Source organism: Tamandua tetradactyla, chromosome 3 (genome assembly GCF_023851605.1).
Source record: "Tamandua tetradactyla isolate mTamTet1 chromosome 3, mTamTet1.pri, whole genome shotgun sequence".
Lineage (NCBI taxonomy): Eukaryota > Metazoa > Chordata > Mammalia > Pilosa > Myrmecophagidae > Tamandua > Tamandua tetradactyla.
In genome coordinates, this window is record NC_135329.1 from 152,996,171 (window position 1) to 153,068,259 (window position 72,089).

Sequence of the window (72,089 nt, forward strand, 5' to 3'; positions counted from 1 at the left end):
ATGATCCCAGGTGCTGCAATAGATGTTTCTCAGAAAAACCACCAGAGATCAAGGGAAGGAAGCTGTTGCCTGCTGATCTCAGCTGCTACAGGCGGTTGTTGTCAAATAAAAAGCTTCTATTTCTCTTCTTCTTTCTTAGTTTCCCACAGGTCTATCTCATGGGAGAATCTAAGCCAGAAGCCAGGGGAGAAAAATTATGAAAATTGTAGTTTCAGACTTTTCTTCTACAATGTGGAAGAGAACATAGGGGCAGGGATAATGTCAAGTTAAAAATAGGCAATGTGACGTAGTACTCTACCTCTGAAAATCCTGTCGTATGAGTGTGGCAGACTGGACTTTCCCAAAATGACCACAATAACATCTCATTTCCCACATATTCTTCTTATAATAGGACCTCAACATTTCCCCATTTAAGAGGGAAGGATCTCTGTGTCCTTCCTGAATCTAGGTGAGATTGTGACTGGAGTGGAAGTTATGTAACTTTTGAAGCATGGCCTTATAAAATGATACAGCTTTCACCTGGTTCTCTTGGGACATTCACTTTTGGATTCCAACTGCCATGTTGTGGGGAGGCTGTAGCCAACCCACAGGAGGCATATTTCACAGGGGACTGTCAGCAATTGAGACAAATGCATAACATACAATCAGGCATTTTTCTTTCCCTTTGAAGCTTGACTTGCTTCTGTACTCAGCAAATAAGGCACTCCTGGAACCCTGGAATAATATAGAAAAGATAGACATCTGTGTGGTTTGCAAATCTTGGAAAATTACTTGCCTCATGATATCATTGCATTATGGATGCAAGCAACATGACATTTAAACCCTTTTCAAAGCAAGACATTTTAACATTTTATAAGCCATGTTGACTTTCCAATTGCAAAATGTTTCATAATCTCTTCCAAATTGGCATCCTCTTCCCATTATTGTCATAAAAACCTTCCTTCCAGCATAGGCATAAAGGAAGAACTAACTGGAGGAATAAGCCTGAAAATGAGACCTTCACTCCCTGTTCAGATATTTGTCCTAGGAGTTTGTAAAGAATAATCTTATCTTCTTTATGTAAGTTCTTGGCACGGTGCAAAAATATGCTCTTTGCTTATTAGCCCTGAAAAATGTCCTAGGTGATTCTGGGCAATTTCAACAGATTGAAACCAAAGATATCATGAAATTCTATGTGTCTTTTCCAAGGTTTAGATGAGGGTTGTTCTTAAAACCACTGCCATCAACAGATGGTCCCATTTACAAGTAAGAAAATACAAGATCCTAGAGACCTGTATAAACAATGTCTAGGAAGGGAAGAGAGAGGAGGTGTGAAAGTGTGTGCCTAAAATTTGATAATTAAATAAATGAAAGGAAATACCCACTAATCTTACATCCCTTCCATTGACACACAGAGTAGAGCAATCTGTCAGTTTTATAGAGTGATTGTAGATTTTTTAACTAACGTTTTACGCTAGTGTTCCTGAAAGTTTGGTGAAGCTAAACTTTAAATTTAGAAACATTGAATTTCATACACATGTGCAGTTATTATATATAAATGGCCAATGTATATAAGAATGCTAAAGAAGCAAAAAATATTTTAGAAGGCTGGTGCAGTTCTTTCTGATTTGGTTCCTTTATCCTATTTCAACTAGCAATGTACATACATATGTGTCCCATTACTCATTTATTGTTCCTGAAAGTTAGTTATGCATCCTTCAATCCACAATACAACTCTTCCCCAGAGCACCTGAGCCTCTCAGCAGCTCTATCCTTCAAGTTCTACCACATTTCCCATTCAGTTGTCATTGCACATACCAACATAAGACTAAAAGTGGGTCATTAAAATCATGCTGTATGCTGTTTACCTCATACTATTTTTTTAAAAAATAAACTACACCTAATTTATTAATTTGTAATTAGAAATTTTTATCATAAGAATTCAGATCCACAAAATCAGGTATCATGTTTTTTCTATTACCAGAATACTGTTATTTCTTGAAATTTTTATTTTAAAAATGGCCAAACCTTCAGAAAAGTTAGAAATACTCTTCATTTAGATATAGCAATTGTTAACATTTTGCTACATTTTTAAAATCTGTTTTCTTTCTCACTCTCTACTTTTTTTTTTAGAACCTATCCCTGAATAATTCATCATACCTTTCCTAAGTATAAGAGAATTCTCATATATAAAGTATTATCATATGGAGGATAATTGATAATACTTCTATATTGTCATTTAATATACAGTGCAATCCAAATTTTATCAATTTCTCCAAAAATATTTTTCCTCTCTCAAACACTTTTCAGCAGAGAAATAATATCATTGGGAGAAAAAGAAGAACACTCTTATCTTAGGTATGATACTTTCTTTTGTTGCCTGACTGGGACTCCTCTCCTTATCTCTTAGCTGATGGCGTTTGGTCTCCTCTCTGCACACAGAATCATCAGTAGGTGATTATAAGGGGATCATGATGTGTGCTTTGTCACCTTTGGTGCACGAATATCTGTGTGTATTAACTACCTGTGAGAAGGGAGGCTTGAAGAAATGCTGCACGGTACCTGTCCCCAACTGCATAAAAGGGGAAATTATCTGATTTTTGTTCTTTGTGCTCTAGGCAAATTCAAGCACTTGTTTCAGATTTACCTTGCTCTAACAAATTGGTTTTGCAATTCTTCTCTATAGGGTTTGAATCTCATCAAACTGCCCACAATAACCATTTTGTATCTTGAGGCGCTTTGGATATTAGCTGCATCTTTCTTTATAGGAATTGAGTAATACACAGCTTAACTCCTCATTGCTCTCTGCAATGTCTTTAAAGCTTATATGACTTTTTACTTTTGAAGGGGTCAGTGACACCATTACGTTATTTCTAAGTGCTTTTTGGAAAGTTTGATGTATTTCCTATTTGCTAGAATATTTTTCTGAAACCAAGAGAGAGCTATTGATGTCTACATTTATATTGTGTGGATTTTACTTTTCAAAGCCTTTTAGCTGAATTTCAAATTAAAAACCAAAGAAGGAGAATAATTGCTAATTTTAGAATAGAATCATTTGGAGAAATGTCAACAGGTTAATTTGCAGGGGAAATTAATGGTAAGATTACTGGACTGTGAAAATAAGAGAAGAAAAATTGACTGGGTTAAATATTCAAGTATGACCTTATACAATAGCCCTTCAATATAGTACTGAAAAGACAGACTGATGACCCTCATTGGATTTTTTTTTTCTCTATTCTCTTAAGATTATTAGAGTTAAAGTGTGATTTCCTTAAGAACCATCTTCTTTAACTTCAGGACAAGTGTGTGATGTCTAGTAAGGACCAGCTTTGATTTATGTATCAACTGAACCTCAAATATTTTGAGTATGACAGTTGTATTAGTGGTAATTTCTTAAAAAGAGGAAAAGAAGCAATGATTGGAAAATAAGCTTGGAAAGAAAGAAATACATGATTTTTTAATATACTTTTATAATGAGGCTAATATTTCAGTTCTGGCATAGGTATTATAGCATTTCAGCAGATAGTGCAAATGCAGTATTTATTCTCTAGAGCAGTGTTAGGTACAGAAATAAATCCATCTTTTTTAACATTCTTTAAGTTTAATACTAAAACTATGCTTTGTGTTACTAGGGAAAAAAAAGTACCTAATTGATATGGAAAAGGTGCTTCACATTTCAAAAGATCATTTCAGGACTGTAACTTCTCTTTTTATTCATGGGTTTTGGATTTTATAAGCCAAATAAAGCATCCAACTCCCTATTATGATTATCAATACCACAGCCTATGTGGAGGATGTCATTCCTATCCCATAGCATCACTCCTGAAAGAACTCACATCATTTAATAGAAATATTTAAAGTTTCTTTGTAAGGAGTAATCTGAACCTTTGAAAACTCTCTTTTTTTATGTTTTACTCAATAAGCATTGTGGAACACCTCCTCTTTTTTTCCTGAGTAATGAATTCTCTTTCATCCCCCCTACCCTGTGCTGGACATAATCGTGTTGTAGAAGTATGTGTCATAATGATGTGTACTATACTGTTTAGGATGCTTGTTGGTGACAGCGGCTCCAATCTAGACCACAGAACACCCCACTCAAATAATCCAGTTCCCGTATGCCTAGTACCCTGGCCACCAGGGTAGTTCTTTAGCAGGCAGTTATTGCCCTCTGTCTAATTCCTCCTAGCAATGTATCACTGAGTTCTCTGCCTTTGCTGGAACTCTTCTTCCACATACTCACCGGAGAGTTTAAAGAAGAAAAACGTCCTTCCATTCCACGAGAGACTTTCCATGACAATAATCTTTCATTATCTGGGGTGAAATATTCAGGCCATAGAGGTAGCATTGCTGTGATTGTCGGTTAGATAGACGTCTTCACTCCTTAAGCCATAAGTTTCGGACCTTATATTTTAAATTCATTCATACTGGCATTTGCCTGTTGCCTTACTTCGTACTACTTGACATCGTATGCAGACTGCAAACCCCTATCTGGGAACACTGCCTAAAGTACACTGAGTAAAGATTCATAGGTTGTGCATTCTTTCATTTATACTCCAAGACTAATCTTCTCTCCATGCAAGCACCATTCTTACTTTGTGTTAAAGATGGGAACCTTTACTTTCTCTAATACTAGGTTTTAAATCAGGAAGAGGACGTTAACACAGTCGGTATGGAGGGCAGAAAATATGGTGCAGTGAATAAACAAAGATCTAGAGGGCTTTTGTCAGCCTAAAATACTCCTTGTGACTGTGTTTGATAAAATAATAATAATTACAGTGATGGCTGACTCTTGCTACTGAAAACCTGTAATTTCTAACAGCTGTGGTGCAACCATGACAGCTACCAGCACATATAAAATAAAATGTATGTTTTCCTGCACTGAGATAGCCAAAATATGTAAATATCATACTTCCATACCTGTTTTTTATTGTTCCTTCACCTGAAACACCATAAATATTTATATGTGTTCAAAAGTTTTGTCTCATGAGCACTTAGGAAATTTTGAAGCCAATGAATTATTTTTAATAAATTAATTACTAGTCCTTGTCATAACACAGCTTATTAAATGAATTTGGTTATGCCAGGATCAAATGACATAGATTCTGCAAGCCTAATATTAACTAAACAGTTATTCAACAGGCAGAAATCTGCCCTTTTCCCCAGTACAATCAGCAGATTGTAGTGGGAGAGGGATTGTTATGTGATTTTCATAGTACTCAATTAGTGTGTTTGAAATTTACATTTCCATTTGTATTACAGTTCAGCAATTCATTTTAATATTTTGAAAGAAATTGCATTATTTAATACCATTTGCTAAGTAAAGCAAAGGCCTAAGGAAGGCACTGTGCTTTGGTATTTGGAAGAGTGAAAGAATAAAGTTCCTGCTGCAAAGAACTTGTAATTTATTCGGCAAGAAAGACATAAAAGACTTTATTGCTAGTTGATTGGAAATAAGCACTTTAAGACTGGAATAAACACATAACTGTAGTTATTTAGAAGTGATGATTTACATTTTGATGTGACAGGAAAAGCTTCAAAAAAGAAGAGGTCTAATGTATGAGTGAATGACAGAAACCTACGCTGTTAGTTTAAAACAAGAAATTGTTTTTGTTTGTTTGTTTATTTCTTTAGCCATGTGGATAGGTGGGAACAGGACGGGGAAAGAGGGCAGGACTTATGCAGAAGAATGATAATTCTCATAATTAGAAGGAGGGCTTCAAGGTAACTAAACCCATAGGTGGCCATTGCAGACATGGTATTTAGTTGAGTCTTTATAATTTCAAGAGGCAGTAAAGAGGAAGGATGGAAGGAATTCTAGGCCAAGGAAATGACAGAGTATAGACATGGGAAGATTCAAGTTGTTCAAAGTAGACGTTGCCATTTGTGGCTACACAATAAGGTATATACTCTATATAGTTCTTATTCTTGACAGAATCAGAATTTGGGGACAGAACTAAAGTCTCATAGGTTAATTTGTATAAGAATTTGACCATGTTCTTTTAATTCCTATTTTTTTCTCCCAAAGATTCTAATGTTATTTTATATGTACATGTAAAATTGTGTGTCAATCAACAAAATGAGCTAAATCCTTTTTAAGTTTGTGATATCGTAAATATGTTTGAAAACAATACTGCATGCTGATTTCTCATAAACAATTTGATAACCCTTCACAGCTTGGATGAAGCTGCCTGGCTCAACAGGGAGGTGGAGAAAAAACAATGTTGTGGCCTCTGGTCTTGAAATAAAAATAGTGGTTTGATTAAATGCCAGTTGGTTGTAAATGATAACCCACATAAACAGTGGGAAGTCATTAAGCTTCAGCAGTGAATTCTAATTTAATTTTATGGCTTTTGGAAGAAAATCCCCTAGGCCAGTCAGCAGAAGCTAAGGAATGGTGACTGGCCTGAGTGTTGGAGGGAAAGTGATTCTGTTAGACAGCTCTGATGTCACCTCATCCAGAAGTGGATAATTATCCACCTAGATTCTTCCTCTCATTCTTCTGATGGGACCATTGTATTGTTTGGTCACCAATGTATGTATCTTAAAGTCACATGAAAGCCATGCCACCAAATTCATGTGTTTGTTGTCCGTATATTTCATTTATCTGCATAACAAACTGCATAACAATTACTACATGACAAACTACCCCCAAACTTAGTCCTTTTATACAATGACCATTTTATTATATCTAATGAATTTGTATGTCAGAGATTCCATTCACGTAAGGTTAGGTGATTTTTCTACTTCATAGAGTGTGGAAGATATTCAGCTGGAGGCTTGACCAGTCTGGAGGGAACAAGACAGTTTCATTCACAATCCTGGTGCTTTAATGGTGACAGCTGGAAGGCTGGGCTCAATAGCATCCCTCTCTGAAAGTTCCATATAGTTTTAGGACCTCTTCATGTTATCTCTTCAGCAGGGTTGGTGAATTTCTTACTTGGAGGATCAGAGTTCCAAAAGACCAAGGTGGAAGCTGCCAATATTTTCAAAGATTAGTTCTGGGCTGGAATAGGGTCTCTTCTATCATACACCATTGGTCAAAACAATCATAGGCCAGTGTAGATTCAACGGTAGGGAAATAAATGCCACCACTTTATAAGAAGGTGTTTTAGTTTGCAAGCTGCTGGAATGCAATATATCAGAAACAGAACTGCTTTTAAAAAAGGAAATTTATTAAGTTGCAAGTTTACAGTTCTAAAGGCCATGAAGATGTCCAAATTAAAGCAAGCCTATAAATATGTCCAATCTAAGGCATCCAGGAAATATACCTTGGTTCAAGACGGTCAGTGATGTTCAGGGTTTCTCTCTCAGCTGGAAAGGCACATGGCAAGATCTGCTAGCTTTCTCTTCAGTGGCTCAGTCCATTCTGTTGGCTCTGTCAGTTCTGGTGACTTTCATGGCTCTCAGCCTTTTTCAAGATGGTTCACTCTTAAAGGGCTCCAGAAAGCAACCCCGCCTTGAATGGGTGGAGGCACATCTCCATGGAAACCATCTCGCCAAAAGTTACCACCCACAATTGAGTGGGTCACATCTCCATGGTAACAATCAAAAAGATCCCACCCAGCTATATTGAATGAAGATTAAAGGACACGATTTTTCTGTGGTAGACATCAGATTCAAACCAGAACAGAAGGTATCCAAGAATTTGTGCTCATCTTAATTTATCATATCATGAAAAATACAGGATCTCCTTGAGAATGAACAAAATTCTTTATATGTATAGACAGAGGTCAATGGAAAATTGTCTGTGGCCAACTATTTCTTTGCTTCATGCAGTCTGTTGAATAGAGCAGATTGCCATTGTGTAAAAGAAAACTTTAACAAGTTAAGAGATCTTCATGAACTTCTTCCTATGAAAATTTGATGTACAGATCTGATATTTAGCTTACGCCTTGGGCTCTATCCCTTTGGTAACCACTTCAACTGTACTTGTCTTCTGAGGTAGTTCTGCCTCAACTGTTTGCTTGATATACATGTCCTGGGCTTTCCTTAAACACTAAACTACATGTCTTGTTTTTTGGGATTGTAGATGTGTATCCCAGGCAACATGCTATATACTCTGTTGTGTTGGCAGCACACATACTTTAAACACCACACAGCTTCCTCTAACCCTGTTAAGATTATCTGTTTTGGCACCAAATGACAGCAAGTGCAATAATGTATCAAGAAGCCTGTTGGCATTGATTTGGCTTTGCAGTCAGAAAAGCCAAAGAGAGATTCCTTTGTGCTGGGGTTACTGAGCTAATCTGATCCACATAGGGACTCATCTAAATATGCAAGTTGCATTAGACAAGCATCTGGAACTGTTGGCTGGGAGAAAATTATTGGAAATCAGAACAAATCAGGCAAAATTAGCACAGCACTGCTGGAGTATGTACAAAAGCAACCCAATCTAACTCAGAAAAAAATTTTAAATTACAAAGATATGATACAAGAACAGAAAATATCATAGGGTATTTGTTAGGTAGCCAAAATATAGTTAAATTTATCAGTGTATTTATGAAACACACCAAGATTCATTTACAAAAGTATTGGACTGTTTGGGTTCAGATGAAGAAAGGAAAAATAAATATTAAGTACATTTTCTAAAATTTAACCAAAATTTACTTTGGGATTTCTTTCTTTGCTTCTCTGATTCAATTCAATAAGCATTTATTAATTTACACTTTTGTGCATGCTTTCCTGTATTCCGACATTCAACAAGATTTATTGAGAAGCTACTATACACTGGATAATATGCTTGGAGCTGGAGACTTGATGGTAAGAAAAAAACGGCCTAGTACCAGCCTTTAATGAGTTTCTGGTTTATTTAGGAAACAAGTATTAAGTAAACAAATAAATAAATGGTATTTAATTACAAGGGAGATAAATGCTCTCTATCAGTAGGCTAAATGCTCATATAAAAATTCAGAATTTCATGGCATTAGCATGATAAAATGTTTATTCCTTATTCATTCAACTGTTCAACATGATTGTTCCTTGCTGAGCAGCAATTTGGGAAGCTCTTCAACATGTAGCAAGTAAAGGACTCAGGTTCCTTTCATCTTGTGACTCAGTTGTCTTCTAGCCTTTCAAGTTTTTTTCTCTTTTCATCTGGTATATGGGGTTGGGGGTGGGGATAGAGGAGTTACGAGACTGGCTTAGGAAGGGTGGACCTCATTTCCATCTGCATTCTTGCGCAGGACTTAGTCACCTGGTTGTATCTAACTGTAATGGAGGACATAAAATGCAGTCTAGTTTGTGCCCTTGAGGAGAAGGGAAACTATGACCCAGTCTCTGCCAAATGCTGTGAATGTAAGGAATAAGGTCTTTCAGGTGCTATGGGTAAGGAAAGAAGTATAAAACACAATATCATCATGAAGTTTTACAGTTCTGTAATGATATATTTAAATAATAATGGAAGGCAATTTGTATTTTGGTGAAACATAGAGCATCAGAGGTAGCAGAATCTTTTGCCATTAGTGAATCTAATGTAGGAAGAATATCCACGTTCAAGTTTTTGCTAAGTTAGAACAACTAGTTAGTCTAGCAGTTGTGTCACATATTTGTCAGAAAAGTGTGTAATTCTCAGTGTTTATTCACACACACTTACATAATTGACTAGTAATTCCTATCTACTATTAGATAATATGGAGTTAATGATATTTATTCCCAGCACCTAACTACATTATTGCTTTAGTAGCATCCAATCAAAGGAGGCTGGATCTACAGTCAAATCACCACCTGCAACTGGCATTAGCTATCCATCAAAAGCCTGGGGTGAAGAAACCCAGACATAAAGTCTGGGCTTGCTTAATTAATCTGATGGGATATGGTCAAATCCCTTCTAGAGACTGATAAAAAATCACCTCAAAGATATTTCTGAGCCATCTTTTAGAGGGGAGTTGGCCAGTTTGCCACTTAGCAACAGAAACTGACTAGAATTTGGACTCATTGTACTCTCAAATACATTTTCTGAAAGGGACATCAATAATATGTAAACTAGGAGCCAAGAGATTGGGGAATTCAGGGTGATTACAATTTTGATATAGGGAACATTTAGGGAGGAGACAGGGATTAGGCAATCTCTCACAATACAGTTTGCAGAGGTCCTGCTTCCTTATTCTCTAGGGTGTGCAATAAAAATGCAGATTGATGAGTAAAACTCTCATGCTTTGGATCTAGGAATCTGCACATTACCCAGGATTACCTTTAGCTGAAAGTGTGACTGCTAGAGGGAGATGAGAGAGAACAATCTGGACAATAGTATTATTGTATAAATAGCATATTGCTTTTCTGCATTTCTTAAATCATTTATTTAAGATATTTAATACTACTCATTTATTATGTGAAAGGTTTCCTCATCATTTCAGATTTTGATTTACTGAAAGGCTAATTCTAAACATGATCAACTGAATGCATAAATAATCCATTCTTGCCTCTTTCAGATGAGTTAAAAAGAACTGTTTGCAATGATTGCTGTTCACTAGAATCAGCTGTCACGGATTAGATTTGGTATGTCGGAGGCCTTACGAAAATCAGCTGTCACACATGGAATAGAATCATGCAGATGCTATACAGGTCAATGGGCTCTTCGTATTGTATCAATGGTTGGTACAACTAGTTATAATTAACAAAGATAAAACTCCCAGGAAGTATTAAAAATTACCAAATTGTGAAAGTTTTATATTGTGAGTCTAATTTTTCTCATGGCAATTATAAAATACTGTGTAAATATTTCCCACCATAAATTCTGATCTAACAGATTTTTATTAAGCTTTTTGAAGGAATCATATATGACACTTGGAATTTTACTTTCTTGAAATTATTCTGGATTCTGTTTAGAGAACCATTGTTTTAGTCTGCCAGGCCACGATGACAAGTGCCACTCAATGAGTTGGCTTAAACAACAGGGATTTATTGGCTCACATTTGTGAGATTAGAGAAAGTCCAAAATCAAGATATCAGCAAAGCTTGTTTTCTCTCCAAAGAGAATAGTGTTCTGATGCTGGCACTAGCAATCCTTGGGGTCCCTTGGCTTATATCTCAGCCATCCCTCACATGGCAATGTCTTCTTTCCTAGGCTCTTCCAATTTCCACTGACTTCTGGTTTCTGTCTCTTCTTGTGTTTCTCTGACTTCTGGCCTCTGTTTCTTCTCTTTATAAAACCTCCAGTAATATGAATTAAGGCCCATCCTAATTTAGTTGACCACCCGTAACTAAAAATAATGTCTCCAAAAGGTCCTATTTACACACTAATTCACACCCACAGGAACAAGGCATAAAATTAAAAATATACTTTTGCTGGGGTACATAATTCAATCTATCACACCCATAGATTGCTAATGTTTAAACATTATAGCAGATATTAGGAGGTCAGTAAATACTTTTCAAATCAATCCTTAGTAAATATACAGATTTCTGTGAGCTTTTGATAAATGAAAAACATGAAACTGCAGTTTTGGCACAGTATTGGTGAGTCAAATGACAAGATATTTGCTATCCCTCTTTGCTTCTATCTGCTCAGGGGTTACAAATTGGCCATCCACAGAGTACATTTGGCCTGAGTATGTATTTATTTTAGAAGTCATTAAACTTTTTTTAATTAGGTGAAGCTTTTGAAAATTGGAATCTTTCACATAAAAGCCCAGATTTTTGAATTTTCATATAAAGTGACATTATCTTACGGCAGCAATTAGAAATAGCCACCTCTATCATCTGATCAATTGTTCTTCAGTATGAACTACTCATCACCCCCACCTCCTTAACTTGCTTACATTGCCTGCCTCTGAGTTGTGAACCTTCAAAGACTTGAGGCTCTTGTTAAAATGATCCATTCATCCTTTTTAAATCTTCAATGCCCTTCTTCCTTTGGGAAGCTCTTGTGATAATAACTAATTCTCTGAGTTACCACAGAAACTCGGAGAGTTACCGCAGAAACTCCTTGACTATATTTTGTAAAGATATGGGTGCATAAGAAATATGGACACAAAATCCATCAAAATTTGTACATCTTAGAAGATGTCTTATTTTGTTCTGATCAGAATAAGGACCAGTGTTAATAAAATGAAATAAAATAGGGTGAAATGAAGTCCCACATTTACTTAAGTACAAATATACGAATTTATGTTACTACAAATACAGCTTCTTAAATAGAAAATCAATTACGAAAATGCAAGATGACAGCGATCTGATTTGGTTGTATATTTATGAAACTGCAGTTTTAGTAAACAAAAAAGTTCAGTATGAATCAGTAGAGTGATATGACTACTTAAAATGTATATGCAAAAACAGATGCAGCAAAGAAATTCAATATAAAAATGATGGGTGTGGAAGACTGATTTATGTACCCAGATTTAGGCATGTTCTTAATCTTAATCCACATTCCTGTGAGTGTGAACCCATGTAGATACGATCGCTTGACAATGTTAATTTTAAATTCAAATGTGACTCAAATGAATGAGGTTGGGTCTTAATCTGATTATTAGAGTCCTGTTTCAAAATATCAAATTCAGGTATAGTGTGAGAATCACATAGGGAGGAGCTAGAAGCCAGAAGTCAACCAAACCCAGAAGAGATTAAACAGGACATCAGCATGTGATGTAGCACAGGGACACAAGCAAAGGAACCCCAAGGATTTCCAGCAGCCAGCACATAAGATTACAGACCCTGGGGAGAAAGCATCACCTTCCTGACACCTCAAGTTTGGACTTCTCCTAGCCACAAAATCGTGAGCCAAAAAATTCTGAATATTTAAATCAACTCTTTGTATGGTATTTGTTATAGCAGCATGGCAGATTAAGATAATGGGAAATTACAGTCTTTTATTCTCTGTGATTGTCAAGCTAGGCATGGAGGAATATTTTCTTTGAAATTTAGAAAAAGCCTGACCAAAAATCTCCAGGAAATGTGAGATCATGTGACTGGGACCGAGAACAGCCTAGGAATTCACCCATATTAGGAATAATTGAAGAAACTTTATGTTTCAACATAAAATGGAAAGAGGCAAGGGAACTAGGTATGGTGTTTAAATATTTCAAGGACCGTCACACAGAAGAGGATATACATTTGTACTCTGTGATCCAAGGATCAGAAAATGATAAAAATGTTTTAGTTATCAAAACATGGGGTTCCCAGTGCCTGCCCATCCCAAAAAAATAAAAAAAATTTTTTTAAACATGGGAGATTGTGGATTGCAGATTTTTCAGACTAGTACCAGTGACCACAGTGTATGGAGAAATTAGAAATAATAGTTAATGAATGGATTTTGAGTACTTGCTAAAGAGGTAGAGATTACAAGCAGCCAGGGCAGATACTAAGAACGAGTCATGATGCAGTAACTTATTTTCCTTTTTCTTTTAGAATTGTGAAAGTTGATAAATAATGGTCACAAAAGTATCAAAAACAGAAAAAAATCTAATTAAAATTACTCGAAATTCCATACTTTAGAGAAAAGCATGGTTAACATTTTTGGCCTAGGCTTTTGAATTCGCTATGAGAAATTATACATATAAATATAAATTTTATTTTTCACCAAACTTGGGATCCTGCTATATCAAGTTTCTTTAACGTCTGTTTTTCAATTTCATAGCATATAATAAATGTTTGACATTTCATGTCAGTAAATTCAAATATAAATTATTTTAATAGCACCATTATTGTATTAGTCAGGGATCTCTAGAGAAACAAACCAAGGGGAGATATCTGTAAATAGAAGATTTATAAAAGTGTCTCACACATCTGTGGGAATGGAAAAGTTCGAAACCCATAGGGCAGGCTGTGAAGCTGGCAGCTCTAATGAAGGGTCTGGACAAACTCCACAGGAGAGGCTCACTGGCTGAAGAAGCAGTGTAAGAGTCCTCTTCTTCCTTAAAAGCCTTAAACTGATTGGATTATCTTGTCATTGGGAGACATGCTTTAGTTGATTGCAGATGTAATCAGCCACAGATACAACTGACTGATGATTTAATACACCAGCCTTCCAGTTTATCAACCAGCCTCTAAATATTCTTGCAGCAATGGGCAGGCTAGTACTTGCCTGACCAAACAACTGGCATAATCACTTGGCCAAGTTGACATGAGAATTAACCATCAGAAACATAATATTCCATTATATTACTGTATCATAATTTAAAAAAATTTGTGTTGTTGGAAATCTATGCTGATTCCAATTATACAAAATTATAAATAATAATGAAATATGTTATCTTATCCAATATTTCCATAGGACATATTACTAAAATGAGATGATAGTATCAAAAGGGTTTGCATTTTTTTTTTGGAGTTGTGATATATATTGCAAATTTCCCTCTGGACAGTTTTGACAACTTACACTCCCATTAGATGGTAATGATAAAAACACTTAACAAATGCCTGTATTAAATTCATTGTTATCACTATTTTAAAACTTTTGCCCAGTTTAAATTTTTTTCTGTGCTTAAATGTATTTTTCTTTGATTATTTTTCACATGTATACTTTACATTTACAGTTCTCCTTTTTGACAATTATGTGCTCATATATTTAAAACATTTTTTTCTATCTGTTCATTTTTTTATTGATTTGCAAAAGCTCACTTGAAATTTAGATTATTAATCCATTGTCTTTCATATAGTTGCAAATATTTTTTCTTTTACATTTTAAGCTTATTTATGACGTAGAAGAAGAAGTGTGAATGGTCTCAGATTTTATCCTACTTGTAAGCTAACAAGTTAGCCTGCTACTCATGGTTGCTGGCAGAAGACATGAGACTCGTGTAAGAGAAAAAGGATAGTTTATTATGTACAGCAATAGCAATAGCCAGAATATTAGTATATTTTTAAGCTGGCTTCTCCTAACCTTCATTTCCACAGGACAAGATGATGAGGGCCAGGTGATGTTTATACATGCTGTGGTTTACATTATAGTAGAGTAACCCCAAGCTTAGAAAACCCCCAAATTTTATAATAGCCTGTAAGCAAATCTGCTCAGCATTTCCCCTGAAGGGAGACATTACCCTTATTTTTCTGAACAGCAAACAAACCTGCTCTCTGCTCAGAAGGGAGACCCCATCTCTATTTCCCAAGGCTCTTTGCTATATAAGCATCCTTGAAAAGATAGCAAAACAAATGCATGTCAGTGCCTCTGCTTACAAGACACATAGAAATGTGAGAGCCCCATCAGAGAATTGTCTTCAGATGGAATATTTCATCAAATTTGTGTATTAAATTTGATCACACTTCTTTTTTAAATAATTTCTTTTATTTTGTAAGGCTAAAGAAACTATTGTCTTTTTTTTGTGAATGTTGTTACTCTGTTCAGTTGGGGAATTCTCACAGTAGTACTTTTTAAACATTTTCACTGAGGTCTCCTAATAGAATAGGTCTACTTGTGAATGAATTTAATTGAAGTCACCTATTTTATCTTAAAAACTCAAGCAACTTATTTTTTCTACACAATAAAATATTTTTTAACGTGTAAATAAAATTAATTTTCCCAAATCATGAAATACTGTTCTTTCTGGAAGATGCACAATGGTCATCCTTTGGCTTTGGAAATTGTAGCAGGTCACATTCCTCAGAATATTAATTAATATATATTGAGCATTTAATATGTACTCAAACTATTCCACTTTATGTATATTATTTCACTTTGCTCTTACAACAATGTGAGGTAGGTTGTATTTTTCACTGATGTTTCAGAAATGGGAAAGAGGCTCAGTGGAGAAATGTAATTCGCTCAAAATCACATTGCTTAGTTTGAGGATCACAGTCACAACTCACCTGATTTCAGTGAGGAATTTTTCCTATTGCCTCATATCCTTGAAAAAAAAGGGACCAATTTAAGTACAATTGAAGGATGATCCTATACAATACTGACCTATTGTGTGTCTGTGATGCATTTGAGAATCTAATGAAAGGTACAGAACTTCTCTCAAAACAAAAAATAAACTTTTTGTCTCCTATAAACACATATATACACGTGCAATATTGCATATAATTTCAGAGGGTTCATGAAGTTCAGGTTTAAAAATGCCAATAATATATAAATATTGATAAATAAATTTATTATGACATGGAAGAGTTCTCAGTCTTAAATTATTTGCTACCTTTTCGTTTATTCTCTAGTGCTTTTATTTCTATTTCTATTGTTTATTTTTTTTACTTTGTGAGGCTGACAGTTTCCATTCCAGCAGTTATCTATATTTAGGATCCTTAAAAATTATTTTGGTTTTATACATAACTTTCTATAACTAAAGCAGTGAGGGACTGCTAAATAAAACTACAGAGTTCCTTATCTTTACCTCATTCCAACTACTTTTGGGCTTTCACCCCCTCATCTGATCCTTATATTTGTATATAAATTGTTTTTATATGCACAGTTATAATAATATTGTGTACACATATTTTGTGTTCTTTTATCACTTGACGTTATTTCATTTAGACCTCTAGTACTTTTAAAACTTTGGCAGCAGATATCGTTCATTAAATTTTATATCAAATACCTATATATAAAATGCTTACTAAGCTTAGAGGTAACAGCAGACCATCTCTGTTTGGAGCAAACACTAGGGAGAGACGCTGGATTACTGCTTATTTGACCTTTCTTCTTCCACCATGGGGAGCCATATTGGAATCTGGTTAAAATGGATGGCTCTGGAATTAGGCTTCTAGGCTTCACATTCTCATGCCACTTACGTTTTATTTTCCAATATTTCACAACTGGTAAGGCTGGACATTAATCAGTCGAAATGAACATAGCCTGTGAACAACTGATATAACCATACCAGGACGTATCACGTCAGTATTATCCCTAACAGTGCCCTTCTCTGAAAATGAGAATAGTAATAGTTCCTTCCTCATAAAATTGTTCTGAGCATTAAGTGTGATAATACATAATAGAACCTGGAACAGTGCTTGGCAGGAAGAGGCAATCACCATTCGCTATCATCATCATCATCTTCAATGTCACAACTAAGGCTTGATTAACTTCAGTGGAACTCCAGGACTTTATAATTTGAACGTTAAAGCCCCCAGCTTGAAAGAAGGCAGGGAAGATCCTGTTAAATCTGTAAATGGCATGTCTTTAAGTGATACTATTTGGCTGAAAGAATGAGGGCTCAGAGAGTCTTGAAGAGCTAGCAGGAAGGGCAGGAATTAATACAGTGACATTCAGTAGGGATAAATCTAAAGTTGTTGCATTTTGGATAAGATAAAAATAACTCTCTGTTTAAAAGACAGAAAAAAATAATCCAAGGAATTAAAAGAGATTCGGGTAAAAATACCCCAGGATTTTGACTGACTGTTAACACGTATAGGAAGTGTGATGCTGCCTCCAATGATGGTTAATAGTGGCCATGTTGTTGCTGCCACACTAAGTAACGGTATCACATTTGTGACATTGTATTGAGTCCCCCAGGCATTAGCCTATAGATAGAGATGCCCAGATGTGTTAGGATTCATTCAGAGAAATGTGACTAAAAAGTGAATAATGGAGGTCTCAAAACCAGAAAGGTAGTCAGGAACATTTTGCCTACTGATGTCGAGGTAAAAGGGGAGAGCTGACAGTAGTTTTCAGATGCCTGACTAACTGACATGGAAGAGTTCATACTGTTCAATTTGCCTCTGGCGAGGAGGAATAGAACCAATTTGGGAAAGTGACAGGAAGGCAGAGATCAGATCTATGTAGAATGTGACTAAACTGGTTTACTTTCATCCTATTAGTGAGTCTTAGTGGCGTTTGATCATTCTTAGAGATAAGAAAAGCTTCTTATTTATCTCCAAACCTAATAAATGTGGAATATAAATAATAATAAAAGTTTTCAGCTTCAGATGCTCATCAGTATTTTAGAGCATGTTTTTATAAATATTTTAATTTTATTTTCCATAGATTAGAACTGTTTGGTCCTAAGAAGATAGTGTATTTACCAGTTCCTTAGCTACTTGGGTATTTATTAGTTATGATATGTTTTAGCAAAGTTTTTCTCATTGCAAAAGTAACATATGTTTAATTTCTAAAATAGTGCAAAAATCATATACATGAAGAGGAAAATAGATCATCCACAGTATCATTTCTCTTAATATTTTGATTTGTGTCCTTTCTATTTTTTATTTTGTTCATATCTATTTCTTATGAAATTGGATTTTTGGTACACATACCATATTTAACATGCTCATTTTATTCTGTGTTTTGAATAGTTTCTTGTGGCATTAAGTAATTTCATACACTTTTTATTTTCACTATACCTAATCAAGTCAACCAGTGTTCTAGTACTGAATATATTGTATCTTTCCCTTCTTTTGCTAACACAAGTAAGGTTATAATGAACTTCCTTGTATGTAATAAAACTTTGGATATATCAGAGATAGTTTCCATAACATGAAATGCTATCCTAGAAATTGAATTACTTTGTCCAAGGATATACAGTTTTTCCAGACTTTTAATGTATATTCAGTTTACATCATTTGATAACTGAATGAAAAATAAGTAGTCTGCATGTATATATGCTTTTTTGGAAAAGAATCAGTTCAGTCCTAGGGAAAATATATTCAACTTCCAGCATATCATCTAGTCAGTATTTATATTTAATATTATATGAATGCTATTGGCAGGTTATATTCCAGGATTGGTCTTGAATAAGGCAATTTTTGGGGGGAAGAGGGATAGTCCTGATTAAGGACTGCTTCCCTTTATGTCCTCTCTAACCCCATTCATTTTCACTTTTTAGGTTTCATCAGTTATGGTGGTAGATTCTGAAGGTTTTGAAGGGAGCAGAATTATGAGAAGGTGGAGACCACAATGTGACCACAGTTTCTAGACTTTTCTCTCAGTCTACCTTGATAGTCCGACTTGGAAGCATATGTGTGCTAATACTTCTAGAGACTGATCTAACTAATTTATTGAATATATACTCTGGGGAAACTTAAACTTAAAAAAATCAAATTCTGCTTGTTGGCTGTTTGTTCTAATAGATATTTAAGTCTATTTTGGTGACAGTCACAAACTTAGATGTTTAGAAGGGCAGGTAATATAAATCAGCAAAACTGAAAATTTAAAAGGCCCATAAATTCTAACAGCAACAGAGATTGAAGAGTGTTTTTGCCAAGCCCCCTTTTAAAGAAGCATGTTTTTATCATTTCTACTGATTTTTTGCTATGTGTGAAATATGGGCACAGGATTGCCAGGTTGATGGTTCTTTTTCAAGAAAAGTCATCCCCCCCAAAATGGATACTTCCATAAAAAGATTTTTTTAAACATAGATAACAAATTAAAATAGTAACAAAACACTTTACAAACAAAAAATGACGCATATGTAGAGAATATTAGCATTCACAACATCTGTACTTGGCTTTTGATCTAAATTTTGACATATATTTATTGTAAGTATTTACTTTTATGCTAATTTTACTCTTGTGTTTTTATAGAAAGAATTTCAGTTTGTCACCTTTGTTCTTAACTAACCCAGGGCAGTTAATGTAGAAAAAAATAAGAATTTTGTGATGTACTTTCTAAATATGTTAGCACACAGCTGGTCAACCTTAAAATTGTAGTCAACTTAAACTCTTCTTTTGTCAGTCAGTCGATTCTTTTTGTCTTTTAAGCAGCCCGAAAGGTCAAATGGAGGATTTTACTCTGCACATAAAAACACTTAATCTTGCCCATTGGAATAATATGGTAGTCTAGGTTAATAATTTAAGACATAGAGTAAAACAGGATATCCAACTAATAAGTCAATTGACTTTACTTGCAGAAAATAATTTTTATGGGATATGTCTAAAGCAGTTGGAATTGATTGTATGATGAAAATAATGTGATAATTTTGATATTTTTGTAATGTATAAGCTAATACACTATCTTAAATATATCCACTTAGTAATAATTCTCTTGTGTATAAATTCTTTCTTTTTAAAAACTTCCCAAAATGATGCTAAAGTAAAGCAAGGGGTATGGATTTGCCTCCTTGCCATGTCACAAGGAGGGGTCTTAATATTTATTATGTTGTGATAAGGAAATAATTGAGACAAAGTTAATAATATTATTTGTAGTCAATATAAAAATAGTTTTTAAATAAATTCTGCTATGCTATACAAGGTCCATGTATAATGTGGATGACAAGATCCTAAATGCTAGTCATTTACTATCTTCTCATGTGAAGTTGACAGCTCAATTGGTTATCTTCAGTGTGTACTATGCCAATTATGGTATTTATAATTTTGTTTTCTTGCACTACTTTAATTGTCATATGAAACGAGCTAGCATAATTCTAACTAAAAAATGTTTTTTTTAATAATGGCCAATTCAGAACTCTGATTTTCCTTAGAGAATCTCCTTCTTTGTTCAGTCAAAAGATACAAAGGGCTATTGACTGAGAAATGACTTGAGCTATAAACTTGTAAGGGAAGAAAGGAAAATTTAAGAAAAAAAATTGAGAAAGAGGTGTCAAAAAATTCACACTTTTGTTGTTTTCTTATATCAGTGATTTCCCAAAGAAGTAGGCAAGGAATTTGTAGAAGAGCAAAATAAGTGTGACCAATACATACGGATGAAGTTACTATTCTGTAAAAGTGATAATACTGTCTTCCAGATTGTTGTATTTTTGGAGAAAAAAATGAGAGTAAATATTTTCATTTGAACTGTTTTTGTCACAGCTATCTAAATGAAAGCACATGATGAATGACATAAAAAATGTATTTTGCTGACAAATTTTAAATAGTTAAATTTTTAGTATAGTGGCATTGACTTAATAAAAATAAAGACAATTTGTTAATGTGTTCCTACTTAATAAGATACAGTAACTTTTCCAAGAACGATCCATATGTATGATACTATGTTTGATAAGTATTAGAAATACTTAAGTAACAGTTCAGGGATCTATACACTTACATGGAAGTAACTTACTGATTTATAATACCAGGGAGGTAATTTTTCATCAATTATTGAATAGTCAGATACATTCATTTTGAAATACACAGAATCTGTGGGCTTTGGGGAACATGTGAATGTGTGATATGAGCAAAAATGTATGTCTATATTTTGTAGAGTGTATTTAAAACTAAAGATGATTTTTTAAAATAACAGCTTTATTGAGATATAATTCACATACCATAAAATTTACCACTTTTAGAGTGTACAATTTAGGGGTATTTACTATATTCACAGAATTATACAACCATCACCACTATCTAATTTCAGAACACATTCATCACTCCAAAAGAGAAACCCTGTGTCCAAAAAGAAGCAATCAATTCCCATTCCCCCTTCCCATAGCCCCTGGAAACCATTAATTTACTTTCTGTTTCTGTAGGATTGCATATTATGAACATTTCATATAAATTTTATTGTATAATACATGACTTCTTTTGACTGGCTTCTTTTACTTAGCATGTTTTCAGTGATCTTTCTTGTAGCAAGTACCAGAACTTCATTCCTTTTAATTTCAGGATAACATTTCATTTTTTTGGATTTACCCCATTTTGTTTATCTGTTCATCAGCTGACAGACATTTAGGTGTTTCCTCTTGTCATCTATTATGAATAATGTTGCTATGAATATTTATGTACAGGTCTTTGGGTGGTCATGTGGTTTCAATTCTCTTGGGATAAGAATAAAATTGCTAGGTCATATGGTAAATGTATGTTTAACATTTGAATGATTGTCAAACTGTTTTGCAAGTGACTGCACCATTTTTTAATCAGCAGCTATGTAGGAGGATTTCAATTCCAGTTTCTCCATGTCGTCACCAACGTGTGATATTATTTGTCTTTATTTTAGCCATCTTAGTGGATGTGAAGTGATATCATTGTGATTATTATTTTTTTTTTACATTTCCATAATTACTAATAATGTTGGGAATATTTTTAATGTTTTTAATGTTCATTTGTATATCATCTTTGGAGAGAAGTGTATTCAATTTTGTTGCCCATTTCACTTAGAGTAGTTGTCTTTTTATTGTTGAGTTATAAGAATTCTTTATATATTATGTATAAGTCCCTTATCAGACATGATTTGGGGCTTTTCCTTCCATTCCATGACTTGCCTTTCACTTTCCAGATAATAGTCTTTGAAGCACAAAAGATTTTGCTTTTGATGGAGTCCAATGTGTACATTTTTGCTTTTGTTGCTTGAATTTTTGGTGTCATATCTAAGAAACATTGACTACTTCAAGTTCACAAAAATTTGCTCCTATATTTTCTTCTAAGAGTTGAAGTTTTACCTTCACATTTAGGCATATGATTCGTTTTGAGTTGATTTTTGTATATATTTGGCATATTTTGCATATTTTTGCATATGTTTATCTAGTTGTCCTAGCACCATTGTTGAAAAGACTATTCTTTTACCATTGAAATACTTGGCACCTTTGTTGAAAACCATTTAATCATAATTATAAGGGTTTATTTCTAGGCTTTAATTTCTATTCCATTGATTTCTGTGTATCTCTTTATGCCAGTACCACATGGTCTTGGTTACTGTAGCTTTGTAGTAAGTTTTGAAATCAGGAAGTTTGAGTCTTTAATTTTGTTCTTCATATTCAAGGTTGTTTTGGCTCTCCTGTGTCCCTTGAATTTCCATATGAATTTTAGGTTCAGCTTGTCAATTTCTGCACAGAAGCCAGCTGCAGCTGGAATACTGACAGGAATTGAGCTGAAAAAAAAATATATATCTATTTGGGGAGAATTACCATCTTAACAATATTAATTCTTCTTGATCTGTGTTTATTGGATGCCTTTCCATTTACATAGGTCTTCTTTCAAATGCTTTTTGCACGTCTATTGAGATGAATGCATGGTTTTATACTTTTTCTATTGATATGGTATATTACATTGATTTTGCATATTAAACCAACCCATCATTCCTGGCATTAATTAGACTTGGGTCATTGTTTTTATAATCCTCCTTTAATATTACTGAATTCAGCTTGGTGGTATTTTATTGAGAATTTTTCCTTCTATTTTCTGAAGAGATATTTGTAGTTCTCTTTTTTTATGATGGCTGCAAGGTTGTGGTGTCAGGGTAATATCTTATAGAATGAGTTATATTTTTTGGAACTGTTTATGCAGCATTAGTGTTAATTCTCTTTTAAATATTTGGTAGCATTAACCAGGTGTCATGGTCAGGTTCATGTGTCACCTTGGCCAGTGGTGGTTCCCAGTCACCTGGCTGGGTAAGCACTGGCCTGTCTATTGCTATGAGGGCATTTCATTGACTTAAATCATGATTATGTCAGCTGCATTCACAGCTGATTGCATTTGTAATCAGTTAAGGGGCGAGTCTTCTGTAGTGAGTGATGCTTACTCTAATCACCGGAAGGCTTTTAAGAAGGATTCAGAAGAGGCAGTCATTCTTCCTGCTTCAGCTGGTGAGCCTGTCCCATGGAGCTGGTCCAGACCCTTTGTTGGAGTCACCAGCTTCACATCCTGTCCTATGGATTTGGACTCTTCCATCCCCATGGTTGTCCAGCCAGCTCTCCTGAGAGTTCACTGTGGACTTCATTGGAGTTACCAGCTTGTGGCCTGCCCTACAGACCTTGGACTCTACATACCCACGGTTACGCGAGACACTTTTATAAATTTTATATCTGTGGATATCTCTTGCTGATTATGTTTCTCTAGAGAGATCTAGCTAATACACCAGGGAAGCTACCTGGGCCTGGGCTTTTCTATGTGGGAAGTTTTTTTTTAAATTACCGATATAATCTCTTTAATTGTTTTAAGTCTATTAAGATTTTCTCTTTCTTCTTGAGGCAGTTTCAGTAATTTCTGTCTTTAGGAATTTGTTCATTTCTTCTAGGTTATATAATCTGTTGGCATACAATTGTTCATAGAACTCCCTTATATGTCTTTTCATTTCTGTAAGTTCAATAGTAATATCACCTTGTTCATTCTTGATTTTAGCCATTTAAATGAATGATAGATTCACCATATTGAAGTCTTTGAAAATCAGTTTTAGCCATTTGAGTCTTCTCTTTTATTGGTGAAGCTAGCTAAAGGTTTTTCAACTTTTGATTACTTCTAATAAGCAGCTTTGGGTTTTGTTGATTTTCTCTGTTGTTTCTCTATTCTCTATTTCATTCATTTTGTCTCTAATCTTTATTTCTTTCCTTCTGCTTGCTTTGTATTTACTTTGGTCTTCTTTTTTTCATTTCTTAAAGTGCAAGTTTGAGTTATTTACTTGAAAATTTCCTCTTAATTCTCTTTCATTTCCTTCATTTGATGCAATTCCCTTTTTATTGCAACTGAAAGACAACACATGACACAAATAATTGTTCTTTGGCAATATGATTACATATGACAATGCAAATGTAAGTATAGATGTTTCTAAAACAGCACTTTTTGAGTACCAAATTTGGCTGGTTCCACCTGCCTCCACACTGCTCCTTTAGGTAAGACAAACAACACTGAACACCACCTTCATTCTCTTTTATGGTTTTTCCCCTTCAATTAATGATGTTGGAAGCTTTATTCAGAAAAACAGAAAATGGCTTTTAAAAGTTATTGCTCCAGTAAATTAATTTGACCAAATAAATGTTTTGATCAGCAAAGCTCAGGCAAGCCTATGCATTGATAGTAAACCTCTTGATCTTATGATTGTTTTATTATTGTTTTTTTTGTTAAAAAAATTAAAAAATATTACAGGATCAGAGTATAAAATATTGTATAAATGTATAATAGTTCCCAGACACACACAAAATTTTTTTAATCCAACTTTTTATCATGGCTGTATAAACCGTGAGTGTGAATAATACAGGCATAAAACTGGTTACTGAATCAGCTGTGACCTATGTGACTATAGCATACTTACTCAAAAAAATGTTGAATATTTAAATAAATGAATGTATGCTAATTTTAATTCAGAGAAAGAGGAATTGGAGGACTTAGGACAGTAATGAAAGGATAAAGTATAATTTCTAAGAATGATAGATTCACCCTATTGAAGTCTTTGAAAATCCAATATGGAATGTAAATTATTTATAAAAGTATAGAAGGCTATTCTAAACCTTTGCAAATGTTATACAGTACAAAACACTGCTATATATATATTAAAATTTTTTATTGTGAAATATAACATATATACAAAAAAAGCAATAAATTTTCAAGTACATTTTAACAAGTAGTTATAGAACTGATTTTAAAGTTTAGTATGGATTACAGTTCCATAATTTTTCTTTTTTCCTTTTGGTTGCTCCAAGACACTGGTGACCAAAAGAAATGTCAATGTAATGATTTAGCAGTCATATTCATTTGTTAAATCCTATCTTCTCTGTTACACTACTTCTCTTTTTTTTTGTGGAAAAATAACATAAACACAAAAAAGCAATAAACTTCAAAATACACCGCAACAGTTAGTTGTGGAATAGATTTCAAAGTTTGGTATGGGTTACAATTCCACAATTTTAAGTTTTTACTTCTAGCTGCTCTAAGGTACTGGAGACTAAAAGAAATATCAATATAATGATTCAGCATTCATACTAGTTTGTTAAACCCTACATTCTCTGTATAACTCCATCATCACCTTTGAACTTTCTCCCACTCTTTTGGGGTATTTGGGCTAAGCCCATTCTAACTTTTTCATGTTGAAAGGGGCTGTGCATAATATGAAATAGCGGAATGAAACTAGTTGGTGTTCTGGAAGGAATGTCCCCTCTGCATTTCAAAACTTACCTGGTCCAGGGACCCATCTGGAGTTTGCAGGTTTCTGGAAAGTTACCCTAGTGCATGGAACCTTTGTAGAATCTTATATAATGCCCTAGTTATTCTTTAGGATTGGCAGAAATGGTTTTGTTTAGGGTTTGGTAAGTTATGATAGGTAGCGATGTCTAACTGAAGCTTGCATAAGAGTGACCTCCAGAATATTCTCTTGACTCTATTTTAACTCTCTCAGCCACTGATACCTTATTTATTGCACTCCTTTTTCTCCTTTTGGTCAGGATGCATTGTTGATCCCATGGTGCCAGGGCTAGGCTCATTTCTGGGAGTCATCTCCCATGTCACCAGGGAGAATTTCACCCCTGGATGTCATGTCCCATGTAGGGGAGAGGACAATGACTTCACTTGCAGAGTTGGGCTTAGGGAGTGAGAGGCCATGTTTAAGCAACAAAGGAGGTCTTCTGGAGATGACTAGTAGGCATTTCTATAGGTAGGCTAAGCTTGTCTGCTATGTAATAAGCTTCAGAAAAGGAAGTCTCAAGATCAAGGGCTTGGCCTATTGATTTGGGTGTCCCTAATGTTTGACACAGTATCAGGGGTTTCCCTGGTGGTAAGGTTTTTTTTTTTTTGGTAAGGTTTTTTTTTTTCCCAGCACGGGAAGGCTCCGGAAATCAAACTCGGGCCTCCGGCATGACAGGTGAGCACTCTGCCACTGAGCCATGGTTGCCTGCCCTCTGATGGTAAAGTTAAATAGTTGCTTATTTTTTCTCCCATCCCTCAAGGGATTTTGCCAACACCCTTTGATTATATGCTTAATATACTCTGGGATGTATTCAGGCATTGCATTATGTTGTACAAGATTAAAAGCTCTCATTTTTATTCTAGGTTCCCTGTGTTTGCATTATTTAAGCAATTTATCCAGACAGATTGAGTTAGGTTATATGTATAGAAAATTTAGGTTCTGAACAAAATAAACTTCTCTTCCTTTGGTCACAAATAGTGGGTGAAGTTCTAAAACACAATGTCTTCCTTACCCCTTTATTCTGAATTACGTTAATCCCGACCTGGTCAACTTCATTCTTATCTCTAAATACCAGGTTATAATATATAGAATAGCCTCTCCAAATCCAGAAATAACAATTACCACTCCAGACTAAATGCAATTGCTATACGAGTTTAGAATCTAGGCCCCAGTTTTCTTATAAGTATTTTCTAAATGAAATCGTGCAATATTTGCTCTTTTGTTTCTCACTTATTTTGCCTCACCAAATGTCCTACAGGTTCATTCACATCATTGCATGCCTCACAACTTCATTCCTTTTTGTAGCAGCACAATGTTTGATCATATGTATGTACCATTGTTCCTAGTCTAAATATATATTTTTAAATAGTTTTAATAATTAGGAAATGTACTTGTGAGTATATTACAGTAGGTCATAGGTGATTTTTTATATAACATTTCAAATGTACAAGTTCAAGATGTTTTACATTATATCTGTTATATCCATTAAAAGAGGGATTGTTTTAAAAATTATGTATTTAAATTGTATTTCTTCCTTAAATTTTGGTTGGTGAAATTAGCACTTTGCTGAACTGTGGAAAATTTCAAGATCATTCACATTCATGATAAATCAACTAACCTGGCAAGTCTATGCTTATTCAATAACCAGTTTAAGACAGTGAATCATAGGGAGTTAGCTACCATTGCTGGTCCTCTCTACAATAAAGAGAGATTAAAAAATGAAATCACAAAGAAGGCAGATTTATACAGAACTCTGAATGTGATGTGTACTGCCATATGCTTTGGTTTGCATCTTCTTTTTAAATTCAACATTAATTGCTATAAATTTCCTTATAAATACTAGTTTCACTGTATCTCATACATTTTGTTATGTTGTATTTTGGTTTTCATTCAATAAGTATTTTCTAATTTTCCTTTAGATTTCTTCTTTGACTCACTGGTTATTTAGGAATATTTTTAAATTTACACATAAATTTAAATTTACACAAAATCTAAATTTCCAAAATTCTTTCTGTTATTGATTTCTAATTCTATTATTTTTAGGTTGGAGAACAGTACTTTGTATGATTTCAATAGTTTTACATTTACTGAGGCTTGCTTTATATCCTACCTAAGGTCTCCTGGAAAATGTCCCACATGTGTTTGAGAGGAATGTGTATTCTGCTGTTGTTGTGTGTAGTGTACTATATACATCTGTTAAGTCTAGTTGGATTAGAATATTTTTAAAGCCTTTTATGTCCTTGTTAATCTTCCTTACTCTTCTACATATTGTTGAAAGTGAGGTATCAAACTACTTTTGAATTATATGTTCCTTTAGTTCCATCATTTTTATTTCATGTATTTTAAGGCTCTATTATTTGGCACATATATAGTTATATTTATGTCTCCCTAATGGATTGATGCTCTTATTGTTAGAAAATATCCTTCTTTGTTTCTAGTAACAAGTTTTCTCTTAAAAATCTATTTTGTGTGATATTAGTATAGCCACTCCAGCTCTCTTTTGCGTACTGCTTGGATGGTGTGTCTTTTTATATCTTTATACTTTCAACTTATTTGCATCTTTTTAAAAAAGTGCATCTCTCAACTTCCGGGTCAAGATGGCAGCTTAACAATGTGTGCATTTTAGTTCGTCCTCCAGAACAACTATTAAATAACCAGAAACAGTACAGAACAGCTCCCGGAGCCACGATAGTGACTGGACACACAGCGTACCCCAGTCTGGACCAGCTGGACCGGCTGTGAGCACCTCCCAGAACCATGAGTTCCCAAAGCTGCAGCGGCCAGTACCCCTCCCCCACAGGCCGCTTCCCAGAGGGGAAAGGAAAGGACTTTACCAGCAGCAGGGACTGGGCACAATCAAACGCCAATTGTGGAACTAATTAACAAATTCTGACTACTAAAAACAGGCCCCCAGCTTAGGTGAACCTGATCAAAGTGGAGGTAGCTCATTTTTTGCCCTGGTGCCAAGGGGGCAGGAGTGACAGAAAAAGGGGGGAAAGAAAAAGAAAGAAACAGAGGTTTTTGTGGCTGTGTATCTACAAAGGCTTGACTGCCTCTGGATACAGTGGCACCACTTTTCAGGCTGCAACTACCCCAGGCATAGGCAGAAGTGAGCTCTTTTGGGGGGCTTATCTGGAGCTTGTGCCTTCCCCAGGGGAGGGGTGAAGCCCCACCCAGGTGGAATCCCTCCATCAAGGAATTCAGACCCCAGGGCTTGGTAATTTGAAGCCATTAAAACCAGCCTACAACCTCTCCTCTGTCTCCACCACGCCCCCAGCAGGGAGAGTCTGCCAAAGTTAAAGGTACCACATCATCTTATGCTGGTGGGACCTGCAGTCAGACAAGCGTCACATACTGGGCAGGATAAGAAAAACAGAGTCCAGAGACTTCACAGGAAAGTCTTTCAAACTGCTGGGTCTCACCCTCAGGGAAAACTGATGCAGGTGACTCTTTCCTCCTGATGGGAGGCCAGTTTGGTCTGGGAAAATCTGGCTGGGGTCTATAATATCTAAGTAGATCCTCCTAAGTGTGTGTGTGTGGGGGGGGGGGGGGAGGAAGGCACCACACAAGCAGGGCAAGAAACAAGAAAACAAGAACTGAAAAATTCTCTGTTAAACAAAACTTAAGCTAAAGGTCCAGATAAAGCTGAACAGAATGTCAAAGAACAGATAGACAACAAATTCATCCAGCAAGAAAACCCTAGATAAAAGAAGTAAAAGCAATCTCCAGAATAAACTAATTAAGGTAATTAAATGCCTAGACACCAGCAAAAAATAACAAATCACACTAGGAAAATTGAAGATATGGCCCAGTCAAAGGAACAAACCAACAATTCAAATGAGATACAGGAGTTGAAATGATTAATTCAGAATATATGAACAGACATGGAAAACCTCATTGAAAACCAAATCAATGAACTGAGGGAGGATATAAAGAAGGCAAGGAAAGAACAAAGAAGAAACTGAAAATCTGAAAAAACAAATCACAGAACTTATGGGAATGAAAGACACAGTAGAAGAGATGAAAAAAACAATGGAAACCTACAGTGGTAGATTTCGAGAGACAGAACATAGGATTTCAAAACTGGAGGACAGAACGTCTGAAATCTGACAAGAAACAGAAACTATAGGGAAAAAATGGAAAAATATGAGCAGGGACTCAGGGAATTGAAAGACAATATGAAGTGCATGAATATACGTGTTGTGGGTGTCCCAGAAGGAGAAGAGAAGGGAAAAGGAGGAGAAAAACTAATGGAGGAAATTATCACTGAAAATTTCCCAATTTTAAGTCTTATGAAAGACTTAAAATTACAGATCCAAGAAGTGCAGCGTACCCCAAAGAGAATAGATCCAAATAGACATACTCCAAGACATTTAATAATCAGAATGTCAGAGGTCAAAGAGAAAGAGAAGATCTTGAAAGCAGAAAGAGAAAAGCAATCCATCACATACAAGGGAAGCCCAATAAGACTATGTGTAGATCTCTCAGCAGAAACCATGGAGGCAAGAAAACAGTGGGATAATATATTTAAATTATTAAAAGAGAAAAACTGCCAACCAAGAATTCTATATCCAGCAAAATTGTCCTTCAAAAATGAGGGAGAAATTAAAACATTTTCAGACAAAAAATCATTGAGAGAATTTGTGACCAAGAGACCAGCTCTGCAAGAAATACTAAAGGGAACACTAGAGACAGATATGAAGACAGAAGAGAGAGGTGTGGAGAAGAGTGTAGAAAGGAAGACTATGAGTAAAGATAAAAAGAAGAAAAATTAGATATGACATATAAAATCCAGAAGGCAAAATAGTAGAAGAAAGTACTACCATGCAGTAATAACACTGAATGTTAATGGATTAAACTCTCCAATCAAAAGACATAGTCTGGCAGAATGGATTAAAAAACAGGACCCATCTATATGCTGTCTCTACTCAAAGGACATGAGGCCAAGGACACAAATGGACATTTACACAACAATGTTTATAGTAGCATTATTAACGATTACCAAGAGATGGAAATAGCCAAAATGTCCATCAACAGACAGTTGGCTAAACAAACTGTGACATTTACATAAGGTAGAATATTATGCAGCTGTAAGACAGAATAAAGTTATGAAGCATGTAACAACATGAATGGACCTTAAGGACATTATGCTGAGTGTGATTAGCCAGAAACAAAAGGACAAATACTGTATGGTCTCACTGATATGAACTGACATTAGTGAATAAACTTGGAATATTTTGTTGGTAACAGAGACCATCAGGAGATAGAAATAGGGCAAGATAATGGGTAATTGGAACTGAAGGGATACAGATTGTGCAACAGGACTGAATATAAAAACTCGGAAATGGACAGCACAATTTTACCTAACTGTAATACAATTATGTTAAAACACTGAATGAAGCTGCATATGAGAATGATAGAGGGAGGAGGGCTGGGGCATAAATGAAACCACAAAGAAAGATAGACGATAAAGATTGAGATGGTGTAATCTAGGAATGCCTACAGTGTATAATGATAGTGACTAAATGTACAAATTTAAAAAGTGTTTTTGCATGAGGAAGAACAAAAGAATGTCATTACTGCAGGGTACTGAAAATAGATGGTAATTAATATTTTAAAATTTCAACTAATGTGTGAGACTAAAGCAAAAAATGTTTATTTGGTGCAAATCTATACTTTGACTGGTGCCTCTCCTAATATAACTTATGTAGATAGTTGATTGGACACCTTAAGTACATGGAACTTTGTATAGGACATGAGATTTTGTTGGTTTGTCCAGGTGATGCCCTGATGACTCCCAGAGTGATTTGATCAGTGAGTGGAAAAATATTTGCAAAGTCCCCTTCAGAGAATGGTGAGAATGGGGGAAAACTCAACTTCCCCAAGTTGAATTCTTGATATTCTCACAAGCAGTGTGGACAACCAAAGCTATAGGCTGAGCCCCCAGTCTTGGGGTTTGTTCATATGAAATTTAACCCCACAGGGGATAGGTCAAGCCTACTTAAAATTAAGCCTAAGAGTCACCCCCGAGAGAATCTCTTTTGTTGCTCAGATGTGGCCTCTCTCTCCAGCCAACACAGCAAGCAGACTCACCACCCTCCCCCTGTCTACGTGGGACATGACTACCAGGAGTGTGGATCTTCCTGGTAGCATGGGACAGAAATCCCAGAATGAGCTGAGATTCAAAATCAAGGGATTGAGAAAAACTCTAGAATGAGCTGAGACCCAGCATCAAGGGATTGAGGAAACCTTCTGGACCAAAAGGGGGAAGAGTGAAATGAGACAAAGTGTCAATGGCTGAGAGATTCCAAACAGAGTCGAGAGGTTATCCTGGAGGTTATTCTTATGCGTTAAGTAGATATCACCTTGTTATCCAAGATGTAATGGAGAGACTGGAGGGAACTGACTGAAAACGTAGAGCTGTGTTCCAGTAGCCATGTTTCTTGATGGTGATTGTATAATGATATAGCTTTCACAATGTGACTGAGTGATTGTGAAAACTCCTTTTATCTACCTTGTCGACAGATGAGAGGAACATATGGAATAAAAACAAATAATAAGGGGAACAAATGTTAAAATAGATTTAGTTTGAAATGCTAGTGATCAATGAAAGGGATCAGTAAGGGGTATGGCCTATAAAAAATTTTTTTTTCTGTTTGTTATATTTTTCTGTTGTCTTTTTATTTCTTTTTCTGAATTGATGCTAATGTTCTGGGAAATGATCATGATTAGGAATATGCAACTATGTGATGATATTGTGAATTGCTGAGTATATGTGTTGGGAATATTTGTTTCTTGTAATTTTTTTTAATTAATAAAATTTAAAAAAAGAAAAAAGAAATATTCTATGCATATAAAAGCAAAAAAAAAAAGTGCATCTCTTTTAGCAGTATATAGTTAGATAATATTTTTTTTATCCATTCTGCTAATCTCTGTCTCTTGATTGGAGTGTTAGTCCATTTATATTTAATGTGATTACTAATAAAATTGGATTTATTTCTGCCATTTTGCTATTTTTTTCATTGCCATATTTATCTTCTATATTCCTATATGACTGCTTCATAAAAATGAATTTTTATAGTATGCCATTTTAATTTCCTTTTTATTTTCCTGCTCTCTTTGCTGTTATTTTCTTTGTGGGTTTAAAGCTATTATGTACCCCAGAAAAGGCCATATATTTTTAATCCATTCCTGTAAGTCCAAACCTGTTGTAAGTGGGAACTTTGGTTAGTTTATTTCAATTGAGATGTGACCCACCCCATTTAATGCTTCTATTGGAATTCTTAATGAAAAGATAAAAGACAGAAAAGACCCAGAGAAGCTAAGAGATGAATTTAAGAGAAGCTCAAAGAGAAAATCCCCACAGAAGCTCAGAGAGGAAACCACTGGAACCAAAAGCTGAAAGCAATGAAACCCAGGAATGAAGGGCCAGTAAAAACCAGCCACATGCATTCCTGTGACAAAGGTGTCTTGGGTGCCAGTGACCTATTGTCAGACCCAAGGTTGGACATTTTCACAGCCTAAGAACTATAAATTTTAAGTTAACAAATCTGCATTGTAAATGCCAACCCATTTCTGGCATATTGCATTGCAGTACCTTTAGCAAAATGAAACATGGTTAACCTGGAGATTAAAAACATCTCAATTTATAAGAATATAGTTCAAATTAATCCCAACTTAACTTCAGTACTATACAGAAACTTTGCTCCAATGTATCTTCATTATCTCCCACTTCCTTTGTGCTATTATTGTAAGGCAAATTACATGTTTATGCATTATAAGCCTATAAACACAGCTTTATAATTATTGTTTTATGTGGTTGTTTTTTAAGTAATGTAAAAAAAAAGTGAAGAATCACAAACAAAAAATGCACTGACTGTCTTTTACATTTACTTGTATAGATTCTTTTTTAATCATTTCTTCATGTGGATTAGAGTTTATCTCCAGTATCTTTCCATTTTGGCCAGAAGGAAACCCTATATTATTCTTTGTAGGAAAGATCTGCTATTGACAGATTCTCTCAGTTGTTGGTTATCTAGGATTGTCTTAATATTCCCTTCATTTTTTTTTTTATTTTATTTTATTTTATTTTATTTTTTTATTTTCAACATAACATGTTTGGAGAGGTATAGTTTGATATACAGAGCAGCTTTTATTGCCAATTTCAGCATCTATGGAACATCCAAATCCAAGTGAAGGCTATTATGATTTTATTTATGGTAGAGTCTCAAATAGAGTTGGGATACCTGAGTTCCAGTTGAGCTTACTATGGACAATTAAAAACATCAGTGGGTTTAATTATATCACTATGAAACAAAGGGATTATATTAAGGCTAGACAATATCTAATATCTTTTACTGTCCTGAAATTCAACCTTTTGTTTTTGATCTTCAGAACGTTATGAAATAATAAGGCAGATGACTCTAGAAGGTATTATTTTACCAGGGCATATAAAGTGTTTATACCAGCATCTGATGGCACATATCATAGGATCAATAAAAATCTTAAAATCCCTAAGTCACAGTGAGTGATCCAGAACCTTCTTTTCCTGTTATAATTGATCCCAAGACCCTAAGGGGTTATGGACTTTGAGGATAAGTCCTAGAACAAATAATATTTCTGCTTCCAAGGAAGAGCACACCTTATGTTATGACATTGGAATTATACGGAGGACTGTACTGGTTGAAAATCAGTTTTTTCCCACTTAATTTGCATCTGCACGTCATTAAATATTTTTCAAAAGTTTACAAAATACACAAGATATAAACCAAAAGAACAGGATATGCTTATATATTAAAAACAATTCCATACTTCTACTTTTTATATTAATTTTAGCTGACATGATTTTTAAATAAATATACTGAAAATACATACCGAGCCTAATGGAACATAATATAGTTGCTTGTCAATTTTAATATGTTTGGAAACCTAAGCTATAAAGAATAGGTTAAAATATATAAATGTTATTTGTGAGATTTGGGGAAGTTTAAACTTGTCAAAAAGATATGCAATCTATTAGAGATTAGGTCAACTCCCATAACTTCTGTGTCTTGAAAGAGGTGGTTAAAACCACTGGAAAAGTAAGGACAGTAAAAATTCAACATGTCTTCAATTTTGATTACAAAAACCTATTTGTGCTTATAATCAGAAAGGGCACAATGTTCTTATTGCTGCTATTTTTGCTACAATTGCAAAGTTCATTACTGTATTCTTCATGACATAGTTCATTACTATGACTACAATTAAATTACAGATAAGAATAATTCTGATTTAAATGATATGATTAAAGTAAAATAAATAGAAGTTAAACAAGGACCATGACAATGAACTTAACTGAGCAAAATACATGTTAAGTGTGCTATATCTAGTTTCTTAAAAAATATTTGTAACGTATTTCCAAATTTATTTTTCGTACCTCCTCTTTTCTTTGTACACTCAATGGCTCATGTGACCTTAATTTTCTTTCTAAAGTAAACTATTTCACTGTTATAAATCGAGATTAAAAAAACAAAACAAAAGACCTCCATTACTTAATAGAGGCATACTTATGCCTCCTTATACCACCATCATGTTATAGTGAGAGACTAATGGAACAAGGAAAAGGCATTCGCTCTCCTCAATTATCCAGGCTAGGAGTTACTTATTCCAAATTTACCACTGGGCAATAATCAAGTACAAATTCTTAGAGAGAGAGAAATAATTTTAAATTACGAAAAAGTTGTGATATATTTAAAATATAGACATACTATTACATAGTCCAATAACAAGGCATTTGGAATAGATTCACATACTTTCACTACATCTTTTAGGTATGTTTTGCCTTTCTTCTGTGGGTTTTCCCTCATTATAATCTACAAAATTTAGCTTATTATCAGTTTGTATTCCATCTTCAGACGTGTTATCTTCTTTCTGCATGCTTTTAACTTCAATCAATTCTTTATTTTCTCGAGTGCTTCCTTTCAAAGGAGTTAGGGTACCATGATGTTCTTTCCCTAGGCATTCTTTCTGATGAACAAGTTCATCGACGATACAAGAAAAGTTATATCCACCTAGGTGGTATGTGTCTTTTCTTTTCTGAAAATTAGCTTGTCTACAATATACTGGAGTTTCTTCAGCTGCAGTTATTTCTGTAGATGTCATATAACTCAAAGTTGTATTTCCTTCATAATCTGTAGGTTTCTCAAGACTAGGACTAGTTTTTGCTGTAAAATCAGTAATGTTAGCTGATCTGCATTTTTTACCAATACTGGAAAAATCAGACATTTCTAATACACTTATTCTCTCACTCTTAGAAAGATTTCTTCTGTAATTGAACTGAACAGGGCTTGAGGATGACTGACATTCAGAAAGATTTCTTTCCTTAAGATTATCAGGTGAAAAATAATCATCATATGAGGACTCCCCACAATGAAGAGTCTCTGTAACAGGCTTGGTCATAAACTGTGGGCTGTTAGCCAACTTAAAAAGTTTCAATTTTGGCATGGTACACTTCATACCGTACTTTTTTTGGGGTAACTTTTCCTTTGAAGATGAATATAAACACTCCGACATTCTTTTTCTTTTTGCTGAGGAACTTTTTGGAATTGAATTTAGCAAAGAGTGGTCTTCTGTTGTAGATAAAGTAGAAGATGAACTATATTTCTCATCAAATATCTCCTTAGATGTCCCTTCAGACTGCTTTTGGTTAGGGATGACCACCACACTTATAGTATCTTTTTCCTCTGAAAGATTACTCATAGATTTCTGAGGAGTAGGCTCATTGAGGTAATTGCAAGCTCCTGATGAATGAATACTATTTATTTTCAATGAAGGTGAAGAAATACAAATATTGTTAATTTCTTTAATGAATCCTCCCAATTTCAATTCCTGATTTCTATATCCTGAGTTTGCACAAAGATCATCAAAAGATGAATGTAAAACACCCGCAAAGGATTCATCTGAACTACATGTGTCATGTGAAACATTCAAAGGTGCTTCATACAGAGAATCAGCTGGATTATCATGAACTTTCTCAATCATTTGAGAAGCTAGCATTGTTTTTTGCTTTTGTAGCTCTCTAGCCATTTTCTCAAATTTCTTTTGAAGTCTTTTACCATTTTCTGGTGTTTTGGGAATAAAATCTTTGGGCTGCATACACTTACGTTTTTTTTTAATTAGGTTGGTAATTGTTCATTCATATTAGCTGCAGGGAATAATGATTCATCGGCATGTACTCCAGCTGTCCTGCATTTTTCAACCCAGAGCACTGAAACAAGCTTTACCCCTTTCTTCTTCTGTGCTTTATCCCAAGTGCTCTGGTATCCATCTTTGAATACAACATGAGTTACTTGCTTGTTAAAAGTTTTTGAAACCTTTGCCCCCATATCTGTAAGTTGTTTTGTAAATGTCTTTGAATAATTTTCTGTTCCATTGGATGACCACACTTCAACATATGCTACTACATCTTTCAGGATGAAACTTTCTGGGGCCCCGGGGGCCGCCATAAGAGGACGTGGGCACAAGCCCACCCCACGGGGTAGGACCTCCCTTCATTTTTGACAGATACTTTTCCTAGATATAGAAGTATTGACTGATGATCTTTTTCATTTGTCAGTTTGAAAATACTAACCCACTACTTTTTGTACTCCATGGTTTATGATGGCAGATAAGCTATTAATCTTTTTGAGGATCTCTTGCATATGTTTAGTCACTTCTCTGTTACTGCATTCGCTATACATTATGATGTGTGTAGATTTCTATCTCTCCCAATTTCTGCTATCTGGAATTTGCTTTGTTTCTTGAATTTGATGAAAATTTTCATCAAATTTAGGAAGTTTAGGGCCATTATTTCCTCAAATGCTCTTTCTCTCCTCTTCTTTTTGAACTGTAATTAAGCACACATTGGTAGGTTCACTGGTGTCCCACAGTTCTTGGATGTGGAAAAAATTCCTTTTTATTTCTGTTTCTCATACTGGGTATTTTCAATTCAACTATCTTCAAGTTTGCTGATTCTTTTGTCAGCTCAGATTTGCTGTTGAATCCCGCTATTAAATTTTTCATTTCAGTTATACTTTTCAACACTAAAAATTCTATGTTTCTTTTTATAATTTCTAACTTTACTGACATTCTCTATTCGGTGAGACATAGTTCTCATACTTTTCATTAGTTCTTTATACATGATATTCTTGAATTCTTTGAACATATTTATAATACCTGATTTAAAGTTTTTGTTTATCAAGTCCAATGGCTGGGTTTCCTTAAGGATAGTTTCTATTAACTTCTTCTTTTCCTCTGTATGAGCCATGCATTTCTGTTTCTTTGCATGCCTAATGATTTTTTTTGTTGAAAATTGAACATGTCAAATAATATAAGGTGGCAGCTCTGAAAATCAGGTTTTCTCTCCTCCCCAAGGTTTGTTTGCTATTACTGCCATTAGACTATTCAGTAACCTTCCTAAAATAATTCCACAAAGTCTGCATTCTTTGTCATATGTAGCCACTGAAGTCTCTGGTTGGTTGGTTGTCAAGTTATGATTGGAGAGAGATTTCCTTCCAGGCCTTGAACCAATAAGTCTTTTCCCAGGGTTTTATGATATACCTTCCATGAAAGCTTATGACTGTGCCTTAGCCTTTACTTCCTGATTGTGTAGAGCCAGAAATGAAAGGTTAAGGCCTTTTTAGTTCTTTCCTGAGTATGTACACAACCCTGGTCTGTGCACCACCCTGTACATGTGTGTAGCCTTCTAGATTCTCTGGAAATATGCCAGAGCTTTTCAAAGCCCTCTATGGAAATCTCATCCTAGGTTTTCTTTTTAGGTTTTCTTTGGCCAGCTTTTTAATTCCCCAACTGTCATTGTTGCCTCAGGAAGCTGTGATGCTGGACAATTACTGATTGCTCAAATACCCTGAAGAAAGGACTTTTCTCATTGAGCAAGCTTTTAGTCAAGTCAAATAGGTACAAGTCCTATGAATGGTGATTTCTAGGGAAATTTCAAAGAGGTTAACTAATGACAAATATCTCTGTATGGGGCTTCTTGGGGGCCCCCAAGTCCATTCTGCCCATTCACTAATGGGTGTTGCCTGCTGGTTTTGAGAGTAGACTGTAAGGCCATTGATTTTCAAGGTTGCTATAGAGGTGGTGAGAGGAGAATGGGGAAAGAACAAGTTAAAAAACCACAAAGCTCACTGTTCATACCAAAATTCACCCTATTTTCTTAAAGAAACATTCATTGAATGGTTGCATGTCTTTGGCTCATTTCCAAAATTTTGAAAAAGTTGATTTTAACAATTTTTGTCAATGCTGTCATTGCTTTTATGGAGGAACAGATTTTCAGAAATCTTTATACCACCAGTCCAGAAGTTCTTCTACTTATAGACTTTTTAAATGAAAAACTATTTTCAAGATTTTGAAATTGTGTCACAGAATGTGGTAAATGCTGAATTTAAAATATTGCCCATGAGAAAGATTTGAAAATTCAAAAATATACCCAAATACACATGGGAACTTAGTGTATAACAAATGTGACATTTTAAATTCATGGGAGTGGGGGTGGAATATTCAATAATTATTAGTATTGGGATACTGGGTACCTAGCTATAAGAAAATATGCTCTTATTCTGATCTCATAATTTTCATAAAAAATAAATTCCAGATACTTCAAATATTTAAAAGTGAGAATGAAAGTACTAGAAGAAAACAAGGGTTTTTAAAACAATGTTGGCATTCAGAATACCTTTTTAAAAATGGCGCACAAAAGAAACCAAAATCCACAACAGACTGATGAGTTCAGCCACAAAAAATATATTTGTGAAGTATAAACTACCATAAATTCTAGCCAGCATACTGAAAACTATGATTGTTTCAGAATAAGAACTGAATAACAGAGGGATAAAGGATAGGAATGAAATATGTCTTATACTCTAGCTCCTTTTTTGCTTTCAATGTTATATAGGATGTACTACCACCAATTTTTTCATTAAAATAATTAATAAAATAAAACTTTCTATTTTTTTTATTATTTTGCTGTTTTTATTTTTTGTCTTACTTGAATATTATCTATGACAGGAAGATTTAAAAATATTTATTTTTCACATAATGCAATTACTTACAAGTTTAAATTCCTATTACAATAAATTTGCTCAAATAAAAATTAACATTCCATCATAGGATTAGGTATAATGCACACATGTTATGTAATGAATATATTTTATATCATATGTTCAAAGTAGGAGACAAAAAAATACCCTTCAATTCAGCTTAATCTGTTTAATGGTCTTTTTTTTCCTCTTCTTTGCCCTTATAAGCTTTCTAGAGAAACAGAGAGACACTGTTAGTTTGATGTATAGTAGGAGCTACTAACAAGTTACCTCTAACACACGGAGAAGCAGTCTGGTCTCTTATTGCAGATTAGTTTTTGAAGTAGTCGTTAGAGCTACTCAAAAGCGTTCTGGTTTTCCTTCCAACTCAATGGAGGGATATATTTCTCCACTCCCTTTGAAATTAAGTGTATCCCTGTGATACATTTTGACCAATGAAAATGTGAGGAGAAGTGATGTTTACAATTTCTTGTCATGAGCTTTAAGCACCTTTTTATCTTCCTTCTATCTTAATGATTATGGAAACACATGTCAAGATGGTTCCTCCATTAACCGAATCTATGAATAATCAGCAGGAACATGTAGTATGGGTCAGAGATAGACTTTTATTGCTTTAAGCCACTGTGATTTGGTGACTGTTTATCCCAGCATGACCTTACCTAATCTATCTGACAAACTTCAAATCGCAACTTTCCCAAAAAATGGTCACATGATTTATAGTGCAACTTGGTCCAAAGTAGAAGACAGAAAGTAAAAGTATGTCTCACTCCCCCTTTTATAAATCAATGAGAAGAATGAAGAAAGAAAATGAGGCTCAAGGCTATACAACTACTCAATCGATAAGCAAAGACTAGAAACCAGGCTTTTTCCCTCCCAATCCAGTACTTAAATACCTCAGAACTACCAGACATTTAATGATGTTTCTAACACCATATAGGAAATGTTAGAATCTTTATTCTGAATACATTGAGGTGAGATGCTCTTCACTCCTTATTTTAGCCCTTCTGTGGGAGTACAATGTATCTGTCCATACAGGAATAGAGGAAACACCAGCCTATGTATCATTTCGATTTATTTTAGGTTACACAGTTATTAAAATGGTTCTCAAATACTTACTTCCAGTTCCTATTGACAGAGTACAGTTCAAGTGTGGTCAATTTGTCAGAATAAAAATCCTGGATGTCAGAGACTGCGTTCAAACCTAATTCAGAAAGACAGACATATTGTTTCTTGCATCAAAACATTGTTTAAAGCTATTAGATATACTGCAATTATCTTTGAAGAATGCAAATTGCTCCTAACTCTTAACAGACTGTCTAAAGGTGATTTTATTTGGACCAAAAAGCATACAAATTCTTATAAATGTGTTTTTTTTCCTATTCTTAAAAATACTAAAAGGATATTAGGTATTGTAAATAATGTGATATATTGGTAACTATTGTTTGCTTTTGCTTAATTCATGCACTGGGTATGTTATCTGATTCTACCTCAGGGTGAGATGGGTCTAAAGAGAGGAAATATTATAAGTGATTTTCTCCAGTTAACTATAAATGACATACACAGTTGGTAAATAGGTGAAAGGAGAAAAGGTTACTAAAGTTATGATGACATGCTCTAGGGGATATCAGATTGAAAATGGAGACTAGTTCATTATTTTTCCATCCAGTATTTACTGAGTGCCTGTGAAATTCTGGGCACAGTTCTTGACACAGGGAATAGAGCTGTAAACAAAACAAATATCCTGTGGTGATGGAGTTCCTATAATAGTGGGGTAATCAGGAAACCAACAAATAAGTAAATTATGATATCAGGTAGTGATAAATTCTAGAAAGACAATAGCTGGGTGTTTTCATTTGCTAAGGCTGCTGGAATGCAATACACCAGAGACAGATTTGTCTTTTGTGAAGGGATTTATTTAGTTACAAATTTATAGTTCCTCAGAGGAAAGGCAGCTGGCTTTCCTCTGGTTTTCTCTGTCACATGGGAAGGCACATGGTGACGTCTGCCAGCCTTAACTCTCAGCTTCTGGGTTCAAATGGTTTTCCCTGGGGCATTTCCTTTCTGCATTGCCAGACATCTAGTTCTGTGTTGGCTCTGAGTTCTGAATCTAGCTATGCTGGGATGTGCTGAGCTCCTCTTTCTTCTGACTTCTCTTTTAAGCCTCCAGCTAATTAAATTAAAGATCACTCATCACAAAAGTCACTCCTTTTAGCCAACTACAGATGTAATTAGCCATAAATGAAATTCACATGTTGAAGATTTAAGTCCACAGCCACAGAACATCTGGGCACCACCATCTGGCCAAGTTGACACCTGAACTTAACTATCACACAGGGGATGGAGCCAAAGGAAATGAAATTTGAGCAGGGACATGGAATAAGGAGATGAACCATGTGAATACTTGGGGAAGAGTGTTCCAGAAAGTATTTAGAGTGAGTGTAAAGACTCTGAGATGGTAAGAGAGTGCTTGAAACTTGCAAATAGACCAGAAAGTCTCATAAGCAAGAGGAAGAATGGCAGGTCATGGGAATGGGGAAATATACAGAGCCAGATCAGATAGGATCTCATAGTCCATGATAAGGATTTAGAATTTTATTCTCAGTATTGGAAAACTACTGCAGAGTGCCCAGGAATGGGTAAGTCATGATTTCCATTTTAAAAGTCTCATTATGGCTGCTTTGCAGAGAATTGATCATGGATTTTTTATGGCAGATGCTGGAAGACCTTTAGAAGAAATAAGCAAGGAAACCAGGAGAGAGATCATGGTGGCTTGGATTAGGTTGGCACAGGAAGAAGAGATCACATGCTGGATATTATTTGAGCATTATCTGACAGGATTCATTGATGGATTGGAAGTGTAGGCTTGAGATATAGAGAGGCATCAATGTTGCCTCCAACATTTTTTATCTGAGCAACAGGTTTGATGATAACTGCTAAGAGAGAGAATCAAAAGCTTAGTTTTGGATTTGTTAAGTTTAAAATGCCCATTGGACATTCTAGGGAAGATATGAAGAGTTAGAGGAGAGTTTTATGCTGAAGATTAAAATTTGGGAGCCATCAGTCTATAGAATGTATTGAGGATCTTAAGGGTAGATGAGATCACCTAACAACAATGAGGGATGCTAAAACATTTCAAAGTTGGGGAAATGAAAATTATCCAGCAAAGAAGGCTGAGTAGTAGCAGTCAGATGGGTAAGAGGAAAATCAGGAGGCTGAACTATGCCTAGATCAAGGTTAAAAATATTAAAAAAAAAAAAAAAGCTTTCATGGAGGAAGGTATGATAAACTGTATCAAATGATACTGTGATTATGAGCTGAGAGGGTGGGGGGAACTGGAAAGAGGTGGGGATAGAGATGGGTTGGGAGTTAGTTGTAGTAGATATTACCAAATACTTCTATAATGATAATGATATCAATTATTCAGAAGAGAGGGGGAGTTGAAGATGTGATGAAACAAGGTAGTAATTATATGAGAAAAATCTCTATGTAGGCAGACATGAGATCTAGTATATAAGAAAAGGCATTGGTCTCTGCAGAACATGTGGATTCACTGAATGAGCAGTGAGACAGAACATAGACGCATGCTGATACAGGCAGATTGGTGGATTCAGTGGTGGGAACATGAAAAAGGGCTCTTCTGATTCTTTTATTTATTTAATGAATGATAAGAAAGGTCATCAGCTCTGAGTAAACAGTTTGTATATCTGTCTCCCCTCACCAGATTTTTTTCTAAAATCAGGGGTCATGTCTTCTCTATCTTTACATCACTAGCACCTGATTCAATGAGTGGCACACATTAAATATCTCAAGAATAATTGCAAAACTCAAATTAATAAATGTTAAAAGTTTACTTTTGGTTTTGCTTACAGTTAATATGTAATTTTCACATATTTATACTAACTTATTTTATTGGAATAAAGTTAGTGTGTTTATAAAAGGCTGATTTTGAATATCTTTTCTCAAAGCTAGGCTGTCACCCACTGATATCCTATTTTAAATGTAGAAGGGGATTAATTCTATCAAGCTAGAAAGGGATTATTTATAGGCAAAAACATTCAAATAAATATATCTAAATAGCCAAAAATTTTTCCTTTTAGCACTGAGATAAATTTCTGAATGACTGATATCATTGTTTAAAATTATGTAAATATTTTTCCAGGTGAAAGATGGCACAGAATATGACATTTAAGATGTTTCGAGAAGATTCCAAAAGATAGTGAGTTGCAAGTAATTATTGTTTTATATTTTCCTATGTTGACTTCTTTGAGGCACATTGCCTTAGGAATTTTTCAGTCTGGACTCTATTGACTGTCTGGTCTCTATCCACTAAATGGCAGTAGCATTCCTCCCTGAGTTTTGACATGTTTTCAACAATGTCTCTAGAAAATGTCCACTGTTTCCAGGTGGTGAGGGAGGACAAAATCATCTTGGTTTGAGAACCACTCTCTGAAACAAGCCAACAAACCAAAAAGGCAAGCTTCCAGGCTTTTGCCAGGTTTATTCCAGAAACAGGATGTTCTTCTGAGTAAAATGTTGTAGTTTTTATTTAACGAGGGCAAGGCTATGAAGATATTATCACAGGAATGGCAACTGAGTCCATCAATTTGTATTTCACATTCATAGAAAACCTTCAGCCTGGATATTCAAAATATATTATAAAACATTCAAAATCAGATACTCATCCAATAGAACATAGCCAAAGCTATCGAGAGGAAGGGTAACACATTTGCCAGAAGTGTACTTCCAGGAGGCAATAGTAAAAATTATAGAGAGATATACTTTGATTTGTTTTAAGAAAGATGATTCTAATGATTAGTACCGTCTAAAAATGGAACAAACAGCCCCAAAGTTCCCTTTCAGTAGCATCAGTCAAGCCAAAGTCAAAGGATAACATTTCAGGAAAATTGCAGAAGGAGTTAATGCATTGGTTGGGTCTCAATTCTTGTTCTGTCCTGAGAGTCTGAAATGAAGAGAAGGGACGTGGAAATAACACAGAAAAGTGACCTTGGACAAACAAAGTAGAGAAGAAAAGGCAAGGAAACAGCAATGTGAAGCAGCAATTTTGAACTGGTTGTTAGAGTGAGAAAGTAATCTTTCAGGAGATGAGTTCAGAGAGGAAGAAAGGGACAATTCAAATGTCTGATTAGTCTTATTGTGAGACTCTCAACAACTATAGACTTGTGACTTGAGGCAATTCCTTGAGTTGTCTTGATTTTACCTAAGGACCCTCCCTTAATCCATCCCTGCTTCTTTAAGGGAGACACTATCATTTTCAGGAGTCAGTATAGTGGTCACAGGAATCTCCTGGAGCACTTGTCAGATTTGTGGTACCCATATGTAGAGATTCCAATTCCTTACATCTCTTCGTGGGGTGGTAATTCTGCTTTGAAATAGACACCATCAAGAACTCCAATGCTGGTAGACCTAGGATCACCCTTTGAGAAATATTTTGGAAGGCATAGTTTAGTTTGCAATCTGGCTCCTACCTGAATGCCATGGATTTCATAATTTTCCCAAGAAAGAGATATTTTAGGTACAATAACAGTTAGATTACCATTGTTAAGTATTAGACCTCTGATCTAACTTTCACTACTGATAACCTATTCCCACGAATAGAGGTGGAACCAGAAGGAGTAGTAATATTTTTTCTGGAGCTGTGGGGTTTGCTTTTTGGAGCAGGAGGGAGTTTATTTTCCAGGAACAAGAGGGTTATCTCTCATATTCTTTCTGTCCTGAGTGATTGTAAATTCTCAAATTCAAAAAAACCTTATAGGCCTAGAAGAAAACATAGTCTAGAAATTCTGAACATACATCTTTGCTATTCACACCTGATCTGGAGCCGCTTCTATGCACTAATGATACAGCATCTCCACAGCTGAGTTACACATTGATATTTGAAGGAAATTCCTGGATAAAACTGATAGGGTATCAACCAAGCCAGAGTGGTTATAGATTTATATAATTGCTTAACAACTTGGACCAACACCAGCATGATTTTCCCTTTTTTAGTCCTGGAATGAACAAGTTCTTATATTGAATGTCTTTTACTGTGCAAGTTTATAGATTATCTAGATATTGTCAGAAAATGGTGGTTCAGTAGAGAGATCTCTTTGTTATAGCTGCTTCTGTGGCTTTAGCCAGAAATTCTGAGCTCTGATCCTTTTCTCCTTTTTCCTAACTCTTGCCTTTTATGCTCCTTTTATATCTGCTGTAGGTTCAATTGTATCCCTCAAAAGATATGTTCAAATCCTAACTCCTGATTCTGTGAATGTTCTCATATTTGGAAGTAGGATCATTGAAGATATAACTAGTTAAGATGGGGTTAAACTGGATAGTTGGACTCCAATCCAATGTGACTAATGTCCTTATAAGATGAGTAAAATTTGGACACATGGAAGGGAGAATACGATGGGATGATAAGGAAAGAGAATGTAGTGCTACAACTGCAAATCAGAGAACACCAAGTTTGCCACAAACCACCAAAAGCCAGAAAGAGGCGAGGAAGGATTCTCCCTACAGGAATCAGAGGGAGCAGGGACCTACTGACACCTTATGTTTGGACTCTAGCCTCCAGAACAGTGAGACAATGATTTCTGTTATTTGAACCACCTAGTTTGTGGTACTTTGTTATGGCAGCCCTAGAAAACTAAGAAATCTCCATTAGAATTCCAACTCTGTCATCTTATTTTCCTGGCTAACCTTCCGTTTGTTGCATCTGGCTGAATTCATGCCCTGATCCTTGATGAAGCTTGCAGAGCCAAATAGAAATATTACTAATCTACACTTGACACCCTTCTCCTGTGGTGCACATAGAGAGGAAGAATGCAGATAATATTTGTCACTTGGTTTCATATATCATTGATTATATAAGAGACAGACTTATCACAAGACCAGTTGAGCTTATGGTCAATTAAATTGTTCAGACACCTTCCAAGGTCCAGATATGGCCAGAGCTGTGTGTTCACATAGCAATATGGTTTTATAAAATTTGCAAATAAAGTTATTCTTACCACTCACCCTTAAGGCTGCTGTCTCCTTTCACTAGGAAACCCCTTGCTCCATCTCCTCCTGTATGACAATGTTTGTGTGATTATGAGCATTTTGGGGAGATGTAAGTAAAGGAAAGTAGAATTGGGGATAACTCCTGTTTTAGGTTTTGTCTATATATATTTATGTCATTTGTAGTTTGAAAGGTAGACTTATGAGGTGTGCTGTCACATCATATATAATTAGGTTATTAATAGCCCTCTCAAGATAAAACTTGCTTCCAGGACATTGCTCATTGTGCTGATTCACCTAGTGTCATGGCAAGAAGGTGCAGAGCTAGAAATTGTATCTTGATGTGAACACGTCCCACAGTGCCCAGCATAGATTATACGTGGACAGGTAAAGAGAGACAAGGTTGAGAATTAACAAAGCCAGAAATCTGTGGTAAATTCTTCCAAAAGGCAGATGTCTAAAGTTTTAAGTAGATGATTCTCATTGACATCAAGTCTAAACAGACATTCTCTTCTTTCAGAAATATTCAAAATAATGAATACTCACAATTATAAAATTAGTATGCATATTGTATTTTAAGAAAAAATAGAATTTATCCTGGTGTTTTAGAGTGCAACAATCTATATATGTCTGTTAAGTTTAATTCATTTATCACATTGTTCAGGTTCTCTATTTCCTTATTGATCCTCTGTCTGGTTGTTCTATCTATAGAAGAGAGTGGTATATTGAAGTCTCACTACTATTGTAGAAACATCTATTTCTCCCTTTAGTTTTGCCATTGTTTGCCTCATGTACTTTTGAGTTTCTTGATTGGGACCAATACATTTATGATTGTCATTTATTCTCTGTGAATTTTCCCTTTTATTAACATATATTGCCCTTCCTTGTCTCTTATGTCATCTTTACATTTAAATTCTATTTTGTCTGATGTTATTATAGTTAGTTACCCCTGCTTTCTTTTGTTTACAGATAGCATGGAATATTTTTTTTCCATTCTTTCACTTTCAATCTATTTGTATCCTTGGGTTTAAAATGAGTCTCTTGTAAAGAGTAGATAGATGGATCATACTTTAAATCCATACTGCCAATCTGTATCTTTTAATTGGGGAGTTTAATTTGTTCACATTTAAAGTTATTACTGTAAAGGCAGTACTTGAACCAATCATCTTATCCTTTGGTTTTTATTTGTCAGATCTATTGTTTTCCTCTCTCTCTTTATATCCTTTAGTTGCCCTTACTAATGCTTTTCAATTCTATGCCCTTCTACAGGCCTCTCTTCTCCTGTGTTTTTTTTCCTTTTCTTTCAACTGACAGAGCTTCCTTTAGTATTTCTTGTAGGGGAGGTCTCTTGTCAACAAATTCTCTCAGTATTTGTTTGTCTGTGAAGAATTTAAACTCTCTCACTTTTGAAGAACAGCTTTGCTGAATAAAGAATTCTTGGCACACTTTTTTTCTTTCAGAATCTTGAATATGTCATACCATTACCTTCTCACCTCCATGGTGGCCATTGAGTAGTCAGTACTGAGACTTATGTGCTGTCCCTTGTGTGTGGTAAATTGTCTGCTCTTACTGGTTTCAGGGTTTCTCCTTCTATTCAGCATTTAACAATCTGATTAGTATGTGTCTTGGAGTGGGTCTATTTGGATTTACTCTATTTGGAGTTCATTAGGTTTCTTATTTATGTATTTTATAAGGCTTGGGAAGTTTTCCCCAATTATCTCTTCAAATAGTCTTCCTAGCCCTTTACTCTTCAGTTCTCCTTCTGGGGCACCAATTATTCTTATATTTGTGTGCTTCATGTTGTCCATCATTTCCCTGAGATCCTATTAGAATTTTTCCGACCTCTTCACCATTTGTTCCTTTGTGTGTTCCGTCAGTTGCCCAGTTCACTTATTCTTTCTTCTGCTTCTGCAAATCCCTTGTTGTTTGTCTCTGCTATATTTTAGCTTTGTTCTACATTATCTTTTATTTCCATAAGATCTGCTAGTTTTCTATTTACTCTTTAAAATTCTTCTTTATGATTTTTAGTGTCTTCTTGATACCTTTATGTCCTTAGGCAATGCTTTGAAGTTATTTACAAGATTTTTGTGTACTTCCTTGATTAGTTGTTCCAAAACTGGTGTCTCCTCTGACTTTTTAATTTGATCATTGCTCTTGGCCATCTCTTCTTGCATCTTCATGTGCTTTATCATTTCCTGCTGATTTCTAGGCATTTGCTATTTTGATAATATTATTTCAAGAGTTGATTTCCCTCACTCACCTATTATTTTATATTTGCTTGGGTTTGCATTGAAAGTCTGAAAAGCTGTCTGCCAGAGTGCACTTTCCCTGTCTTCCCAGCAGATGATGCTCCTGGGCCACCTATTCCCTATAACCCTGTCTCTCTCCAACTGCGGCAGTGCACTGGGCAGGGCCCACACCAGATCACAATCAGACAACACTGCTGCTGTCTGTGTGTGCTGGGAGCTACCAACTCTGGGGTTAGGGAATGGGCACTGTACACCCTGAGCAAGACCCCACCTGTGGGCCCAATGTGTCAGATGTTTTCCAGACTTCCATGTGGAAAGGTCTCAGACTATGGGACTGAGAATTTCCACTTCGCCAGCCAACCGCCAATCTAAGAGTGATCTGCTTTTTGCCATTCAGCAAGACCTGCATTTGTATTAAGACACTGCTTTGACAGTTGGGTTGTCTGTGTTTCTCAACCAAAACAGGGCTGGGTACCTGTGCAGGGTATATAAATCAGCTATGACTGCACCTGGGATAGGGATGGAAATGCTCTGGTAAGCCCAGCAGTTCCCCTACATTTTTTGGCATGCCCAGCAGATGGTGTTATTCAGTGACTTAATTGACTTCAGAAGCTGTTTGCCTTTGAGCCTCAGCTGTGACTGCTTGTTTTTTAACAGCAATTTAAACTCAGACTGATTTGTCCTACCCTTCATTCTCTCCATTTTTCTTCTTTGGTTGACAATGTATTGTGTTTCCTTCAGTCTGTGGCATACCCGGCATCCTGAGACCAAGTAATGCAAGGAAAAGAAGGCAATTCTGGGGTATGAGTCCCACTTCAGCTCCCAGTGGCTGCAACCACTTACAAATCACCTCCTCTCTGAGAGCCCAGGCACACAGTAGCTACACAATTAATGTCAGCACTTAGAATGGGGCAGCTGTGGGAGGGACTCAACCTGACCATAAGTATCCACCACTGCTGCCACCACCATGCACACCTCTCCTAGAGCCTCATAGAAGGACTGAGGGGTGGGATATTTTTTATTAAGTTGTTTCAATGGAGATGTGACTCACCCAATCATGGGTGGGACCTTTTGATTAAGTGATTTCCATGGAGATATGTCTCTACACATTCAGGGTCAGTCTCTTACTGGAGTCCATTAAGAGGGAACCATTTTGGAAAAAGCTTCAGAGCTGATAGAGACAGAGAACTTTGTAGATGCAAGCAGAAAGTGCCCCCTGTTTGAAACCAGAAGTCAAAGGACTTGCAAGTCAAGGTATCTTTCCCTAGATGCCATAGTCTGAATATTTTTATGGCCTTAGAACTATAAATTTGTAACTTTACAAATTTCCTTTATAAAAGCCAACACATATCTGATATATTTGAATTTCTGACAGCATTAACAAACAAACACATGGAAAGAGGCACTTCATAGACATAATGTCAGCCAGAAGGAGAGACATGTGAAAAATGTCAGCCCACTCCAAAGTGTTAGGTCACCTACACAAGCATGACTCACACTGTCCCTGATGGAAAAATGGTTTACTCACATAAAGAGACAGAGGAAGGCCAGCTTCACTTATGGGCATCAATTCTCCACAGCCAATGGGTCTCAGTCTGTGATTGCTGCAGGAAGATGTTCTACATGCAACACCTCTCTTGTGATTGTGTCTTGTAGTGGAGGAAGCCCTAGTCCTCCCTCCCAGGGACAGATATAGCACCAGGGTGTTCAGGACTCATCGGCCCAATCAGTTGGATGTCATAAAACATGCCAACCAGAGTCAGACTATTTCTGGTGAATGATTACATATGCTTGGGACAATAGGGGAGGGGATATAAGGGGACTGCCAGTAGGTTACTAGGCTGCCCTAGTAACCCCTTATCTACTAGGGGTTCTGTTCTATCACACCAGGCTGGCACACCTGGTCCTGAGCACAGGATGTATAGGTGAATCCCAGGGAAAGGCAGCAGACTGTGCTTAGCCTGCCCCTTACAGGAAAAAATACAATCAATTTAAGCCTGGGCCCTTAGTCAGTGGTAACACTGTAATAAGCTTCCACAGAATGTAACAAAAGCATTATGTCAAAACTAAATGTTAACAAGTGGGGGATACAGGGGAGAGGTACGGATTCTTTGCAGAAGAAAAGGAAATATCTTCATAAAGATTATGGTGGCAAAGGCATGACTATTTACTTAGGTTAGATTGTATGATGTGCAGGTAAAACTCCTTAAAAATGAACAGAGAGAAACAAGTGCTAAAAAAATATAGAGAAAGAGATGTACCTATTCATTGGTAGGGAAGCTGAGAGGTACAACCTCTCCTGAGGGCAGTGTGGTGATTCTATGGGAGGCTAGGGGTGGGGTTGCCATATGATCCTGCAACCTCATTGCTAGATATATACCTGGAGGAAATGAGTGTGGGGCCAGGAATGAACATTCGCACACTGATGCTTATGGTGGCAGTGTTTGAAATTCACAATGGATGGAGTTGTCCTAAGGGTACAGTGACTGAGGAATGGAAGGGGGAACAGTGGTGTATACATACAATGGACTACGGAGTGGCTGCAAGAAAGAAAGAAGCTGTGAGGCAAGCAACTAGGTGAATGCAACATACTTGAGTACAGTATGTTGAATGAAAAGTCAGAAACAAAAAGACAAATATTATCACGCCTCACTCATATGGGCTAACTATAATATGCAAACTCAGAGAACTGAAGTTGAGAGCACAGGTTATCAGGTTGGAACTTATTGTAAAGGGTCCTAGATTATAAGCTCTTACAACAGTCACATCTATTCTGTTATTTATGAATTTTGAGTTACTGAGCTCTTTGTATATAACCTGGTCATTCCCTGAAACTTTGGGTATTTATATAACACCTAAGACTCGAGTTGGAGCTCTGAAGCTGTGAAAATCAGAATTACTCGACACAGCAGCTGTTACAGTGTTGAGAAAGTGATCAGACTTTGACTAGTGATATGAATGAAGCTGATCTGGATAGGGTTAGGGTAAATCAGAATACAGGGTAAAAGATGATATGGTCCATATTTTGAAACTTGAATTTCTGTGTGAGACCAAAGGGAGAGATGTTCATTTGGTTTGTGTTTTTTATAGTGCATTATCTGGTTTGACTTGAATGGTCAGTTCATTTGAACACCATAATTGCATGGAATCTTAGTTGGGGCATGAGATCGTGTTGGTGTGCTTCCCCAATGTGTTCTAAAGTGATTTGGGCAGAGAATATCAAAGTATTTACATGGTTCCCTTGTGGGGGACTAGGGAGAAGGGAGTAAATGCTAAACTTCCTCATGTGGGGAATTCCTGGTATTCTCACAAGCAGTGGGGATAACTAACTCAGTGGGGCTGGGCCCTCGATCTTGGGGTTTGCCCCTATGGGACTTGTTCCTGCAGGAGTGAAGCTAAGCCTACTTGTGGTAATGCTTGGGAAACACTCTTGCAGGGCCCCTTTTGTTGCTCAGATGTGGCCCATCTCTCTGGGCCAACTTGGCAGGTAAGCTTGCTGCCCTCCCCACTGCATGGGACATGGCTCCTAGGGGTATAAATCTCCCTGGCGACATGGGATGAGATTCCTGGGATGAGCTCAGACTCAGCATCATGGGATTGAGAGGGCCTTCTTGGCTAAGGTTGAAGGAGGAGAGAGAAATGAGAAAAAATGGAGTTTCAGTGGCTGAGAGATTTCAAACAGAGTGGAGAGGATATCCTGGGGGTTATTCTTATACATTGTATAGATATCCCTTTTTGGTTTGTGCTATGTTGGAGGGGCTAGAGGGGGCTGCCTGGGGCTATTGAGCTGTGTGCCAGTGGCCTTGATTTTTGAAGAGGATTGTGTGGCTGTATGGCTTTTGTAGTGTGATTGTGTGTTTCTGAGGGCCTTGTGTCTGAGGACGATGGGGGATATTCTAGTTAGTAAGTTGCCAGAATGTGACATATCAGAAATAGAACAGCTTTTCAAAAGACGAATTTATTAAGTTGCAAGTTTACAGTTCTAAGGTCATGAAAATGTCCAAATTAAAACAAGGCTATAGAAATGTCCAATCTAAGGCATTAAGGGAAAGATACTTTGGTTCAAGAAGGCTGATGATGTTCAGGGTTTCTTTCTCAACTAGGAATGCACGTTGCGAACATAGCAACATCTTCTAGTTTTCTATCCAGACTTCCTGTTTCATGATGCTCACCTGGGGACAAGATTCTTCTTCATCTCCAAAGGTCTCTGGCTGCATGGGCTTTGCATATTTTCCAAAATAGTTCCCTCTTAAAGGGCTCCAGTAAGCAATCCCACCTTGAATGGGTGGAGACATCCTTGTGGAAGCCATCTAATCAAAAGTTACCACCACAATTAGATGAGTCACATCTTTATGGAGAATCAAAAAGCTCCCATTCAGCAATATTGAGTGAGGATTAAAGGACTTGGCTACACCACAGATTCAAACCAGCACAAGGAGTTAAAAGAAAGTTGGGTGGATTGAGGTGCTGGCGGTTGGTTGGGGGGAAAGACAGGGGAGGTGGGAATATGTGAGATCCTTTTTCTTTCTGTTTCTTTTTCTGGAGTGATGCAGGTGTTCTGGGGATGCTCATGGTGGTAAATTCACAACTATGTGGTGATGTTGTGGGCCATTGATTGTGAACAGTGGATGGGCTGTACGTGTGAGATGATTTCTTAGTGAAAATGTTGAAAGGGTAAAAGAGAGAGGAAAAAGAGAAGATTGCTACCATGGTAAATTTGATGATATTTTATAATATTTTAGAGTGTTAGATCATCTTTCCTGTTGAATCCATCGTTTGCATCCTGGGTATGGCTGGGATGATAAACACATGGTAGAGGTAAAGAGATAAAGTAGAATGGACTGGAAATGGACGGTTGTTGAGAGGTTCTCCATTAAGTCATGTGCCCTACCAATGCCTCCACCTTTAACATCGACCTACCTTCCGAACCACATATTGGTGTTGTTTCAGCACTTTGACTCTTTGATCATGGAGATTTTGCAGATCAGCACCTGACATCAGCTGTTAGTCACTCCATTGTCTTCTCTGGGTTTCTGTGTTTTTATTTCTCTCCTCCATGGGAAGTTATCTTTTGGTGCTCTTTTTTGTACATTTAGAGATAATTGATGGTATTTATGCTTGCATGTTATTGTCACTTGTATATATTACTTAATTTTCTTGATCTTAAGGGAAATCATATGCCCCTAAGAAGTGTAATTGAGCTTCCTACTTTCTCAGTGACATCACACAGTGTCTATGATGGGTAGCAGGAGGTCTTTATTTTGCAATGCCACTAAGGATGTAACCAAGAAAGTTGGGAGAAGGGGGGAAAAAGGGGGAATTGGGGAAGCAATATAAATAGAATGGCACAGAATTGAGAAAAAAAGAAAAATGCATAAGTAAATGTGGTAATGTACTACAAATAAACTAAGTTACCTTTTAGAATCCTAAAGTTGCAAAATCTCAGAAAGCTCAGTCATTTTCTTTCTCACTACCTGGCCCATTATCATCATGTGATTTAATTTCTGTAATTCTGTAATGAGAATTACACATGGCCTTTTTGCTCTACTACAATGCTTGCTCTGTTAAGTTCTAAACTGGCCTCCCATTTTTGGGGTGGGTGGGTGGGTAGCTATCATTCTGTTAATCTACTGTACTGTCTTTTACATTTACTTTCCAAAAGTGCTCTCCTGTTGAAGTTTTTCCCCTGCTGAAAATGACTCCCCACTAAAAACCATATTAACATGTAGGCTTGAACTGACGTGCGGAGACCTCAGAGATGTAACTCCACAGTCTTTCCAGCTTTATCTCTAATTCTACTGTATCCTCCAACTAAACTAGACTATTTCCTGTTCCTTACAATTTTCTGCCAACAGCGTTTTGCCCTTCCCTCTACCTGGAACACTTTCTCTGTGTGTCTCTTGCAGACAAACTTCATCTTTCAGGTTTCAACTTAAATGCTACTCATTCTAAGAAACCCTTCTCCTTTAAATTCAGATAAGCTTCTATGCTTTTTCATGCCAGTAAGCACATTCTATTTGGTATTGGAGGTATCTTTGTACTGGTTTTATTTCTGTAAGACTGTAAATTCTGTAAGGGTAACAAATATTACAATGTTCTTTGTATGTCAGTGGCTTATACAATATCAAGCAAATATTAGACAATCAATCAGTATTATTGATTAAAAAATAATTGTGAAACATGGACAAAGTGACTGGTGCAATTCAGAGCAAAGGAGGCAGTTTCACTATATGCTGTTAAAAATGTAAAAATCCGATATATACATAAACATCAGAAAGGCTAAACAGGAGGAACACAGGCTGCCTGAAAAGTTTATCCTGACATATTTCCTGCACATTCCTAACTATCATTCCCCATATTTTGATGCTTCCATGACTATTTCCACACCTTATTTACCTTCCAAATTCATTTAGCACAGAGTTCACCCTTATAAAAAGGGACACAGGAGGGACCCTGACAAAATGAACTGTGGTAGCACAAATTTCCTCATTCTCACACACCACTATGGTAATCCTATTGGATAGACTTCATAAAATGTCATTTTCTCAGCATAATCCAAGGTCAGAAAGGGCATGGGGCTATAGAATATTGTCCATGAAAGATGGCAACAGTATCGCTGAGCTAATAAGGAAGCACTACAGTCTGGAAAAGGAAAACCATCATATTGTCACCTGTTTCAGTTTTCTCTTTATCAGGAAGAGCAGATTTATCATGAAGTTAAAGATTTATAACTGATGTTTCAAGGCTGGGCAATTGGATAGGCTTCTCCCTAAGCCCTGGAACAGGCCATGACAGTGTTGTGTTTATATTCTTACACTTACCTCACCAAGTTGTAGACGCTTCAAGCCCTACAAAATGGCCTCTGTGCCTTCCTCTATGTGGGTCCCTGACATTATTAATCCTCTTTATTAATAGCAATTACATCAAAAGAAAGGAATTATGAACCTTAAGTCTTTATTCCATTTTGAATGGGTGAAAGTACCCCTGGGCTTTCCCTTCTATCCCTTTTATTCCTCACTTGCTAGAGCAAAACACACCAGATATAATGAAGGAACATTTTCATAAAACAGCAATTAAATAATATCTCTTCCATTTAGATCAGGAGCAAAGTAATAACTTGTATCCAAAATTAGGGTTATGATTACCACATTCTTGCACTGGATTTAATATGTGCATAGAATACATATCAGACCAAGGGCTATAAGAAGGATAGTAAAGGACAAAATATAAATGCTAGCATAAATAGTAATTGGGAATAATACAGGCAATGTATTTGATAAAAGATTGATATCTCTAACAGCTGGGAGATAATTTTCCACGTCCTTAGTGTGTCTGCACATCTTATGTGTGAGGCACTATGCTGGCTTAAAAGTATTATGGACCCTAGAAAAGCCATGTTTTAATCCTGATACAGTCTTGTAGAAGCAGCCATTTCTTTTAATTCTGATCCAGTACTCTTGGAAATTTGATTAGATTATCTCAACAGAGATGCGACATACCCAATTGTGGATGTGACCTTTGATTATATGGAGCTGTGACTCCACCCATTCTAGGTGGGTCTTGATAGTTTACTGGAGTCCTTTAAAAGAGGAAACATTTTGGAGAAAGTCAGAAATGACAGAAGCTTCAGAGACAATAGAGACCAGAGCTGACACAGATGCTGACACTAGGTAACAGAGACACAGATATTTGGAGATATTTGGAGACCAGCAGACATTGCCATGAAATGTTAAGCAAGCCAGAACCTGGAGAGAGACAAGGGAAGCCAAGAGATGAAAGCCAGCCCTTGAGAAGCAAAGGAAAGGAATCCCCACAGGAACAGAGGCTGAAGGCAATGGAGCCCAGGAGCAAGGGACCAGCAGATGCCAGCTGTGTGACTACCCAGCTGTTCCTTACCCATCAGCCTCTCTTCAGTAAAGGTAACCTATTGCTGGTATCTTAGTTTGGGCAATTTTATAGGCTTAGAACTGTAAACTTTTAGTTTATTAAATTCCCCTATTTAAAAGCCATTCCAGTTCTGGTATATCACATTCCGGCAGCTTGCAAACTAACACAGGCAGTAACTGCCCTTTGTTATGGGCTATCTTTACAAGGATGTTTATATATCAAACAGCCTTAGAAAATACAGAAATACAGATAGTGTCTATCCTTGGAACAAAAGACAGCTTTGCTCACAGCTTTGGAGAATAGAGGTAACGCTTCTCTCTAGAGCAAAAGGCAGGCATATTTACTGTCCAGTATAAAAACTTTGGGCTCCTTGAGCTCAGGGTTTCTCTCTTTAGCACATACTACTTTATGTTCAGGCCCCATCTGGCCCCATCTGGGTTATTCCTATGGGGCTTGGGAGCAAGGAGAAATGACAAAAATATGCTGAGGCTCATACTTTTACCTGTTCCATGAGAAATAATGTCCTTTATTTCTGACCCAAAAGTCTTATGTCTTCTGCCAGTATCCACCAAAGTATAAGAAATTGTTACCTTGCAAGTACAATGAAATATCAGATCTTCACAGAGCTTGAGACTATTACACAATGAACTTTTGCAGCTTAATAAATACAAGCAAAGCCAAATAGAAAAATAGCCAAGTAATATAATGGATATTAAGTAGCAAGTGAAATGTAAATGTGTTTAACATCATTACTAGTCAGAAAATGTAAATTAAAATAGTACTGAGAAATCACTTTTCATCCATCAGGTTGACCATGGAATAGCTGACCATCTATTTGGCCATGCATTTTACTTCTGGAATCTATCAGTGAGAATAAAATCTCCAAAATCTTTCTCTTCACGCATGTGTGTGTGTGCATGTACACATTTATATAAAGAGACTCTTTATAGTGTTGTTTGTCAGAGCAAAATGTGGAAACCATGCGGATACCTTCTAACAGAAGAATGTTTAGATGCAAGTGGTTTGTCCATATCATTAAAATAGGATACAATTATGAGAAAGAATATGTTGGATCTGTATGTGTTAACTTGAAAGGATATCCAAGTGTTATTAAGTTAAAAATTACAGAGGTAACAGAAAAATGATGTTACAAATTTTTAAAATAATACACTTTGTATATTTATTTATTCTTCTATAAACTTAGAAAAAGAAGTAGAAGGACACAGGCAATTAGTATTTGTTGTCTTGTGACCTGTCACGGTAAGGTTTAACTATATTATTTAGTGAAATAGTGACTGTAAATGGACTTTCCTTCAATGGTGTCAAAGAGACTAACAGTTTACAATGAGTTACCTTCTCAATCTTAATAGCAGACTGGTTCAGGCAAGAGGTAAGCTGTGGATTTGACAGACTAGGGTTCCTGTTCTGATTGACCTGCTAAATAGCTGAATGGCCTTGAGCAATTTATTCAGTCTCTCTGAGCCTCAGGTTCTCTATGTATCAAAACAGAAAGTACCTGCCTCATAGATTTGTGAAAATTAATTTATCTGAAGTATATAACCCTGTAGCACAGTACTGTCATAGAGTCAGTGACAGTTTTTATGATTAAATCTATAATGTACTGAGCATTTGCTATGTGATTGGGCTTAACATATGTAGCTAGTTTCCTTTTCTTGCCTTGTCTTTCTTAGTGGTAAATTACTCACCTAGCTGCCTGTAAAGCAGTGATGACATCTCAGATTTTCTTTTATTATTTCTTCATACAAGCCCAGTCAAATAACAATTGAACCAGGGTCTTGGGGTGCTCATAAATCAGAAGTACGTACCTTGTGAGTATTGCTTATCCTTGGGAAGGATATTAGAACTGCAGCCAGCAACACAGCTAGGGGAACATTAGCATTTTTATAATTCACCTACTCAAATGGTGGCTATATTTTACAAAAGAAAACTAATTAGCCCACACCCTTCTTAAATAAAAACTATAGTTTCAAGTCAAATTGAATACAACAAAACCCTAAAATTTTTTTTAAGAGGCATTCAGCCAAGTCTTTATTGCAAGAACATCAAAAAATGAACCAGCTGAGCTACTTGCCGTCTGCTTAAATTTCTCAAGTATTGAGCGCTGTAGCAAAGGAGCTATTTATAGGTCTTATGTCTCCTTTAAATCCTGAACTCAGAGATCTAGCTTGACTGGGAAAAGCCCCATTTTGTTCAGGATTGCATAGGCTGCCAAGGGACCATGGTTTTGAATCAATCAGGTATTCTGATTACACTCATGAAACTATTCAAGTATTAATAGTTTCCTTGTCAGTATTTAATGAGCATTTCCTTTGGATAGGTAGTTTCCACTGCTTTGTTCATCTACAATTTTTGATCACCAGTTTAGGTAAAATGTAGGTATTTGTTTTCAAGGCCATTGGGATGACAGCTAGAAAGGATAATGGATCAATTACTGCAATTTAGAATTAGAACCTTGAAAGTTGGTAAGTTAAAATATGAACTTAAAGGTGCCCCTGGAAACCATGTGACTTGGGTGCTGAAATTACTGAGGAAATCAATAGAAATTCTGAAGGGTAGGGTTTGTGCCATAGTCACCATCATTGTATTCTGTGCACCCAGCACCAGTGAGGAAAAGAGAAGAGGAAAGCACCCACCAAAATGTGTCAAAGGCATTGATTAAGACATTCATTTTATACTGGAAATAAGCAATGAATTCAAGTGCCAGAGCTTCCATTAAACCTTTCCTACAATTAATGTATACATAATCCTTTATTTCATCTAAAATAGAGTATAAGTTTCTGGAATGGAATCAGAGTGAGTGTCCTCTGTCTTATCAACAATCCTCTTCAATCCCCATCAAGTAACAACTTCAAAAGCTATTGAAAGAAAAGGCACATGTGCATACAGCACTAGAATATTTCTTACAAGGTACTAAAAATGATGAAGAGGGATTCTAAGGTCATGTTTTCCTTCTCATGTTTTCATGGGACTTTGAGGTAGAAGATGATGTAGAAAGTGTGTCACTCCAACAAAGTGGCTTTGGGAGTTACCACCTAATCATTCCGGGGGAAATATTGTACTTTAATAATTAAACTCAGCATTTTACTCACTTTTTAGATTTTTGAGTATACAAAAGAGCCAGACTTTTAATTTCAAAATTCAGAGTTTAATTAAAGTAGTTTATTTTTCAATACATTGCATGTGATGGGTAGGTTCTGGTGTCAACCTGCCCAAGTGATTATGCTCAGTTGTGTGGTCAGGAAAGCACTGGTCTGCCCATTGCTGCGAGAATATTTCATGGCTTGTTAATAAACTGAAAGGCTGGTGTATTAAATCATTAGTCAGTTGATTACATCTGTGGCTGATTACACCTGCAAGCAAACACGGTGCACCCCAAGATAATCTAGTCAGTTCATCCAGACCCTTCATGGGGGCCACCAGCTTCACAGCTTGCCCTAGGATTTTGGACTCCTCTATTCCCACACATATTCCTCTGATTTCTGGCCACATAGTTTAGAAAACTCATGCAGTTCTTTTAGAGTGTAGCGTACCTCCTCATGGGTCATACATGGTACCTCACCTATTGGGGCCTGTTGGAACTTTAATCTAGTTATAGGTCTTGAAGAAAAGAGGGTGGATCATGAAAAGAAATAGAAATGTCTTTCAAGTCAATTACCTTGGGGCATTCCTTGCAGTTTCATCTGGTGAAGCAGGATTAGTTGCTCCAGGCAGAGGAATGAGGGCTGTTTCCCCAGGGGAGGTGGTACAGGGTTAGCAGGCACTGAAGGGTTAATCCTGCTAGGTGGAGGTTGGATGGCAGACTCCTCTGGTGAGACTGGAGGCCAGGAAGTTTTTCCTCCAGGCAGGCTAAAGTCAGGAATCTCTTTCCTCGGCAGTCCATTACAGGGCTATCTAGCAAAGGCTCATCAGATTCCAGGGATCCTGTCTCCCCATTGCTATCATTATCAAGCCATGTATCACCATACCACATTTCAGGATCCCATTCTTTTTCAAGCAAAGCCCTTACTTTAACAGCAGACATTCTGCAAGGTTGAGATTTTAGTTTACATTGTAAATCTGCTACTTATACAATGAGGCTTTGTGTCTGGTTTTCAGAGATCTCAAGTCTGCAACCATAAGAAATAAGATTTTCTTTCAGGGCACACATAGAAACTTTTACATCATTCATATGGCACTTAAGGTGTAAATTTGAAGCCTTCAGCTCATTTCTTTCCCCCATCACTGTATCCAGTGTATCTAACAACATCCAGCCAACATTATTATATGTCTTAATTCCACCAAACTCTGTAAAGGTGTCAAAAACATTCTCACTCAGGGGCTTGCTTTGTAGAAGCATATAATTAATAGACTCTGATGGTGATATTTTGAGTATCTCTTTTGTCAACTCACCCCACGGACTGTCAGTACCATCTTTGGAAACAGAGTCATTACTGCCTCTGAGTCTAGTCAGAGTAGACTACCAATTGTAAAAACCCATTTTTAAGATTCTGTTTTTCAAGAACCACTCCTGGTACCATGCTGTGTTACTCAAGGTTCTCTAGAGAAACAGTACCAGCAGGAGAGATGTGTAAATAAGAGATTTATAAAAGTATCTCACTCAACTGTGGGAACCAAAGAGCCCAAAATCCATAGCCAAGCTCTGAACCTGGTAGCTCCAACCAAAAAAAAAAAAAGGCACAATGCCTAGTTGGTCTTTTTGCATTTCAGAGACAACGTATTCCTCATTTGAGTGTGCTATTCTGGCCTATTTACTGAGTGACCAGAAAAGCTGCTAGCTTTAGTAGGGACTGGAACAAAAGGAGGATCTGAGACATATCCTGGCTGCTGTGCAAGCTGCACTGCCACTTGGGCCACATGATCCAGCAAATCCAATTGCTAAAGGCTATTTCATGGCTGGTTGATAAACTAGAAAGCTGGTGTATTAAATCATCAGTCAGTTGATTGCTATCTGTGGCTGATTACATCTGTGATCAACTAAGGCATGCCTCCAACAGTGACATAATCCAATCAGTGGGGGCTTTTAAGAGAGAAGAGAGATTTTTTTACTGCTTCTTTAGTCAGTGAGCCTCTCCTGTGACGTTCATCCAGACCCTTCATTGGAGCCACCAGCTTCACAGCTTGCCCTAGGATTTTGGACTCTTCCATTCCCATGGTTGCATGAGACACTCTATAAATCATATTTACAGACCTCATCTGCTGGTTCTCTTTCTCTACAGAACACTGTTTAACACATTAGGCCACAGAAGAGGCTTGGGGTCCTTAGAAATTACAATGTTATGCTCCAAATGGAAACACAGCAGAGGGAAAACCAGTGGGCAGAGAAGTCACTTAATGTAATAATATCACATGGTGGTTAAAACCACTGACTCAGAAGCAAGATGCCTGCGTCTAATGCCTATGTTCTTGGACAAGTTCCTTTGCCTCTCTGCCCTTCAGTTTTCCCATTTATGAAATCTAGATATTAGTAGTACTTTTCTTATTAAAGTTATTAGAAATATTCTGGCATGTTAAATAAATATTTACTATTTTGATAAAACATATGAAAATGTTGGAAATAAAAATCAAATGATCATTGCTTTTCAAAAGTGGTAAGTTTGTGCCTAGCAACAAAAGATAGGGATCTTGGAGCTCTTCAAAATGAGTCAAGAAGGACCTCCGTGAGCAACTGCTAGTGCTATGTGGGACTAAAAGAGAAAGCACAGAATATAGAAATCATACCATCCCCAAGAGATGCAGATACCAGTTTAACAGACACTCATGGCAATTGCTTCACCACTTCTGAGTTACTGTACCAGCAGCAGCTCTCTTGTGAAAGGGATGAAGCAGTAGTTTTCAACCTGCGTTTTGTGGCTGTTACTTACTGTGACCTCTTAACAGTTGTGCTCTCAAAATTTGAACAAAGCATAACATATTTTTAATTCAGTTGATAGTAAGTACTGTTCAGTCAATGTCTGCCAGAGTGAATGTTGAAGTAAGCATGCCCTAAGACTTGGTTGAGAGTGAGATTCGATTTTTCCAGTCTTTAAGAGCTGCATTTAGCAGCTCCAAAGGATAGACAAGTATTTGCTTGCTCTTTGCCTTGTGAGGTGAACTCAGAGAGGATACATTCAAATAGTGACAGGGCTAAAGAGTAGTGCGGTGCTTTTGTAAAGCATGGTGAACCACCACTATATGACAGTTATGATCACTTGGTTTTCATTGCTGACTTATTTACTGTTGTTGTTTGGAGAGTTTTAATTCACTCAATTATTTCTCTCCATCCCCAGCTCAATTCTAATTTAAAACAGTGCCAAGATTGCAGAATTGAAAATCACTGGGATAAGTGCCAGTGGTTTCGGATGAGATGTCAAGGTCACCAAGGGGTTTTTAGTGTGAATGTAGTCTATTTGCATATCGATTGGATTATGTGATTGTTTTAAAACTCTCAATATGTTATAGTAAATAGAGAAAAAGTAAGAACAAGTTGTGTTGTTGCATTCAGAGCAGAAAAAAATGAAGTAGTGGATAGAAGTGTGAGGGGTGAAATCTTGGATGAGATGTCAGATGACCTGGCATCTGAATCCCAGCTTGGAACCGTAACTGAAAGCAGACATATCACTGAAGCTTGCTAACTTTCAGCTCTCATCTATTTAAATGGGAATGCTGATATCTGACCCAATCCTTTCCCCAAATTTCTATGAGGATCTAGTGATACAATATGTTTGAAAGTATTACATAAACATATGGCACTATTCATTAAAGTATGGTCTTATGGGGCCCTATTCTCTTTTTTGTATCAATATTTAGGTTCCTGTTTTTAAATTTACTTTTTTGTTACACAGGAATATATGAATATAGCCTCATTTTAGAAATCCAAGCATTACCATAATATGGAGAAAAACCCCTTTGACTTACCTAAACTCAAATCTTCCCTTCTCTTTAGTGGTATTATAATAAACATCTTAACGAGGATCTTCTCAGAATTTTTCTAACCATTCACATGTATGTCTGCATGTATATGAAATATAATTTTATTTTACATAATTGCTATCACAAAGTTTATTTCTAACATAAATTCTGCTTGTTAAGACAAATAAGGCTTTTTTCCCTCTCCCTTTTCCTCTTCAGAAAAATGTGATATAATTAGCACTGCAGTTTTTTCAGGGAGGGGATTGATTGTGAAAAGTTAAAGGCATGTGGGAAAGATAGAATGGGTTCTTGTGCCCACAACAAGAACAAAATGCACATACAAATGAATGTCTCAGTTGTTGCAGTCATGAAACCCCATTGTGTTAACGAATGGGAAATAACACTTCATGGCAGCCAATCTAAAATAATCTCCATGTGATGAGTACCACTGGCAGATCTGCCAAGATGCGCAGATTCTCAGTGTGATCACATAGATTTCATTGGTCACAAACAGAGAAAAGCACTTGATTGCACTGAAAATGATGACAGTGCTTCCAGCCCAGAAATCACAGCTCAGTCTCCGTGATAGCAGACTATCACACCTGCCACTTGACAGGTGTGCACTAAAATTTATGAAAAGCTTTTCTAGCCAAGCCATCAGGCTGCAGAAAAAAATGGTGGATGCCTTCAGCCTTGACATTTATTACAGCTTTGCCAGCATATCTGTCGTGTAGAGTGTGATTTGAAAAACGATATGTCTAACCATGATCTTAATAAGCTCATTTGTTCCAGGATTTCATTGTGCTTGTGCTTGCTGATAGAAGAGGGCCAACAATATAAATAACGGAAGCTTTCTGCTGAAATGGTTACACTTATTTCAATATGGAGACAGGCCTGTATTTAACATTGCCAGTTGCCATATATGAGAAAGGAATTACAGTGCTGCTTTGAGATGGCTCACAACAAAATACCAATTCTTTAATAATTTTAATTTCAACCAGTTTGGCTAAAAGCATCAAAGCGTGTGATTTGCTAGATGCTAGCAAATATTATGCTAGAGAAGCAAGTTTCTTAATATTAGCCAGCAAAATATCTCTTTAAATATACTTTAAAAGAAAACTTTGGAATTTTCTTATTTACCATCTTTTTTTTTTAACACGGGCAGGCACCAGGAAACAAACCCGGGTCTCCGGCATGGCAGGCAAGAACTCTGCCACTGAGCCACCGTTGCACCACCCTTTTGCATCCTTTTTAAAAGATGCAAAATATTTTTTATATTTCCTCATTAGAGGTTAAGCAAAATGCTTCAAACCAGCTTTCCTAGCTCCTGTACCATGGTTGGCACAGACATTTTCTGATTTTCAGGGTACTTTTCTCTGGATAAGTATAGGTCTTAGCCTACACCACCAATATTTGAAGACATTTAATTTGATAAATGTACTCGTCTATTAAGATACACCACTCATTTAAGCAGAGATAATAAAATAGTAACTTAAGAAAGTAATCATTATGTTACAAAGTTAATACTTTCTATCATATGGAAGGCCTAAATTTGCTTTTCTTTTTCTTCCCATAGCTATCAAATGAATTATTTAACTTAATGAAAATCTGACCCTCTTCTTTTCTACCTTTATGTCTTTATTCCCAATCTTATTCATTCTGAGAACCAGACCTCCTGGAAAAATTAAAAATTAAATAAGTAAATAAATAAATATTTTTTTATTTATGTGGCAGAAAGAATCTATTAAAAGATTGTAAGTGAAAATAAAACTATGTAAAGTTCTATGCAAATAAAGTTTAAAATCTCAGTGACATCAAATGGATAATTTTCTTGAAAATATTTATTGCTACATGTAACTCAGGAAAAGATAGTTAACTTGAACAGAGCTATTGGTGTATTCATACCCATAGAGGAAACTGAAAATGCTATCAGAGAACTACCTTAAAAAAAGGTTCCACAGCAACATATTTTTGCCAGAGAATGCTTTCATATTTTCCAAGGGACACAAGATCCCCTTGATAAATTCAGAGTGTGGAGAAGTATGGAATTCTACAGGATTGATTTTATTTTAGCCTGATAACGAAACTTGATAAAGATGGTACACAGAAAGAAAACCATACACCAGTCTCTTGGAATATACATGAATAAGCATGCAAAAATCCAAAATAAAATGAAAATAAAATTGCAAAATAAAAATGTAAATTGAATTCAGCATCATATTCTCTAAAATATTTTTTGGAGGGACTGTAAGGATGGTATACCACTAAGACATTAATAACATAATCTGTTACATCAATAGGTCAAAAGGAAAAAAAACATTCTTTTTACTTCAGTAGCTACTAAAGGAAATTGAAAGATTTAAAGGTCCATTTTTAAGACCTGCTCAAATGTTGCCTTTTTCAGGGAGCCTTCCTTGATTCCTTCAGCAGAATCTCTATTTTGACCTCCCCAAATACTGCATTTATTTATTGCTTATGCCACTTTTTTTACATGGTATCTTGTATATAAACATCTGCATATTACCCCATCTAATTTATTTACCTACAATATCCAAACAGTAGAATAGAGATTTTGCTGTATTTACTTCTTGTCTCTTGCAACACCCAGGTCAGGATAGCTCTATAAATGCTTGATGAATAAATAAATATTTAAAAATGAGGACACCTTGTTTAAAGTTTTAAGTACTAAGATGTGTATAGATAATAACTTTATAAACATCTTCCTTTGATATTATTTAATAATTAAGAATATATACCTGTGGTCAGAATATAGCCTTTCCAACTGCTTTATCATCATGATATTTCTCTGAAAATATGTAAGAAAGGACTGCATACTTTATGTCAGATAGGAATACAGTAATATGCATCCTGGGCAGATTATTGTTGTTTTCCCTTCCCTTCCTTTCCTTTCTCTTTTCTTCATGTTTGGGAAATAGTTGCAAACTTTATAGATAGTGTGATAATGCCACAAAGGAAACTAATATCTGTAAATTTTTTAGTCATAGGCTCACAACAATCATATTAGAGAATTCTATAATATATTGAAATACTTATTAAAAACAATACAGTTGTGACTGTGTAATTGTGAAAACCTTGTGTCTGATGCTCCTTTTATCTACCTTGTCAACAGACGAGTAGAACATACAGAATAAAAATAAATAATAGGGGGAACAAATGTTAAAATAAATTTAGTTTGAAATGCTAGTGATCAGTGAAAGGGAGTATACATTTTTTTTCTGTTTTCGTTTTATTTCTTTTCCTGAATAGATGCAAATGTTCCAAGAAATGATCATGATGATGAATATGCAACTATGTGATGATATTGTGAATTATATATGTAGAACAGAATGATCAAACTAGGAATGTTTGCATTTGTTAGCGGTTTTTTTGGTATTTAAAAAAATAAAATACAAAAATTAAAAAAAATAATACAGTAACTTTCACCTAAGTTATCTCATAGGTTTAGCTGGACCATCTTACACATGAACTCATGTCATCATGGGTCTTTATTAAGTAATCATACCTTAACTATAAAATCCAAAGTGATGCCACATTATATGGAATTTACTCGATGATGCTTACAATTAGGATGGTCCCATATTGCTTTGGTCTCCAAACTGTAAGTTATAGATACCTTTTTCATGTATTAGTTAACCTCTATGTGGCCATTTCATAGAAAGTCAATAAGATGTAGTGGAGAAAACAGAAGATTTGAAACCTGATGAACATGGTGTCTTATCACTGCTCTGGAATTTATGTGGCTGAATGAGCTTGAGCAACTTTACCTGATGATTCTGAGCCTCAATTTGTTCATTCTTTACATAGGGATACCTATTTATTTATATGTATAGTGAGGATTAAATTGTATAATGTTTGTAAAGCACCTAGTACATAGAAGGTGCTTGGCCAATGCCATTTTTACCCCATATATGAAATATTGTGACTCCATTGGGATTTCTGTGGCCATTGCTAACCTGTCCTAAAAAGTTCCTTTTCTGAGCATCTAGAAAAAAGAGCATGGATCCAGGTGGGTTCCAGTGAGTTTTCCAGTGCTTGGTACATAGGAGAGGCTCAATCAGTTTAAGGAAAGAATTCACGGCAATGCATCTGAGCTTTTTCTTCATTTTATGTCCAGTGAAAACAGATTTATAAACATCATATGAGATAAAGCTGTCATTGGCAATTTTAGATTCTTAAAATTCTTTAGCATCTCTTTGACTATCTCCTACTGTCCCAAACAAAACTAAAATTGATCTATGTATTATTCTCTTAGGATGTATTTATAGAGTTTTCTCATTATTTAATATTTATTTTACTCTATCTTTATTTGCATTAGTAGCACAAACCCAATAAATATGAACATAACAATGTTTGTTTATTCTTTTCCTCCCATTTCTGTCCCAAGTGAACTAAGCAGAATGTCCCTTTGTGGCTCCCTCAGGATAGCTCAGGCCGCTCCCCATAACTCTTTGATAGCTTTAATTATTAAAAGGTTGTTTTTAGTTGACATAATTTAAACTTCCATCTCATCTCCAATTGTTGATCACCTCTTCCTCTCTTCCCAAGAATAGCTGGAGTTCATCTTGAAATGGGAAAGAAGCACATTTTTCTCTTCCTTTCCTTTTCTCTCTCTCTCACTTGGATCACACTCTCCTTTGAGGTCAGAGCTTGGAGGAGGGAATAAGAATGATGGAATGGAATAGGTTTCTCTTGGTGCTATGGTCCTATCTTGACTTTGCTGCTTATTTAGTGGATCTTGACTGACCTTTGATGTTCTGGTGATGGTAGACATACAAATGCCTTTCATTGAAGGCAGGTTTGAGTTCTTTAGGTGCCCTACAAAGACCTCCCCCTTACTACTGAGATTTTTCTTCCTCCTTCCCCCATATATTTCCCCAGCAGGGTACCCCATGGCCTCTTGAACTGATGATATTTTTTTTTAGCAGATAGTCATCTTGAATAGGGGTCCTGGGAGGCACAGAAGTCCTCCCAGGCCAGGTTAACTTTTACATTATCCACTTGACCCACAGGAAACATACAAACTTGCTGTGCCTAATGATGAAAGTGTAAGCTGCTCCACAGTTGAGCTCTTCTCTGTCTTTCTATCTCTTTCCAGTTCTCTTCCCCTGTTCTAGTTTGCTAGCTGCCCAAATGCAATATACCAGAAACAGTATGGCTTTTAAAAAGGGGAATTTAATAAGTTGCTAATTTACAGTTCTAAGGCTGAGAAAATGTTCCAGTTAAAGCAAGTCTATAGAAATGTCCAATCTAAGGCATCCAGGGTTTCTCTTTCAAGTGAAGAGGCACATGGCAAACACAGTCAGAGTTTCTCTCTCATCTGGAAAGGTACATGGTGAACACGGTCAGGGTTCCTCTCTCATCTGGAAGGGCACATAGCAAACATGGAGTCATCTGCTAGCTTCTTCTGGCTTCATATTTCATGAAGCTCCCCAGAAGGTATTTTCCTTCTTCATCTCCAAAGCGCTGGCTGATGGACTCTCCACTTCATTGTGCTGCAGCATTCTCTACTCTCTCTGAATCTCTCATTCTCCAAAATGTTTCCTCTTTTATGGGACTTCAGAAGCTAGTCAAGACCCACCCAAATAGGTGGAGATACGCCTCTACCTAATCCATCTTAAGAACCACTCTTGATTAAATCACATCTCCAGGGAGATGATCTAATTACAGTTTGAAACATACAATACTGAATAGGGATTAGAAGAAACAGCTGCCTTTACAAAATGGGATTAGAATTAAACATGGCTTTTCTAGGGTACATACGTCATTTCAAGCCAGCACATCCCCCTTCTCAGATAAGCATGGGTAAAGATCAGCAAGGTTTGCTGCTGCAGAATTATTCTATTTATTCTATAGGGGAATGAAATGCCAGTGTTTCTTTCTCATATTGTTATCCCCAATCTCTGTGATTGGCTCTCTTGACCTACTCCGCCTTGAGTCTCTACAAACATTCTGCTAGCCAATGTTTCAGACTCAAATCTCTTTCCTTACTTCCTACCTAGATTTCAACATATATGAATGGATGCCAGAGACCTCTGGTATGACAATTGACTGTAGCAAAGCCAGTTTGGCTGTAGCAAAGCCAGTTTGGCTGTTTTCTAATAAATTCTGCAATGGTAGTGGTTTTCTGCCTCCCTCCATAATATTCACTCTGTTCAGAGTATGGACTACTTGATGTTTGTTTTTATCTTCAACTCAGAATCCTAGTAGCTAATTCTGATAAAATAGGTGTCATAGTCAGGTTCATAGTCACCACCATGGCCTGGTGGTGGTACCTGTTTGTGTGGTTGGGCAATGCTGGCCTGTCTTTTGCTATGAGGATATTTCATAGAATTAAATCATGATCACGTTAGCTATATCCACAGCTGATTCCATTTGTAATCAGCCAAGGAGAGTGTCTTCTTTAATGAGTGATGCTTAATCTAACCACTGGAAGCCTTTTATGGAGAATTCAGAAGGGACAGGTTCTCTTCTTGCTTAGCTGGCGAGCCTCTCCTGTGGAGTTCATCCAGCCCTTCCACCAGAATCATCAACTTCACAGCCTGCCCTACAGCTTTTGGACTCTATGTTCCCACAGTTACATGAGACATTTTTATAAATTTTATATTTACAAATATTTCTGGTTGATTCTGTTACCCTGGAGAACCCTAACTAATACAACTTGGTACCAGAAATGGGGTCTTAAGAAACAGAATCTTAAAAATGGGTTTTTACAGTTGATTTTCTACTCTGACTGGATTCAAAGGTACTAAGGACTCTGATTTCCATAATCAGAATGACATTTCCAATCCATGGAGCGGGTTGGCAAAAAAGATAGTCAAAACATCACCATTCAATTTTTCTAATGCTTTGCTTCTATGAAGTCAGGCTCTAGGGGATCATGTTTTTGATGCTTTTACAGAGTTTTGTGGAAATTGGAAGTATAGAGATGTTGGCTGGTTGTTGTTAGATACACTGTATACAATAATGAGTGAAAAGGATGGGTTTAAGACTTCAAACGAGAAGCTTACGCACCATCTGACAAATGTAGATGTTTCTGTGAGTGTCCTGAAAGAAAATCTTACTTCCTGTAGCTGTAGTCTTGAGATCTCTGAAAATCAGACTCAGAATCTTATTGTTAGAGTAGCAGCTTTACAACCTAAATTGAAATCTCAATCTTGCATAGTGTCTGCTGTTAAAGTGAAGGCATTGATTGGAAAGGAGTGGGACCCTGAAAAATGCGATGGCAACATATGGATGGATAATGATGTCAGTGGAGAAGTTGAAACCATAGGTCATGCTGAGTCTTCTCTAGATAACCCTGTCATAGTCTGCCCTGAGGACATAGCTGCCCCATCTCCAGCCTGCCTTGAGAAGTTGGCCACCCAAACTCCACCTGAAGGAATTAGCCCTAGAGTGATTAATCCTGTTTCACCAGATGAAACTGCAAATGAATGCCCTGAAGCAAATGGCTTGGAAGATACCTCTAATTCTTTCCATGACCCACCCCCACCACTCCTGATTTCTTCCACACCTATAACTAGACTATAGTTCCAACAGGCCCCTAAAGGTGAGGTACAAAGTATCACACATGAGGAAGTATGTTATACTCCAAAAGAACTGTGTGAGTTTTTCAATTTATATAGACAGAAGTCAGGAGAATATGTGTGGCAATAGATTTTAAGGATGTGGGCTAATGGGAGGAATATAAGGCTGGATCAGGCTGAACTTATTGATATGGGCTCGCTAAGCAGAGATTCTGCATTCAATGTTATAGCTTGAGGGGTTAGAAAAGGTATTAACAGTTTGTTTGGATGGTTGGCTGAAACGTGGATCAAAAGGTGGCTGACATTACCTGAGATTGAAATGCCAGAACTGCCCTGATATAATGTAGATGAGGGGATCCAGAGGCTTAGAGAAATTGAAATGTTAGAGTGGATTTATTATGCAAAGCCTGTTCTTATATCCCAGGAATGTCCAGAGATGCACCTTTTACCAGAACAGTGTGAAATAAATTTGTGAGACTAGCGCCATCATCCCTGAAGAGCCCTGTAGTTGTAGTTCTCTGTATGTTAGATATTACTGTGGAAACTGCTGTCACTGAGCTGGAATTCTTAAACACAATGGAGATGACCAGATCCCAAGTTGGCAGAAGCCAGGTGGCAGCCCTTAATTTCCAAAGACAGGGTGGATGTGGCTATTATAATAGACAGCAAACTCAAAGCGGGAGTCAAAATAATCTGACTCACTGAGATTTGTGGTATTCACTAGTAAATCATGGTATACCTAGAAATACAATAAATGGGCAGTGTACTAAATTCTTGTTTGAGCTGTATATACAAAAAAGTTCTAGGTCAAGTGAACAGAAGTCTA

General features: G+C 36.3%; 1 long non-coding RNA gene and 1 pseudogene across 1 annotated transcript; both read right to left on the reverse strand.

Moving 5' to 3' along the window:
* Positions 1–33,717: 33,717 nt before the first annotated feature.
* LOC143677830 (microcephalin pseudogene) lies at positions 33,718–37,117 on the reverse strand (annotated as a pseudogene).
* Positions 37,118–39,803: 2,686 nt separating this feature from the next.
* Positions 39,804–54,090, reverse strand: LOC143676422 (uncharacterized). The gene is made up of 3 exons (XR_013172072.1): positions 53,844–54,090; positions 40,792–40,876; positions 39,804–39,886 (listed from the first exon to the last, which is right to left on the reverse strand). It is a non-coding gene; the product is annotated as an uncharacterized LOC143676422 (long non-coding RNA).
* Between the last annotated feature and the right edge of the window lie 17,999 nt (positions 54,091–72,089).